Here is a 72089-nt window from a genome sequence, read left to right on the forward strand (position 1 = left end):
TGAAACTTTGCAATGTAGGATATATGGTGTGTCCGTAGATGCAATCCTTTACCAATGGCAAGCCTGAAGAGAAGGGGTACAGAAGATCCCAGTTTCCAGGGTGGGGACCATGACTACACAACTTTATTCAGAAAAATAAATGATAAAAGGATGAAATAATTGTCTGGAATGCCTGTGTAAATAAGGTTAGCCAAGGAACTAACTCCAGCATACCCCTGGTTATGTTGTTATCCTTTGGGTGTATAGTACTGCTGGGTTTACCCAGCTAATGCAGATTGAGATTATTTCTGGTACTTGGTTAACTTGCATGGCTGTTCTCTGCATACTAGACCCCCACTGGGTCCAGTTTATTATCCTGTGTTCCCAGTGCTCTTCTTTGATTAGGCCTTTGGGAATGCAGGGAGGAGTCTGGTGCAGGAGCTTAATTTTCTGGTACTGCTGCTGCTCTCCCAGGATGATAGTGCAGAATAGACTATCAGAGATTCGTTTTAAAAAGTTTGATCTTTAAGAATTGCTAATACTGCTTTTGAATTTTTGGCAGTTCACCTCTGGAATTCGTTTCTCAAATTTATTAAGTTAGAGAGAAATAATTTACTTTTTAGAGAAAAGGTTAAGACTAATATTTCCTAACATTATTAGGAATTAGAATGATGTGAATGATAATTTTTATTTGATTTTATGCTGTTCGTTCTTAATGTATGTTTTTGTACTGTGATTTGAACTATTGTACACTGCATTGAGGGCTTCTTTTACTAAGGCACACTAGCATTTTTTGACCATGCTAATATTTAGAGTGCACTAAATGTTAGAGACGTCCATAGGAATATATGGACATCTCTAATGTTTAGTGCCCTAAATATTAGCACGCACTAAAAACGCTAGCCCGCCTTAGTAGAAGACCCCCTGAACCCTGAACAGGGGAGATAGTGTTCTCTAAGAATTATTTTGATTTGATTTTGATATTCACAGTGGTGAGTTGTTTTGCCTGTATTTTTTGTTATTGCAGCCTTGCTATTAATATTAGATTCAGAGCTAGATTGTGAATGGTAAATTCCTGGTTTGTACTTTACATAGTAACATGGTAAATGACGGCAGATAAAGACCTGTACAGTCCATCCAGTCGCCCAGCAAGATAAACTCATTATACATGGTATGCAATACTTTATGTGTATACCCAAATTTAATTTGTCCGTGCCATTTTCAGTGCACAGTCCGTAGAAGTGTGCCCAGCACTGTCCTTGTACTAAAATTTCCGAAGTTAACGTTGAAGCCCCTTAAAATTTACACTCTATCCCATCCATACCTATTCAGTCATGATCAGGGCACAGACCGTAGAAGTCTGCCCAGCACTGGTTTTGCTTCCCAATTACCAGTGTTGCCACCAAATTTCTGCTAAGATTCAAACAGGATTCCTTTGTGTTTATCCCACACATGTTTGAATTCCATTACCGTTTTCATCTCCACCACCTCCCGCGGGAGGGCATGCATATCCACCACCCTCTCTGTGAAAAAATATTTCCTGACATTACTCCTGAGTCTGCCTCCTTTTAACCTCAGTTCATATCCTCTGGTTCTACCACCTTCCCGCCTCAAAAAGGTTTGTTTGCGGATTAATACCTTTCAAATATTTGAACGTCTGTATCATGTCACCCCTGTTTCTCCTTTCCTCCAAGGTTCAGGTCAGCAAGTCTCTCCTCATATGGTTCGTTTTAAATTTACTACATTGTAGCTTCATCGCATGCCCCTTAGTCCTAGTATTTTTGGAAAGCGTAAACAGACACTTCACATCTACCCATTCAACTCCACTCATTATTTTATAGACCTCCAAAGGGAGGGGGCTAAGAAAATGAATGCGGAGGATCGGGTTGCCTCATAATGGGCTTGCCTTGCCTAGGGGGGGGAGTACCAATTGATTGGCATCCAGAGATCGCAGTCTGGGATGTTGATTTGTCCATGCCATTTTCAGGGCACAGACCTTGTTCTCCAGTTACTGAAGCTGAATCTGTCCAGCCATGATCAGGGTTTCCCCTTTCCTTTATAGAAACGGCTTTTTTTAGGCATCCCTCTGTAGAATTGCCCTCCAGAAGGGTAATTTTATGCACCGTTTTTGTAAGTAAAATAGTGTTTATATGGTAGATACCTGAAATGCTCTTCTGCGAGAGGTGGTAGAGATAAAAACTGTAACGAAATTCAAAAATGCATGGGATAAACACAAAGGGTTCTTATATGAAAAGAGAATGGGAGCAAAACAAAATGTAGTGATGCTTAATATGGCAACTCCAGTAACTGGACAGAATTCAATGGTCTGTGCCCTGATTATGGCTAGACAGATCTGGATGGGCTGGAGTGGGGCTTCGATGGCAACTACAGTCTGTGCTCTGAAAATGGTGAGGACAGATCTAGATCAAGTATCTACATGTTATATCACATCATATCATATACTAGGAGTTGATCATTTTGGGCAGACTGAATGACCCTCACAGGTCTTTATCTGCTATTATCTATCTGCCATTATCTGCTATGTTTACTATGTAAATAGGCCTATAAAATTAGGCCATGCCAAAAAGTCTGTGTGGTGCAAGCCAGCACATACTTGTATAGTAGGCATGTTCATGGGACGAGTTAGGGCAGAGCATGGGCGGAGTCATGATCTATATGCGTATTTTATAAAATATGCACCAAAAGTGCACACTTACAAATGCTCTCAACAAGCATAATCTCTCCAACTTCAATCTAGGCACTATTGCTGCTGAATTTGCAAAGTCAGATAGACTTTACCTCTGTGCTGATGCTTCTTATTTTCAGCTGACAAAATATCTGTCCACCTACTCAGGTTGCAGAAGTTTGCAGATCGATCTCTAACAGTGTATGTATTTGTAATAACTGTTTGATATTGTTATGAAATTTCACAGTATAATTGCTTTCATTTTAGATTTAAACAGAAAAATGTTAGGTGCTAAATGGTGTAGAATTCATTTTCTATCTTGAAAACAGTAAAGGTTAAATATTGCACCAAAATAAGCATTAGATACATTTCATTTTTTCCCAACATTCCAGTTTTTATTCCTGAAAAATATTTTGTTTTGGTTTTTTTATCACTTCAAAATTTCTGGAAATTTTACCCCTCTATTTGGGGCTATTTTTTTTTTAATTATTTGCTTCTATTTTCTTGTGAGGGGTTACTTTAAGCATGCCAATAATGAGACATTTTTAGGCCAGGGTTCTGTTTTTAGCAGGAATTCTATATGTATGAGCAGCAGTGTCTTATCTTTCTCTGCAATACATTTAGTTCAGGAATACAGAACCCATTTCCTGTAGAGAGCCCTCTGAACCTGATAGAGACTGTGTTTAGATTTGCTTCACACATGTCCTGGTCTCTGCCTTTGGCAATACAACTAGAAAACTTTGCCAAAGTAATTAATATGGTGATGCAACAACAGAGCATGGCTTGAGCCTGGGGGAACGGCAAAATCAAAATCATGTCTCAATTCTAATAAGAGGTCATTAACCCTTAATACGGGGTTAACACATGGAAATAGGCTACTCCATGATTGCATTAAGGAGCTTTATGATAGTTTGCTTATTTCCATGCATAAAACCACACATTGCTGAATTTTTCAAAGTTTTTCATTGAGGGGTTGTGGCATGGGCAGAGATTGGGCATGGAAAAGTTTAGTCAGCTAGCACGTTATATTTACCGTGTGCTAACTAGCTAACACACTGTTAACACAGGAGCACTAAGCACCTCCTCAATTGGAGGCGATGTGTGCTCCTGTGCTAACTCAGAGCAGGTAGAGCACATTACTCCAAATATTAATAAGCAAACAACAGCAGCAGCAAAGTGGACAAGAAAGGTGTTTCGGCAGCATGTCCCGCGTTAGGAGTCTGTGATTGTCACACAGAAAATGTATGTCTAGAATCAGACAAGATCTATAGCAAATGAATCGAACACCTTCCTGTTAATCAGTTTTGAATATCAGCTGCAAATCCAGCTTGTAATCAACAAATGTTTGTAGTAATTCTCCTTCAGGACCTGTCACCGAAACACAGTCCGTGTCAAGTCAGATTTTCTTGTACACTTCACTATTGTCTTTTGCTAGTTTGCTTTGTGCGGAGTGTTGACTCTCATTTGCTATTCCAAATCTTAACGCACAGCCTATAAAAAATTGCGGGAACACCCCTACTTGAAACCTTTGCTGACTTAGAGGTTGGGTGCTGGGTTAGTAATAGCAGGGCTATGGGTTCAATTCCCAGTGTCCTGAATTAGCCACTGCTGGAAGCAGAATACTAAGCTAGATGGACCATTGGTCTGACCCAGTATGGCTATTCTTATGTTCTTACAATGCTGTGTTAATTTTGGGCTCGCCACTTGTTAAAATTCAGCATTACAGCATGTTAAGTCCAAACACTTTAATGCATTTTGGGCCCCTTTTACAAAGCTGAGGTAAAAGGGGCACTGCAGCAGCATCAGCATCTGGATTTGTCACACAACAAGGCCCCCTTTTACCGCAGCGGGTAAAAGACTTTTTCTTTTTTTTTTCTTTTAAGAAAATGGCCATGCAAACTTTTCCCGGGGGAGCCCTTACCACCACCTATTTAGGAGGTGGTAAGGGCTCCTGCACAAACCTGGCAGTAACTTGGCAGCATTTGAGGCTGCCCGATTACTGCTGGGTAAGCCCCCCCGGTCCCCAAAAAATTACAAGTAATATTTAAGTGCTGAAAATGGCGTGTGTTTGGGGCCTGCACTGCCGCTGAGCTCCTCCGACCCTCTAAGTCTTTCCATCCATTCCTTCTTTAGCTGAGGCTTACCTGCATTCAATTTTTTTATATTCATGCATTCCATGGTTCGCCATTTTATGCACATTCCCCCGGATTCTATATGATGCGATACCAAGATGCACACGCAACTTGATTGGTTAACGAGCTGTTATTGATGTTAATTGGCACCAATTAGGATTTGCGCCCGCATCTGGCTGCAGATGGTTGTATTCTATTAATTGTAAGTACCAAGTGAATGTCTTGGTTTCTTTAACTGTATAAATTGCTTTGAACTTTATGGTATTAGCAGTATACAAAATACCATGTTACGTTATTAAGATGTTTTATTGTGTCAACATTGTAAGTAGCATACATAATAATCTATACTGGTTATTTGAATATTGTTTCTGTTGATATTGTCTATTGCCAGATTGATCTTGTAATTTTTTTAAGAAGGTGGTAAATAAATCCAAATAAATAAAATTTTGCAGGTAGCATTTTATCTTGTTTAGATGAGGATTGTGAATCTTTCTGGTTTATACTTGTAAAATTCAGTTACACATCAATAAAAAGAACAAAGGCAAGGTGTCAAATTTTCTTCATTTTTATTATTATTAATAATAATATATTAAATTATGTATTTATATAGTGCCTTTCATTCACACATGAATCTTAACATGGTTTACATTTACTTTAAAATCATATAGGCAGCCATCTCAAGAGGATGAGCCTACAGCATATATCTTAACACTTGGACTACCTGAGAGTTTTCAATGTGGTAGACAGACAATAAGCAGTGGTGTAATTATTATCTGACTAGCTGGGTGTGTCCTGAGGACTGGGTTGAGAACCCTGAACTGAATAGTACGTGAGAAAAAAGTTCTCCCAAGATCACACATTCAGAGGGGATTTATGAGACCACAATCCCACATCTTTCACTATTTATAAAGTACATGTGGAGGGGAATTTTTGAAAGGAGCGTCCAAGTTGCAATTTGGACGTCCTTGCAAAATGGCGAAATCCAAGGGCGGGGAAACCCGTATTTTTGAAACAAGATGGACATCCAGCTTTCGTTTCGAAAATACCGTCAGAGACATCCAAATCCTTAAATTTGGACGTCCCTAGATTTGGTCGTCCCTAGACATGGACATTTCTGACTTTCGGCGATTTTCAAAACCAAAGACGTCCATGTCAAAAACGTCCTAATGCAAGCCATTTGGTGTGGGAGGAGCCAGCATTTGTAGTGCTCTGGTCCCCCTGACATGCCAGGGCACCCTAGGGGCACTGCAGTGGACTTCATGAATTGCTCCCAGGAACATAGCTCCCTTACCTTGTGTGCTGAGCCCCCCAAAACCCACAACTGTACACCACTACCATAGCCCTTACGGGTGAAGGGGGGCACCTGTATATGGGTACAGTGGGTTTGTGGTGGGTTTTGGAGAGCTTGCTGTTTCCTCCACAAATGTAACAGGTAGGGGGGTATGGGCCTGGGTCCACCTGTCTGAAGTGCACTGCACCTACTACGAAACTACTCCAGGGACCTGCATGCACTTTCATGGACCCGAGTATGACAACTGAGGCTGGCACGAAATGTTTTTAAAGATGTTTTTTGAGGGTGGGAGAGGGTTAGTGACCACTGGGGGAGTAACAGAAGGTCATCCCCGATTCTCACTGGTGGTCATCTGGTCATTTCGGGCACCTTTCTGTGCCTTATTCGTAAGAAAAACAGGTCCGGGTGAAAACGTCCAAGTGTTCGTCAGGGACGTCCTTGTTTTGTTTTGATTATGGGTCAAGGACGTCCAAGTGTTAGGCACACCCAAGTCCTGCCTTCGCTAAGCCTCCGACACACCCCCTTGAACTTTGGCCGTCCTTGCAATGGAGTGCAGTTGGAGATGTCCTAAATCGGGTTTCGATTATACTGATTTTGGACGTCCCTGGGAGAAGGATGTCCATCTTCTGATTTATTTCGAAAGATGGATGTCCTTCTCTTTCAAAAATGAGCCCATTAGTAAACCACAGCACTTTGAGTAGGACTAACACTGTTTCAGAACTCCTCACCCTTAATACTATCCTAGCATTTCCCAACTAGTGTCCAATCAGACCTGATAAGCTCTGACATAGAGAATGACATGGGGACGGGGACAGAGCCCGCAGACAGGGTGAGGAGGGGGAGGTTATGGAGAGGTCCCAGGGGACAGGGACAAACTTGGTCCCCATGTCATTGTCTACTTTGAAGGCTATTAATGAATTGGACAGTTATTTATGTTTGAAAGATGCAGTCGATAATGTTTTCATTCTTTGGAAAAACAAGCAAAAGTATTGGCCACAACTGGCAAAATTTGCTTGGGGGATCCTTTACATTCCTGCTACCAGGAAGGACTGTGGAAGACTGGAATCCTGAGGTTGTTGACAACTTATATTCATCCACAGATTAAAAATCATAACAGTGCTTCATAGGGCATATTTCTCCCCCATTAGGACATACAGAATGGGTTGTATTTTGTACCCCTGGACATTTTAACAGAGTGGATTAGGGTTCCTTAGGGTAGTAGAAGTCAGCTGTTCTTGGGGTTAAAAGGGGGGAGGGTGGTGGGGTGGGGGAGGGTTATTGTATTTGCTCCTTAATATTGTTTTCTATTTGTGATTTATAAACAACAGTTGCACAGCATATTGTTCCTTTTTATATTTTAAGAAAAAGCTTTAAATATAAAATTATAACTGAGGTTTCTTCAGATGAGGATAGAGCCTAGGGGGACAGAGACAGAATCTGGGGGGGGGGGGGGGGGCAGGGATGGAGACAAAGCCTGCAGGAATGGGGACAAAACGTAGGGGGACGGAGACAACTTGCAGGGATGGGGTGGGGTCAAAAACAGAACCCACGGGGACAGGGACAAACTTTGTCCCCGTGTCATTCTCTACTCTGACAGGAAAAAGTCACTGCCTGATGCTCAGGTTCTGCTTCCAGGACGTTGTAGCAATATGCAACATAAGTTGGGACTCTTAAGCATGCAGGAACTCCTTGCAGAGAACAAGGGTGGCTACACATGCCTCTGGTTTAGGAAATTATTAAATATTATGGCATTGACTCATAGCTAGTCTTTGGATTAGCACTTTTTTTGTAATCTGTGCGTTTGAGTTTTCTTCTTCAATAATGTGACCTGCTTTGATTCCCTAGCGGATATTGGCGAGATACAGTTGCTGGAATGGAATTGGTCTGACCCAGTATGGCTATTGTTATGTTCTTTGTGACTGGTTCATGTGTTGCCACTCCATCTCTCCCCATTTAAAATTTGGAAAAGGTTTTCAGTGATACCCTGGCTTTTCATTTGCCCATAAGGGTTTTCTCCACAGAGGCTGGTATGCAACGTGTGTCTTGCGTAATGCAAAGGTGCCTTGGGGTTGAAAATTTGGGAAACTAATATGGATAACTTTGCATTACCTGATTACTGTACATCAAACTGAAGCACAAACATAAAGTAAGGGGGCCACATCCAAAATGGGAACCCATTGCTTACCAAGTCCCAAACACAGAACGTATTGAGTATCCTGGAGCTCTGTGTGCCACAAAAGTGAAAGATGTGACAAAATATCTATGTGGCAATACCTTTTATACGTACAGTATATGCAGGGAAAACATTGAAACCGCCCCTTGGCACTTGTTTGTTCCCACTCCCAGTGTTATCCTGCTGTTACACAGACAGACCTGGCGAAGGCTCCAGGAAGACTAGAAGCTGAGGCCAGTGCAATGGTACCCTGTTCCCATGTCTCCTGCCCAGAATAGCTGATGTCTAGAGGTCTACAGTAACTCCACCATGATGGAGTTCCATTTTAAACAGGGACTAGGACATGTTTTTAAAGCATGTTACTGCATAAATCTTAGTGCCTGTCACTCAGCATGGGAGGCAAATTCTAGAACTCACATCTGTTTTCAGAATCAGCCTCCTTTTTAATGGGATACTGAGGAAGGGGAGACTTTGGCCCCTAATGTGATGGCACAGTTGGAATGCCAGGTCTTCAGTATCATGGAAAGCAAGGATTCCACTATTGATGTACAACATTAAAAAAAAACTAGTATAAGGAGACTGATTTTTGAAAACAGATGCTGCTTTCAGAATCACAGTCTCCACAGTATTCATTTACAGTAATATTCTACCCCCCCCCCCCCCAAAAAAAAAAGCAGCACAGTGGCGCCTCATCCATTTTATGCAAAGAAATTACACAGAAATGTGGGAAAACATGCTCCTCTATATCATTTTTCCCTTGTTCTTCCTATCTTATCCACCCAGCTCTGCCTAGCAGCCACAAACAACTGTACCTAATGTATTGGTTCTAGATGTCATACCGCTCTACCTAGAGGCATCAGATCCTCCCAGGGCTATCACTGGACACAAGAACACAGAACACAAGTTGCTTTCAGTGCCCCCTTCCCTTTTGGACTCAGAATGCTCACAGACTGACTCAAAAGTGTCTCCCCAGCCATCTTGGTCACTGGCCAGTCATCCTGCTTGCCTGTACCTTGTAACATTTCTTCCTCCACCTCAGAAAGCCAGAGTCATCTCTGCCCCTTTCTGCAGGTCTTTCCCTCATCACATCTCTGGGGATAGTTGCTCAAAGAAGGGGAAGTTTGAACAGAGAGTAAATAAGTATGAGGATCATCGAGTATGAAATAACAATTCAGCTGATGCTTGTTCCCCTCTCTTTAAATAATGTTTGTGATTGTGTGACATAAAGCGCAGTGCATGGGATACAGTCTCAAAGCAGTGCCACTTATTTCTCTGTTCTGTCTCACCATCGCTCACTGTCACGTCTTCCACAGGTAAAGCTTTGCTCCCACATAATGAGGAAATGTTTCCAGGTAACCTAGACAGGTCACAAGCATTCGTGGAATTCCCAGGGCCTCAGATCCTTTTGCCCCAAGCCATGACCATACTACACCAGATGTTGATTTTGGTTCTCTCACATGCAGACTCTTCCATTTCTCAGTCCCACCTCCATCTTTCTGTTTCTGTCCGCAGTGAGCCACTGGAGAAACAGGGGAGACCAGCTCCTCCCGATCTCCTGCAAGCAGGTGAAAATCAGAATGTGCTCACATGCTGTATGTCCTTAGCTGGTCAGCTGACCCACTACCTTCAGTAGGGTCTGGTTTTCCTCTCTAAGCCTCTGATTCTTGTCTTTTGCATCATTTAGGCCCTGGAATGTGTACAGCAATGAGAACTAGTTAATGAGAAGGTCATGTATGTATTTAAAGAAATTTATATTCCACAAATTCATTTTGATTCAGGTAAAAGGGGGTCTGTGCTAGTGTCAGCACGTTTTGATACACGCTGAGGCCCCCTTTTACCACAGCGGTAAATGGCTAGCCATTTCGGGGGAAAAGAAATGGCTGTGCGGTAAGTGAACCACTTACCACATGGCCATTTCGGTGGGGAGCCCTTACCGCCACCCATTTAGATGGTGGAAAGCATAGGCGGTCGGTGGCCCAACTGTTTGGGGAGGCTAAAGGGGGCGGGGTTAGGGGTGGAGCCAGGGGAGGAGCTTATAGCCACAATTAACACAGGAAAAAATAAGTAAAAATAAAATAGTCACAATTAATACCTTTTATTAAATTTAGACATTAGATATGTATCATATGTCAAAGAATAAAGTGGTTGCTCAAAGCATATACTAACCACAATCGCTCAACTGCAAAACACTATGCACAAATTTGTGCAAAAACACACTCAGAACCTTACTGTACCATAACACTAGGCAGACCCTAATACACCAATATACCACCCATATAGAAAATGCAGACCGTCAACAATATGAAACAAGGGATCATAATATCACAATTCTCATGCAGAGCCACAAAACACCCTTTCAGGGTGGATAGTGTTCACAATGAGCTCCTTTTATTAACAACTATATAGATCCTTCAAGAGGTAGTGTGTCATGATTTAGGCTCTAAAACCCTTCTGATGTTTTGGTGCCACCTCAGTAATGCCAATACACAATCTCTCCACTGCAAAACACTATACACAAACTTGTGCAAAAACACACTCATAACCTTAGCAAACCATAACAGCACTAATTCCAAGGACAGGACGAGCTACAACCTTATGCGTGGAAAAGCAGCACTGTAATTACACCAGGCTCTAAAACACCAGTACACAACCTAGTGAAACAAAAAAAAAAAACCCAAAAAGGCCTGTAAATTCTACACACTAGTAGAATACTGCACCTTGATTACACATGAAACACACATGACACAACAGATAAGAAGGCAAAACTGGAAAGTTACCTCAAGAAGTCAGACTTAGCATGCAGCAATACTAGAAAAATTGAAACTTGCATGCAAAATATCACAGATGCACATTTCCAAAAGCTGACATATTCCAGTTAATAAATTCTGAATAAAATACTTTTTTCTACCTTTGTTGTCTGATCATTTAGTTTTCTATTCGCTTTGGTCCCAGTGTCTTCTTTCCATTTGATATTTTTTCTCTCAACATGTCCACCTACTACTACTACTTTAGCATTTATATAGCGCTACATCCCTCCATCCTTATCCAACATTTCTCCTGTCTTCCCTGCCCTCCACTCCATCCATGTCAGCACCTTCCCTCTTTCTCTTCTACCCTTCCATCCAGTGTCATCCCTCTTTCTCTCTCCATCCTTCTACCCATTACCCTCTCCCAATCCTTCCGTCTATTGTATCCCTCTATCTCCCCTTCCTTCTACACAGTTCTCGCTCTCGACCCTTTTCCATTCAGCATGTTCTCTATCCCATTCTTCCAGTGTCTTTCCTCTTTCCCTCCCTACCCTTACGTCCAGTGTCTTTCCTCTTTCTGCCCCCTCCTTCCAGCATTTTCCCTCTTTTCCCTCCTTTCATTCAGCATTTCTCCGTCTGACAGCTAGGGTCTCCCCCAGTTTCTCCCCAGCAGCTCTCTCTCTCTCCTGCCCATGTCCCCTTTCTCTCCCAATCTTTCCACATCTCTCTCTCTCTCTCCTCTTCCCTCCAGCATCTTCTCTCTGGCTCTCCCCTGCTCTCTTCCATGCCCTCTTTCTCTCCCCATCTCTCTCTGGCTCTCCCCTGCTCTCTTCCATGTCCCCTCTTTCTCTCCCCATCTCTCTCTGGCTCTCCCTGCTCTCTTCCATGTCCCCTCTTTTCTCCCCATCTCTCTCTGACTCTCCCCTGCTCTTTTGCATGTCCCTGGCTCTCCCCTGCACTTTTTTCCACTTTCTCTCTCTCTCCTCCAGCGTCCTCATGCATCTCTCCTCTCCCTCATGCATCCCACCTTTCTCTTCCCTCCCCTTCTTGCTTCCATCACTCTCATTCCTTTCTCCACCCCCTTTTCCCATTCCCTGCCATTGCTTTCCTTCCTCCCTCTTAGATGTGGCACCTCATCCTCCTCTCTCCACCCCCTTTCCCTTTGGTCTGGCAGCTGGCTGGCATGATGCATCGCTCCCCCCCCCCCCCCCGGACTAGTTCGGTATCACTCTCCCCCTCCGCTCCTGTCATGTCTTTGAACTTCAAGGATTCCTTCGGTAGCAGCAGCAGCATCGGCAATGATGTAAGCGCTGCTTTCAGCCTGCCCCAGAAGCCTTCTCTGGACAGCGTCCCTCCTACGCGGGAAACTGTACAGAGAGTGCTTCCGGGCAGGCTGAAAGCAGCGCTTACATCATTGCCGATGCTGCTGCTGCTGCTACCGGAAGGAATCCTCAAAGTTCAAACATGACGTGACAGGACAGGAGCGGAGGGGGAGAGCGATACCGTAGTAGTCGGGGGGGGGGGGGTAAAGATCGCACGGTCCACGCACCAGTTGGGGGGGAAGGGAGGGAGATGTTCAAGGCAGCAGGAGCTGCACACCGGGGCGGTCCGCCCCGCCCTTGCTGCACTTCTGGCTGGGGAGGCTTAGCCTCCCCCAAGCATCTTATACCGGGCGCCTATGGTGGAAAGGGCTCCCGCACTAACCTGGCGGCAACCAGGCAGCGCTGATTACTGCTGGTTAAGTTCTGGCACTACTTTTTGTAGTGCTGGAAATGGCATGTGCTGAGGGTGGGAAGTACCGACAGGCTCCTGCGGTAAGCCTGTAAGTAGCTCTGAATTGCTCACACCCCTCATGTCCTTAAGTGGATACAAAAAAGCATTCATAGTACTATCAAAGAAATAAAACCTCATTTACGTAAACATAAAATTAAAATACAGATCTGAACAGCAATATCTGATGGACTGAGGCAACCTCTGTTGGCTTTCTATACGTATATGATAGCAAAATATTTTCAGTTCATTTTCTGTTTGACTTTTTAATCCCAAATATGGGACACGATTTTTGTTGTTTCATACATTCATTCTAATACCTTTCATCACCTGTGTTACCAGTGTTAATTCATACCTTATACTCATACAATCAACTTTGTGTGCACACAAAATTTTTAAGGTGCCTAAAGTCTGCTATTGGGATCTTGTGAAGGGGGGTTATTCTCAGTTATGGCTGTATGGGACAAAGCCGACAAGTTACTCCGTTCCAGGAAGGATTCTTTATGGGAGAGAAGGATAGTAGATGGCATGGAATGGGCAGTCTGGATAGGTCAGTATGGAGGGGCATAATTGAACGCGAACGCCCATTTGTAAAAAACGTCCATCTCCGAGAACGGGTCCATGAAGGGGCGGGCCGAATCGTATTTTCGAAAAAGATGGACGTTTATCTTTAGTTTCGAAAATACGGTTTTGTGCCGGGCAAATGCCATAGGATTTGGGCGTTTTTGAGCTAGGCATTTTCGTTTTTATCAGCAATAATCGAAACCAAAGCGCCCCAAGCTCAAAACGACAAATCCAAGGCATTTGGTCGTTGGGATGGGGCCAGCATTGGTAGTGTAATGGCCCCCTGAGATTGCCTCTATGCCAGCCTCAAATATCATTCCACGCTCGGACTTAATGGAAAGGGTATAGGACAATCTAACAACTGATTCATGTGGTGCAGTGCTTAGAGCACTATCCTGGTAATCAGAAGGTGGCTGGTTCAAATCTCCTTTTTACTAATTTTTAATTTGGACGTCCCCAACTGCACTTGCATGGTTTTTTTTTTTTTTTTGTCCGATTTTGCTCTCTGCATGGGTCCGGGCAGCACCAACTAACACTAATTTGCTCGTGGGACCTGCAGGCTGCTGTCATTGAGCTAGGGATGATATTTCAGGCTGGCATAGAGGCTGGAAAAAAAAGTGTTTTAAGTTCGGGCTTTTTTGGTGGGAGGGGGTTAGTGACCACTGGGGGAGTCAGGGGAGGTCATCCCCATTCCCGTCCGTTGGTCATCTGGTCATTTAGGGCACTTTTTTGGGACCTGTTCGTGAAAAAACAGGGTCCGGAAAAAGTTGTCCTAAATTCTGCTAACAACGCCTTTATTTTTTCGATTATCAGCCGAGCGCGCCCATCTCTCCTCAGTCGTAACCACGCCCCAGTCCCGCCTTCACCATGCCTCCAACACGCCCCCGTCAACTTTATGCGTTCCTGCGACGGATTGTGCAGTTGGAACGCCCAATCGCTTTCGATTATACTGATTTGGGCACCCACAAGAGAAAGACGTCCATCTCCCGATTTAGGTCGGAATTTGGGCGTTTTTCCTCTTTTTGAAAATAGCTGGATGGTCTTTATCTGGCCTTCATTTTTCTATGTTGCTATCTTAGCACAATCCTGGGATCCTGCCAGCTGAAACTTCGTCCAGCGCTGGTCTCCAGCACTGCGATTGCCTGCCCTGCTCTCTCTTCCCCTCATGTTAGCATGCTCCTTTTAGTGAAACTGAGCATGGGGCCCAGAGCGAATTTGGGGGGGCTCAGGCCCCTGGTAGCCCTACCTAGCTACGCCACTGTTGAGACTGGCCAAAAAGTCTCCCTCCTGGAACTGGGTAAGTTGGCAGTGCTGTCTTTGCTGTATCAGCAGGGCTCTTTCAGGATTTTGGAAGTTACTAGTAATGATATTATGGGACTTTGCTTTCTCCGATGCCTTATTTTAATGAGAGCCCATTGTGGTCATAGCTCATGTATCTCAGATTCAAGTCCGTGAACACACTGAGGGAGGCCCATGGTGCTTACCTGTTTCATGCAGCCAATATCTAGCTGCAGTTTGTGTATGACATCTTCTTGCTCCTGTAGCTGTTGGGTCAGTCTCTGCTGCTTCTCTTTTTCTCTCCATTCACTGCCTGCAAAATAGCCAATATATGACCCCATAAATGAACAGAATGACATGAACTGCAGTATTCAAGAGTTTATTTACCTCTTATATACATCACATCTTAGAACAGCAGCCGTCCCTCCTATTCCTGCAAATTCATATTAAAGGCTATGGGGGCAAATCTATAAAGTAGTACCTAAATGTAGGCATATGCCAATTCTATAATGGCATTAAGATGCGCCTAACCTCTTATAGAATAATAGTGCAAAACCATTGGGGCGCCTAACTGCACCTTGCAATGCACGCTTCTGATATTTTATAAGGTGCACACATTGCCAAGCAGAATGCCCTTCCTCCACCCCAGCAGGGTATAGCCTCTTTGCTGTTATGCACTATGTAACTACCACGCCAATTTTATAGATTAGTATTTAGCACATACGCACATAATGCCAATTTCTGACATTGTTCACATGCTCTGTGTACCTATTCTAGAAATTAATGCGTGCAATTGGTGCCTATATTTCAGCACTCTTTATAGAATTGCCCTTTCTGAGAAGTTCTGAGAAAAGAGGACATTTCTCTGGTAAGAGAACGCTACTTTGCTTGTGCTTTGAGAACTTAAAGATTGGGGTTTAAAGGAGAAATTGTAGGTTAGTGTTAGGCAAATAAAAAGCAAATTTTAACAGCTAATCTCCCATAGTCTTTTCCACTTAGTTTTAAAGCTTTGGACCACAGCATTAACAGATAAAATCTAAGAGCCACTGCAGGATCTAATTTAGTATTCCCCCCACCCTCCACAACACCCACCCACCTCTAGGACAACTCCTCATTTATAGTCAGTTATTGTAATTAGGGTAACAAGCAAGGAGTGCTCTTGCAGAATTTAAATACATTTCATTACCATCTATACTAAATAAATCATACAATATACTATATAAGGTAAAAGTCACTTTTATATTAGGCTAATATCCTTAATACTGTAGCAAGTTTTAAATTATTGAAAAACTCAAAAAACACTAAGATGGAGTCAGCAGTCCAGCAGCGAGAGGGGTGCTATCCAGTCTTTTGCATTGAGTGTCAATTGTATGATTATCTCCCAGTTGGTGAGATGTCATATGTTTGCGCCCGATGCAAAGAGCTCCTAGCTCTTAGAGAACGTGTCCGTTCTCTTGAGGCTAGAGTAGCAGACTTGGTGGAGCTGAGGGAGACAGAGAGGTACATAGAGGAGACCTACAGGGATGTTGTAGAGAAGTCCCACCTCCAGTCTGGTAGCCCTTGTGCTACCTTGGAGCAGGGAGGTCTCCTAGAAGGAGAGTATCACCCTGGTGAAGTAGGAAGTACTCCTGTAGCCAGAACCTGCCCACCAGGGGATGTACTATCCTCTCGCACAGAGCATATGTCTCCAAGTGCTGCCCGGGAGGGAAAGGTTAGGACAGCTGTTGTAGTTGGTGATTCGATCATTAGGCATATAGATAGCTGGGTGGCTGGTGGACGTGAGGCTCGCCTGGTGACTTGCCTGCCTGGTGCGAAGGTGGCGGACCTCATGCGTCACCTAGATAGGATTCTGGATAGTGCCGGGGAGGAGTCCGCTGTCTTGGTACATGTGGGTACTAATGACATAGGAAAATGTGGGAGAGAGGTTCTGGAAGCCAAATTTAGGCTCTTAGGTAGAAAGCTCAAATCCAGATTCTCTAGGGCCCAAGAGACAGGCAGAGCTCCGGAGTCTCAATGCGTGGATGAGACGATGGTGCAGGAAGGAGGGTTTTAGATTTGTTAGGAACTGGGCAACATATTCCGAAAGGATGGGCTCCACCCATAGGCGTAGTTTGACTGTTTCATTTGGGGGGGGCAAAGGAAGGGGCGGGGCATATTAGCATATTCATTTGCATATATGTATATGCAAATTATGCTAATATGGAGGAAGGAAGGGAGCAAGAGCTGGCTTTTTTGGGAATAACCAGTGTTCGTTTGCCAATGGATAGCCACTGAATCAGAGAGGCAGCGGGTTTGGCGACAGGCAGTGGTGTGCTGGCAAATGTTTAACAACAGGCCCCCCCCCCAGTCCCCCTCTGCGCCCCCCCCCCCCCCAAATTGCAGAGCTGGCTATAGCCGGGGAGAGAGCCTGGGGGGGGGGGGTATAAATAAGTAATATAAACTTTTAATGTTGAGCACCTGATTCTCAAAGTGAACATATTGCAAACACTATAATGAAAAATAAATGATTTTTTTCTTACCTTTGTTGTCTGGTGACTGTTTTTCTGATCATGCTGGTGCAGTATCTGATTCTGCTGCTATCTGTCCTCTTAACTCCGTTTCCAGGGCTTCCTTTCCATTTATTTCTTTCTTCCTTTCTTCTTCATTTCTGGTCCTCAGCTTCTGCCTATTTTCTTCATCCATCTCTTCCTTTTCCCTCATCTCATCTCCTTCCTCACTCTTTCCTCCCCTCCATCCACCCAGTCCAACAGTGACCCTCCTCTCCCCTGTCCCATACCCAGTGGCCCTCCTTTCCCCTGCCCTCCCATCCACTCAGTCCAGTAGTGACCCTCCTCTCCCCTGCCCCCATGCCCAGTGGCCCTCCTTTCCCCCTGCCCTCCATCCACTCAGTCCAGCAGTGACCCTCCTCTCCCCTGCCCCCATATCCAGTGGCCCTCCTTTCCCCTGCCCTCCATCCACTTAGTCCAGTAGTGACCCTCCTCTCCCCTGCCCCCATGCCCAGTGGCCCTCCTTTCCCCTGCCCTCCATCCACTCAGTCCAGCAGTGACCCTCCTCTCCCCTGCCCCCATATCCAGTGGCCCTCCTTTCCCCTGCCCTCCATCCACTCAGTCCAGTAGTGACCCTCCTCTCCCCTGCCCCCATGCCCAGTGGCCCTCCTTTCCCCTGCCCTCCATCCACTCAGTCCCGCAGTGACCCTCCTCTCCCCTGCCCCCATATCCAGTGGCCCTCCTTTCCCCTGCCCTCCATCCACTCAGTCCAGCAGTGACCCTCCTCTCCCCTGCCCCCATATCCAGTGGCCCTCCTTTCCCTGCCCTCCATCCACTCAGTCCAGCAGTGACCCTCCTCTCCCCTGCCCTCCCTTCATTCCGCCCTCTCCCCGTTCCTTCTCCCCCCCCCCCCCCCCCAGCGAGCCAGTTCTCCTCCCTCTCTCCGGATCCGTCCCTCACCAACGATCTTCGAATTTTTCACCTGCCCGGCCCGCTAGCGCTGACTCTCCACTGCCGGTTCACGCTTCAAATGGCCGCCGAGACTTCTCGCGAGGCAGCCTCTGAAAGTCTCAGCGGCCATTTTTAAAGCGCGAACCAGCAGGGGAGAGAGCGCTAGCGCCTAGCGGGCAGGCAAAGGATTCGAAGATCAGGTCGGTGAGGGACGGATACGGAGGGAGGGAGGAGAGCCGGCTCACGGGGGGGCCAGGGGGGGAGGAGAAGGAATGGGGAGAGGGTGGGGTGAAGGGAGAGCTGCCTGTTGCCGGCCCTGCGTTTGGGGGGGCATTGCCCCCCTCGCCCCCCCCAGTCTACACCCATGGCTCCACCTTAACCAGGGTGGGACCAGGTTGCTGGCGTCGGCATTTAAAAAGGAGATAGAGCAGCTTTTAAACTAGAAATGGGGGGAAGGCCAACAGTCGCTCAAAAGCGCATGGTTCGGGAAAAGGTATCTTGCCAAGATACCTCACAAACAGGGAAGATAGGGTTTCTGGATAGTGAGGTTGCACAACAGACCATGGTAGACCAGGTGCCCTTAAATACAACTAAAGATCAGACAAAAGATGGCAAATCAATAGTGTCAGGTACTAAGCATCATGTAAATAGGAACAACAAACATACTCTGAAATGTCTATATGCAAATGCTAGGAGTCTAAAAAATAAGATGGGAGAGTTGGAATATATTGCACTAAATGAAAAATTGGATATAATAGGCATTATTGAGACCTGGTGGAAGGAGGATAACCAGTGGGACACTGTCATACCGGGGTACAAAATATATCGTAGTGATAGGGTGGACAGGACTGGTGGAGGGGTAGCATTGTTTATTAACGAGAGCCTTGACTCAGATAGATTACAATTCAGCAGGACACAAATCACACTTTGAATCATTGTGGGTTGAAATTCCATGTATAAAAGGAAAAAAACGGTGGTAGGAGTGTACTACCGTCCGCCTCGCCAGGATGAGCTGGTAGACGCAGAAATGATAAAGAAATCAGAGATGCGAACAAAATGGCAATGTGATAATAATGGGTGACTTCAATTATCCAAATATAGACTGGGTAAATGTAACATCGGGACACGCTACAGAGGTACAATTCCTTGATGAAATCAAGGACAGCTTTATGGAGCAGCTGGTGCAGGAGCCGACGAGAGAAGGAAAAATTCTAGACGGTGCTTAGTGGAGCGCATGATCTAGTGAGGGACGTTATGGTACTGGGGCCGCTTGATAACAGTGATCATAATATGATCAGTTTTGATATCGACCTTGAAGTAACTGTACACAGAAAGTCAAATACAGTAGTGTTTAACTTTAAAAAAGGAGACTATGATAGAATGAGAAGAACGGTAAAAAAAAACTTAGAGGGGCAACTGAGAGGGTAAAAACTGTACAACAGGCGTGGATGCTGTTCAAAAGTACCATCCTAGAGGCCCAGGCCAAACATATTCCGCAAATTAGAAAAGAAAGACGGAAGTCCAAAAGACAGCCGGCCTGGTTGAAAAGTGAGGTGAAGGAAGCTATTAGGGCTAAAAGAAACGCCTTCAGAAAATGGAAGAAGGAACCGTCTGAAAATAACAAGCAGCAGCATAAGGAGTGTCAAAGCAAATGCAAGGCGCAGATAAAGAAGGACAAGAGGGATTACGAAAAAAAGATAGCATTAGAGGCAAAAAAACATAGTAAAAAAATTTTTCGGTATATTAAAAGCAGGAAGTCGTCAAAAGAATTGGTTGGGCCGCTGGATGACCGAGGGGTAAAAGGGGCGATCAAGGAAGACAAAGACGTAGCGGAGAGACTGAATGAATTCTTTGCTTCGGTCTTCACCGAGGAAGATTTGGGTGGGATACCGGTGTCGGAAATGGTATTTCAAGCGGACGAGTCGGAGAAACTTACTGACTTCACGGTAAACCTGGAGGACGTAATGGGGCAGTTCAGCAAACTGAAGAGTAGCAAATCTCCTGGACCGGATGGTATTCATCCTAGAGTACTGATAGAACTGAAAAATGAGCTTCCGGAGCTACTGCTAGTGATATGGAACTTATCCTTAAAATCGAGCGTGGTACCGGAAGATTGGAGGGTGGCCAATGTAACGCCGATTTTTTTAAAAGGCTCCAGGGGAGATCCGGGAAATTATAGACCGGTGAGTCTGATGTCAGTGCCGGGGAAAATGGTAGAGGCTATTATTAAAAACAAAATTACAGAGCACATCCGAGGACATGGATTACTGAGACCAAGTCAGCATGGCTTTTGTGTGGGGAAATCTTGCCTGACCAATTTACTTCAATTCTTTGAAGGAGTAAACAAACATGTGGACAAAGGGGAACCGGTTGATATTGTGTATCTGGATTTTGAAAAGGCGTTTGACAAGGTACCTCATGAAAGGCTACAGAGGAAATTGGAGAGTCATGGGATAGGAGGAAATATCCTATTGTGGATTAAAAACTGGTTGAAGGATAGGAAACAGAGAGTGGGGTTAAATGGGCAGTATTCACAATGGAGAAGGGTAGTTAGTGGGGTTCCTCAGGGGTCTGTGCTAGGACCGCTGCTTTTTAATATATTTATAAATGATTTAGAGATGGGAGTAACTAGCGAGGTAATTAAATTTGCTGATGATACAAGTTATTCAAAGTTGTTAAATCGCGACAGGATTGTGAAAATTACAAGAGGACCTTACGAGACTGGGAGACTGGGCGGCTAAATGGCAGATGACGTTTAATGTGAGCAAGTGCAAGGTGATGCATGTGGGAAAAAAGAACCCGAATTATAGCTACGTCATGCAAGGTTCCACGTTAGGAGTTATGGACCAAGAAAGGGATCTGGGTGTCGTCGTCGTCGATAATACACTGGAACCTTCTGCTCAGTGTGCTGCTGCGGCTAGGAAAGCGAATAGAATGTTGGGTATTATTAGGAAAGGTATGGAAAACAGGTGTGAGGATATTATAATGCCGTTGTATCGCTCCATGGTGCAACCGCACCTTGAGTATTGTGTTCAATTCTGGTCGCCGCATCTCAAGAAAGATATAGTAGAATTGGAAAAGGTGCAGCGAAGGGCGACTAAAATGATAGCGGGGATGGGACAACTTCCCTTTGAAGAAAGATTAAGGAGGCTAGGGCTATTCAGCTTGGAGAAGAGATGGCTGAGGGGAGACATGATAGAGGTATATAAAATAATGAGTGGAGTGGAGCAGGTGGATGTGAAGCGTCTGTTCACGCTTTCCAAAAATACTAGGACTAGGGGGCATGCGAGGAAACTACAGTGTAGTAAATTTAAAACAAATCGAAGAAAAGTTTTCTTCACCCAACGTATAATTAAACTCTGGAATTCGTTGCCGGAGAAAGTGGTGAAGGCAGTTAGCTTAGCAGAGTTTAAAAAGGGGTTGGACGGTTTCCTAAAGGCCAAGTCCATAAACCGCTACTAAATGGACTTGGGAAAAATCCACAATTCCAGGAATAACATGTATGGAATGTACGTTTGGGAAGCTTGCCAGGTGCCCTTGGCCTGGATTGGCTGCTGTCGTGGACAGGATGCTGGGCTCGATGGACCCTTGGTCTTTTCCCAGTATGGCATTACTTATGTACTTATGTACTTTTTACCTCTAAGAGTCATACAGCCATGTTGCTCTAGTTTGCTTTGTCATGGATTTGGTGCTCTCTATTGAATTCCATGGCTTTGTCTGATGCATTCCATCTGGTTGACCATGATATATTGTTGCAATTCCTGAGTAGAATAGGTATATCTGGGCGTGGGATCTCTGGTTTCTTAAAGTATAGTCCTAAGATAAAGACAGTACACAGGCAGAAACACTGTACAAGGAGAAAAAAAAGATCTCAGTACTGCTGAGCAACGTGCATCCAATTTCAGCTGAATCAATTGCAGATTTTTTTTAAGCCTTCTTGAGAGTCGATATTCAAAGTGATTTAACCAGCCAGAAACGGTTCCTGGATAGTTAAATCGCCTGTGCGGGGGCTAACAAGGCATATTCAGTGGCACTTAACCAGATTGTACCACTAAAAATATCCGATAAGTGCCCAATACAAAACCAGGTATTTTGGAGGTGTTGCGGGGGTGGAGTCAGCACTTAGCCAGTGAAATGCCAATAATCAGCACTTAATTGGTCAAGGTAACCACTTAAATAGGACCACATAAAAGTCAGTCCTATCTTTATGCAGTAACATATAGCCAGTTAAGTGCTGAATATTGCTCTTAACCAATTATGGCTGAAAAGGTAAAGGAAAGACCCAGAAAGAGGAGAACAGGCAGAAAAATACCTGGAAAAGCTAAGAGAAGCTGAAAAACTGTCAGTAATGCGAAGAGGCAAATGGAAAAGATAGCTGATACAGTAAAATTGGGGGACAAGACATTTTTCAGATATATAAATGACAGGAGGAAGTGCCATAATAGCATTGTGAGGCTCAAAGCTGAAGGGGAGGAATATCATAAGGATAAAACTGAACTGCTTAACAGTTATTTCTGTTCTGTGTTCATGGATTTGCTTACTTTATTTATTTTTTGTCTATTAGATTATAAGCTCTTTGAGCAGGGACTGTCTTTCTTCTATGTTTGTGCAGCGCTGTGTACGCCTCGTAGCGCTATAGAAATGCTAAATAGTAGTAGTAGAAAGGCCGGGGGTAGGACCGTAGAAAACAAATGCAAATGGGGATGGATGTATGGTAGACCAAGACCGATTCTCCGAAGACTGTGTTCGTGAGGAGCTAGCTAAACTAAAAATAGACAAAGCGATAGGGCCTGATGGGATACATCCAAGGGTGCTCAAGAAACTAGGAGAGGTTCTAGTAGCGCCACTGTCTGACATCTTCAATGCTTCCTTAGAGTCTGGAGTGGTCCCAGAGGACTGGAGAAGGGCAGATGTGGTCCCTCTGCACAAGAGCAGAAGTAAGGAGGAGGTTGTAAATTACAGACCAGTCAGTCTGACCTCGGTGGTGAACAAACTAATAGAAACACTTCTAAAGTGGAGGATTGTGAGGTTTCTCGAATCAAATGGATTGCAGGACCCAAGGCAGCATAGCTTCACTAGAGGCAGGTCATATCAGACAAATCTGATTGATTTCTTTGACTGGGTAACCAAACAGTTGAGCTAGATGTGGTGCACTTGGATTTTAGCAAAGTCTTTGACACGGTTCCGCACAGGCGACTGATAAATAAACTGAGTGCCCTCAGTATGGGACCTAAAGTGACTAACTGGGTTAAAAATTGATTAAATGGAAGGAGACAGAGGGTAGCTCTGAGGAAAAGAATGTTATCAGTGGTGTACCGCAGGGGTCAGTCCTTGAGCCAGCCTTTTTGTGGGTGATATTGTGGATGGACTGTCTGTTAAGGATGATACCAAACTCTTTAATAGGGTGGACACCTCGGAGGGTGGGGATGGCATGAGGAAGGATCTAGTGAAGCTTGAAGAATGGTCCTATAATTGTCAACTAAGATTGAATGCTAAGAAATGCAGTCATGCACTTGGGTTACAAGAATCCAGGGGAGCAGTACAATATAGGGGGTGAACTGCTTCTGTATACAAAAAGTAGGACTTGGGCACGATTGTGTCTGATGACCTTAAGGTAGAAAAAGTGATGATCAAAGCCAGAAGGATGCTTGGCTGCATAAGGAGAGGGATGACCAACAGGAAAAAAGAGGTGATAGTTTTCTTGTACAAGTCTCTGGTGAGGCCCCATTTAGAGTACTGTACTTACAGAAGTATATAAACAGGATACAGTCAGTTCAGAGGGTGGCTACAGAACTGGTAAGCAGTCTCAGTCATAAAACATATAGGGACAGGCTTAGGAACTGCAACATGTATACTCTAGGAGAGAGGGGATATAATAGAGACATTTAAATACCTCAGTGGCATTAATGTACAGGAGGTGAGCCTTTTTTAAATGAAGGAAAACTCTGGAATGAGGGAGCATATGATAAAGTTAAGAGGAAATCGGCTTAAGAGAAATAAAAAAAAAAATACTCTTTCACAGAAAGGGTGGTGGATGCATGGATTTGCCTTCCAGTAGATGTCATGGAGACGAGGAGTGTGTCAGAATTTAAGAAAGTGTGGGACAGGCATATAGGATCCCTTAGGAAAGGAAGAGTTAGTGGTTACTGAGGATGGGCAGACTGCATGGGCCACTTGGCCGTTATCTGCTGTTATGTTTCTCTATTTCATATACCCAGAAATTCAATGCAGGAGCCTAGACATGACCCAGCATTGAATTGCCAGTGATGGTCAGCAAAACACTGATCACTGCTGGCTGAATATCAGACTCCGTGCTTGTTTTTCTGTGTGTACTATAAAGTGTACTTAGCTTCAAAATGCTGTTCAAAATCCCAGATAAGGTCCCAGGAAGTCTTTCTGAACTGAACTCTGCATTTCACAAAAGCAAAGCATTTTTTTTCTAACAGAATGCTTAAAGCACAGGTCATATTGATAGTAAGAATAAATCAGGAGCCTGGTATTTGGCATTCCCATAGTGGAGTACCACTGGATCTCCAACCCCCTTTCTCCGATCCTTTTTAAATGTCCTAATGATCACACTCAGTAAAGTATTTTTATTGGCTAATATTAACTTATCCTCACAAGCAAATAACATTTCTCTTGTTGATGGTTCCTAATGATTTGGGAAGAGTAACTACTAATTGCTTCATTAAGATACAATGGGCCTGCGAATACAAACTCATACTAAATACCGATAAAACTAAACTTATGTAGATTGGTTCTCCTCCACCTGTTACACAATTACTGATAATAAGAACTTTACATAGATTCTCTTTTTAAAATGTTAGATGTCTTTTTAAATTCAAACTTAATTATGTCTGAACAGATCAATACTCTGATTAGGAATGCTTTTTACAAAATGAGGACGCTTTGTCCAGTTTGTATTATCCCATTTGAGCAGGTTCAGAGGTTAGTGGAAGCCCTTATAATGACACAATTGGATTCATGTAACGTCTTATATATTGGTTGTTCGATTAAGCAGAAGAAAACACGTCAAACACTGCAGGGTATAACTGATGACTGACCAACACCTTCTGGTTAGGAGACGTGGAGGGGCATTTTCGATATGACATCTAAGTCCGACTTTGGACGTTTTGCAAAAAAACGTCCAAAATCTGAATGGGAAATAAGGTCATTTTCAAAAAAGAAAAACGTCTATTTTTTTTTTAATACTGTTTGAACAAGGTTTTGTGATTTGGACATTTTGTTTTATGGTCCATTTTCAAAAAAAAAAAAAATGTCCAAGTGCAAAACGCTCAAAATCAAGCCATTAGGATGTAGGAGGAGTCAGCATTTTTAGTAGACTGGTCCCCTTGACATCCAAGAAAAGCAATAGGGCACCCTAGGGGGCACTGCAGTGGACTTCATAAAATGCTCCCAGGTACACATCTCACCATTGCTCCCTTACCTTGTCTGCTGAGCCCCCAACCAACCCCAACAAAAACCTACTACCCCCACTGTACACCACTACCATAGCCCTTACGGGTGAAGGGGGTACCAATATGTGGGTATAGTGGGTTTCTGGTGAGCTTTGGAGGGCTCACAGTTTCCTCCACAAGTATAACAGGTGGGGGGAGGTAGAAGCCTGGGTCCACCTGTCTGCAGTGCACTGCACCACTACTAGACTACTCCAGGGACCTGCATGCTATTCTACTGGACCTGAGTATAACATCTGAGGCTGGCAAATAATATTTTTCTTCACATTTTTGGGGGGTTAGTGACCACTGGGAAGTAGGAGGAGGTCATCCCTGATTCCCTCCAGTGATCATCTGGTCATTTGGGGTACCTTTTTGTGCCTTATTCGTTATAAAAACAGGTCTAGCTCAGAACATCTTAATTTTAGTACTGGACAGTTTTGTTTTGTTCCATTATGGCTGAAAAACGTCCAAGTGTTAGGAACGCCCAGATCCAGCCCTTAACATGCCCCTGACACACCCCCTTGTGATTTGAACGCAATTCTGATGGACTTCATAGAAAAGCATCTAGAAATTGGTTTTGACATTGCCAATTTAGAAGTTTTTGTGAGAAAAACGTACAAATGCAGATTTATGCCACTTTTTAGACGTTTTTCTGTTTTGAAAATGAGGCCAATTGTGTGCTACATAGCTTGATTTGTTTTAGTTTGGGGGGAAAGGGTTGGGGTTAATGTCATAACTATGGGCAATCTTTGTTCTTTGTTTCATGTTCTGTAATAAGTCAATAAAAAAGTTTCAACATATAGCTGCATGACTGATCTGTAAAACAAAGAAATATGATAGAGCATCCTCACTTTTCATTCAATTGCACTGGCTACCTGTGGAGACCTTGTTAGTATTTAAGTTGTGTTCCTTTGTTTTTAGAATTCTTTATGGTGTGGTCCTATGAGGCAATTATCCTCTCTGGATAAATGTAATTGTATATCCATGTATATGATACATTACTTTCCATCTTTGAAGAGAATTAGGTCAAAAACCTCTCACTTCTTCTATTCTTTTATCAAGTAGCCAAAAGTTGGAATGTTCTTCCAGCGGATCTGAGATGAGAAACTAGCTAGTTTAGAAAGAAGCTGAAGGCTTATGTTTTACAGATGTTCTTTTAAAGTTTGTTTTTCATTTCTTTTGTAGTTCAGGGGTTTTTTTTATCACATTCTAGTACTCTGGTTTGTAATTGCAGTTTGTAAGAGCTAGTGTTGTGTATTGTATAACCCAGTTTTATAACCATGGCCCCATGATTGTGGCCAAATAAAATTTTGTGACCATCCTCCTCCCCCCACCCCCAGAGGTGCAAAATAATGATGTACCTATGGAGGGCCCACCCAGGTTGGAACCTCAAATATGACACAGTTTGGGAAGAGAACCCATTACCTCTGTCCTCACATCCATGACTCCAGTGACTAATGGTAGTAGCTACTACTGAAAAAGGTGTGAGCAAATCTAAATAAATAATGCCCACAAACCTGCATATGGGCCCAATAACTCTCCTGACCCTCCCAACACACACACATACTGCCGTACATGTATGGCCACCATGACAACTCATCCTACATACAGTGGGGGAAATAAGTATTTGATCCCTTGCTGATTTTGTAAGTTTGCCCACTGACAAAGACATGAGCAGCCCATAATTGAAGGGTAGGTTATTGGTAACAGTGAGAGTTAGCACATCACAAATTAAATCCGGAAAATCACATTGTGGAAAGTATATGAATTTATTTGCATTCTGCAGAGGGAAATAAGTATTTGATCCCCCACCAACCAGTAAGAGATCTGGCCCCTACAGACCAGGTAGATGCTCCAAATCAACTCGTTACCTGCATGACAGACAGCTGTCGGCAATGGTCACCTGTATGAAAGACACCTGTCCACAGACTCAGTGAATCAGTCAGACTCTAACCTCTACAAAATGGCCAAGAGCAAGGAGCTGTCTAAGGATGTCAGGGACAAGATCATACACCTGCACAAGGCTGGAATGGGCTACAAAACCATCAGTAAGACGCTGGGCGAGAAGGAGACAACTGTTGGTGCCATAGTAAGAAAATGGAAGAAGTACAAAATGACTGTCAATCGACAAAGATCTGGGGCTCCACGCAAAATCTCACCTCGTGGGGTATCCTTGATCATGAGGAAGGTTAGAAATCAGCCTACAACTACAAGGGGGGAACTTGTCAATGATCTCAAGGCAGCTGGGACCACTGTCACCACGAAAACCATTGGTAACACATTACGACATAACGGATTGCAATCCTGCAGTGCACGCAAGGTCCCCCTGCTCCGGAAGGCACATGTGACGGCCCGTCTGAAGTTTGCCAGTGAACACCTGGATGATGCCGAGAGTGATTGGGAGAAGGTGCTGTGGTCAGATGAGACAAAAATTGAGCTCTTTGGCATGAACTCAACTCGCCGTGTTTGGAGGAAGAGAAATGCTGCCTATGACCCAAAGAACACCGTCCCCACTGTCAAGCATGGAGGTGGAAATGTTATGTTTTGGGGATGTTTCTCTGCTAAGGGCACAGGACTACTTCACCGCATCAATGGGAGAATGGATGGGGCCATGTACCGTACAATTCTGAGTGACAACCTCCTTCCCTCCGCCAGGGCCTTAAAAATGGGTCGTGGCTGGGTCTTCCAGCACGACAATGACCCAAAACATACAGCCAAGGCAACAAAGGAGTGGCTCAGGAAGAAGCACATTAGGGTCATGGAGTGGCCTAGCCAGTCACCAGACCTTAATCCCATTGAAAACTTATGGAGGGAGCTGAAGCTGCGAGTTGCCAAGCGACAGCCCAGAACTCTTAATGATTTAGAGATGATCTGCAAAGAGGAGTGGACCAAAATTCCTCCTGACATGTGTGCAAACCTCATCATCAACTACAGAAGACGTCTGACCGCTGTGCTTGCCAACAAGGGTTTTGCCACCAAGTATTAGGTCTTGTTTGCCAGAGGGATTAAATACTTATTTCCCTCTGCAGAATGCAAATAAATTCATATACTTTCCACAATGTGATTTTCCGGATTTAATTTGTGATGTGCTATCTCTCACTGTTACCAATAACCTACCCTTCAATTATGGGCTGCTCATGTCTTTGTCAGTGGGCAAACTTACAAAATCAGCAAGGGATCAAATACTTATTTCCCCCACTGTATAGAACTAGTGAATCCTCCACCTCTATGTTGACTCAGCGATTCCCCTCTCCCCCACACACATACATGACTCTACAACATTATTTTCCCATGACTTCAGCCTCAATAGAAAGAATACAGAAGTTAGAGGCATTATGATATAAATGGGACTGCTTTATCCACATGGGCTCCTAATTACCTTCTGCAGCTGGTCCAGTTTTCTCTCCTGGGGTGCTTTATCACTGCTTCTCACCTCCTTCTCTTGATTCAGTGGAGATTGCAACTGGTTTCCACTCTGCTTCCTGGACACCAAAGTGTGGTCTGAGCCCCCTATTTCACTACAGAAATGAACATAATTATCTATAGAGAGGATTTTATTTCACAAGTTTCATTGTATTCTGTTTCAAATACAATTTCCTTTATTGTAGTCTATAGCACAAAAAAGTAATGATCATGTGTCTTAGCATTTGAGAAAACAAAGATTGAAATTTTACCTGTATTTTACGCTAGGTCATCGACTACCCTAGGCAAACCTTTAGCCTCATGCCCCTTCCAATTAACTTTTATACCATATGCCCCCCCACCCCCTCCATACATACAAACATCATGATTACCCAAACACCACCCCTTCCAAAAAATCTAAGTAAATAGGCTATTTGAAAACTGCACATCCTCCCTACTCATAAAGAATCTCCTGTCTGACTGTCAGGATCTACTGTTTTTCTTTGACTGTAGCTGCTCTTTCGCACCCTCCAGAAGCAGCTGTCCTAGATGACTGTCTAGTCATGCCTAATACGTAAGCTAAGAACATAGTCTTGCCATCTGCCAGTCAACCTATTATCTAGCTGCCACACTGCTAAGCAATGAGCTACTGGGATGTGATATCAGTGGTTAGTGTATCTGGATTTAAAATAGGTTTGGACAAGTTCCTGGAGGAAACATCCATAGTCGGCTATTGAGATAGACATGGGGAAGCCACTGCTTATCCATGGGATCAGTAGCATAAATCTTTCTACTATTGGGTTTCTGCCAGGTACTTGTGACCTGAATTGGCCACTGCTGGAAGCAGTATACTGGGCTATTATTAGAATTTATTGCCATTAGATCTAAAACAGGAAGCTTTTTTTATTGTTCATTCCGTAAAAGTTTGAAATTTTTTTATTCCAAGAATATTTTGTTTTAATTGTTGTATAGACAATTTAGTTCTTTTATTCCGATTGTGTTTCTGTAAGTATGATTATTTAATTGTATATTGGAGTAATTTTATTATACTCTGCTTTGGACCCACTGAGGAATTTAACAGTATATCAAGCATGAGATTAAATTAGATTAGATTAGATGAACCACTGATCTGACTCAGTATGGCTAGTCTTATGTTTTTATCTCCCATCTTTTCCATTCACTATGCCCATCTGGTCCTGGTACTGACCATAAGTGCAAACAATTCTTAACTTTGACTTCAGTCTCCCAATGATACTAACCCTAGCCTACCAAACACATACCATCAGGCCCAGTGAGATGGACATTTAAGCATCTCTAAAAGACAGGTCTTGAATGCCTAGTATTGTATACTGCTGTGCATTTGACTTAGCTTTGTATTACTTACAGCCTATTCACTGCTTATAGTTTTAACATTTTTAATGAAACTTTTGTTTTGGAGTCCTAGGGGGTCTTTTACTAAGCCGCGGTAGTGTTTTTAGCTCACAGTAGAAATCAGCTGGTAGTAAATGCTAAGACGTCCATTATATTCTTATGGTCATCTCAGTGTTTACCACCAGCTGATTTCTACCGTGAGATAAAAACGGTACCGTGGCTTAGTAAAAGGGCCCCCTAGTGTGTCACAGTACAATGGCTGACATTAATGCACTCAGTAGCGCCACAGAAAAGCTCTGCAAACTCGGCAGTGAAGAGTCAGCAACAGCTCACTGGGAGCTGGGTTAGCCCGAAGGGGTCAATTCCCATGCCTTTGATCTGTTTTTCTTAAATGCTGCACCACAAATCTAAACAATTTCCAATAACTTTCCAGTTCCCATTTTGTCAGACCTGACAATGCCCCATCACAGGGCTGAAGCAAAATACAAAGTTTATTACCTGTTCTGCAGACCATTCTTCAGGTCCTAGAAGGGAAGCACAGAGAAATAAGGGATAAAAATATGGAAAGTATAAAAAGGCAGAAAATGAAAAGTAATGGGGGGGGGGGGGGGGGAAGAGAGAGAGCTGTAATTAATTAAAATCATTATCCCAGAAAAAAAAAGTTGGCAAGAAACACTCATTCTAGCAGCCAACTGTGGAAAATGTCAAATGTTTGCAGTACAGTTTCTGTGTACCCTAAAAATAGGAATTATTTCTATACCAAAGACCACACCAGGGTTTGAAACAGATGTTCAAACCCTGAGGAAAATCATAAGAGATCTACAACCTATACTCCAGGAGGATGAATTACTGAAAGAGATATTCCCATCCCCACCAGTACTGGCCTTCCGACAGCCACCCAATTTAAAACACAAGCTAATCAGAAGTAAACTTCCATCACAGACTGAAAAGGAACAGAAGGGCACACTTCCCTGTAATTTATCCAGTTGCAAACTATGCCAAAATATTTCACAGGACCCCAAAGTCATCCACAAAGGAAAGATATTCAACATAAAGGGATCTTTCACTTGCTCATCTTCCAATGTGGTATATATCATTCAGTGTAAAAAATGTAACGAAGGATGCTATATTGGAGAAACAGGCCAGATGCTTAAGACAAGATTCAATTTACATAGACATCATATGAACAATACTGGTGCCAGCAGGGTTCCCACGCCTGTTGGTCAACATTTTACAGGACCAGGACACTGTACCAGTGACTTCACAGTGAGAATCCTGAAAGGTAACTTTAAAACCATACAAGAACGTAAGACCTTTGAAGTCAGAATGATTGAATATTTTAACACCCAACAGAAAGGACTTAACAAGGATCTGGGGTTCCTAGCCCATTATAAACCATAAAGCTGTATGTCTCTGTTGATCACCCCACCCCTCACCTATCCACACCCATCCTGTTAGAATATCAATGATATGCTTTGATGTCCCCATGCATACTTCCTACCCACCCCCCTCCTCCCACCCTGTCAGACTGTCATAGTAATGCTTGAATGTTTTCACTTATATACACTGTCAGCTAGCACATTTGCTTATTTCCGATCTGAGGAAGAAGGGCAACCTTCGAAAGCTAATCAAGAAATGTATTAAGTTATGTCCAATAAAAAAGGTATCATCTTATTTTCTTTTCCATGTTTTATTTTGTTTGATTTCTATTGATAACCTTAAGAGTGGACTAACACGGCTACCACACTCCTCTACTATAAATGAACCAGAAACAAGATCTTACATCTAGAATGCTCTGTTAATTAATTGGGTCCTACTGCACTCCCTCTGGGGACTCTACAAGCTGCAAGTTAAGTTTTTCATAGTTGTGTATTAATGCGTTAGAAGTATTTTTAGCCAATGTTGTTTCATATTGCACTGTTGGGTTTTGGAATAGTACACATTTTTGCATAAAAATTTTAATTGTGAGATGATTATACATATAAGACATCTATTGTCCATTGTGACATTATAAAAATATGGCCTTTATTTATGTATGAGAACAGAAGTATTCAATTGAATACATATTTATGAAGCGTGGGTTTTGGGATTTGGTATCTTTTGCTTTCCACCCTTCTATTTTGTTTCCCTCTGATTTGTGAAGTTTTGCACTCCCTCTAGTGGCAGAAGAGGGTTACTTCATACAAGCAGCAAATTGGAAATTAGAAACATGATTCTGAGGAGTTCTGGCTAATAACTGCTACATTTCTTTGTAGACCAGGGGTTCTCAACCCATCCTCGGGACACATTTAGTCAGTCAGGCTTTCAGGATATCTATAATGAATATGTATGAGATAGATTTACACAGAATGAGAGTAGTGTATACAGATCTATCTCATGTATATTCATTGTGGGTATCTTGAAAACCTAACTTGTTAAGTGTCCTGAGAACTGGGTTGAGAACCCCTGCTGTAGACTCACAGATAACTAATATTTTATAAATCAGCTATGTTACATTCCTTAGTAATTAATTACCATGCACGTTTTAAGCAGCTTATTATTATCTCATGCAGAATGATGTCTGACAATTTAGTCATGATGAGGGCAAGTTTCAAACTGCCCACATTAGTGTAAAGTCACTGTAATGTGTCTTTTTTATTTGTGTCATTTGCACTGACATTCAAAGGAAAAGTATAAGAAACTTACACTTTCACAATTTATGTGAACGTAGAGTACTGACAGGTACTTGTGGCCTGGATTCAGTGGTGTTCCTAGGGGGGGGGGCGGTGGGTGTGGTCTGCCCCAGGTGCACGCCGCTGGGGGGGTGCCGCATGCCTGTCCGCTATGTTCGTTCTGTGCTCCCTCTGCCCCGGAACAGGTTACTTCCTGTTCCGGGGCAGAGGGAGCATGGAAACGAAAGAAGCGGACAGGCGCACGGCACCCCCCCCCCCCCCCAGCGGTGTGCACCCGGGGGGGGTGTCCTTTCGCTGGGGGGGGGGGGTCGCGCTGCACCCGGGGGGGCAGGGCACATCAGCGATCTGCCCCGGGTGTCAGCCCCCCTAGGGACGCCACTGCCTGGATTGGCCACTGTTGGAAAACAGGATACCGGGCTAGATGGACCATTGGTCTGACCCAGTATGGCTATTCTTATGTTCTTATGCCATTGCTTACATCTTCTTCTGTGCCAGTAGAATTCTACTTGAAAAATGTACACACACATTTGAAAATGCATTCTGTACACATGCTTTTCCTCTTCAGCCTATGCACTGTCCCAAGAACAGTGCAACTCAGTATCAGAGCTTCCAAGATACCCATTTCCAGGACAGAGATTTTACACCTGCCCTGGATTTCTGACAACCTTATCCTGATGCATTATGAGACTTGCAGCTCTCTTTTCAATAGATTCAATAGATTTTAAACTAGAATGGAGGGGGGAGGGAGCAGAAAGTCATGCAGGAGCACATGGTTTGGTGTGGAGTATCCTTCAAGGATACTATTGAAACAGAACATTTATGGAATCACAATACAAAGGTTTCAACAATGCTGAAGTAAGCCAGGTGTGCTTAATGAGAGAGCAGGATAAAGGATGCACATTATCCCCTTCTAAGTAGCTTGTAGATCAAAGGAAAAAAACACAGTTTGAAGTGCCTGTATATAAATGCTAGAAGCCTAAAAAAAATTATGGGAGAGTTAGAGTATATAGCACTAAATGATGAGGTAGATATAATAGGTATCTCAGAGACTTGGTGGAAAGAGGACAATCAATGGGACACAATGTTAATAGGGTAAAAATTGTATCACAATGATAGAGAGGATCAAATTGGAGGGGGGTTGCGCTATATGTTAAAGAGGGAACTGAGTCAAATAAAATCAACATTCACATGAAACAGATAGTGGCGTGGAATCATTATGGATAGAAATTCCATGTGTGAAGGGAAGGAGTATTCTTGTAGGGCTGTACTACCGTCTGCCGGAACAGAATGAACAGACAGATGAAGAAATGTTTACTGAGATTAGGTAAGCTAGTAAATTGAGCAATGCTATAATAATGGGTGATTTCAATTACCCCAATATTGACTGGATAAATGTTACATCAGGGAGTGCCAGGGAGATAAAATTTCTAGATGTAATAAACATCTGCTTCTTGGAGCAACTGGTCCAGGAGCCAATGAGAGGGTGAGTCATTTTGAATCTGGTCCTTGGTGGCGTGCAGAGCATAGTGCGAGAGCTGGCAATGTTGGGCCTTCTGGGAAACAGTGATCATACCATGATCAAGTTTGAGTTACTAACTGGGATGAGCCCGCAATGGAAATCTACTGTAGCTGCATTTAATTTTTGAAAGGGTGACTATAATAAAATGAGGAAAATGGTTAAAAAGAAACTAAAAGGATCAGCTGCTAAGGTTAGGAAACGTGGAGGGGCATAATCGAAAGGGGTGCCCAAGTTTTCCTGAGCACATCTTCACAGGACGTCCCGGCAAAGGGGCGGGGAAACCTGTATTATCGAAAGAAGATGGACGTCCATCTTTCGTTTCGATAATACGTTCGGGGATGCCCAAATCACAAAATTTAGGTCAACCTTAGAGATGGTTGTCCTTAGAGATGGTCATCCCCGGTTTTCGGCGATAAGGTAAACCGAGGACGCCCATCTCAGAAATTACCAAACCCAAGCCCTTTGGTCATGGGAGGAGCCAAAATTCGTAGTGCACTGGTTCCCCTGACATGCCAAGACACCAACCAGGCACCTTAGGGGGCACTGCAGTGGACTTCAGAAATTGCTCTCAGGTGTATAAGCTCCCTTACCTTGGGTGCTGAGCTCCCCCAAACCCCACTCCCCACAACTGTACACCACTACCCTCGGAGGAGGAGGGAAAGGTGAGTAGTGGAGTGCCTCAGGGATCGGTGCTTGGGCCGATTCTGTTCAATATATTTGTGAGTGACATTGCCGAAGAGTTAGAAGGTAAAGTTTGCCTATTTGCGGATGATACTAAGATCTGTAACAGAGTGGACACCCGGGAGGGAGTAAAAAACATGAAGAAGGATCTGAGGAAGCTAGAAGAATGGTCTAAGGTTTGGCAATTAAAATTCAATGCGAAGAAATGCAAAGTGATGCACTTAGGGAATAGAAATCCACGGGAGACGTATGTGTTAGGCAGGGAGAGTCTGATAGGTACGGATGAGGAGAGGGATCTTGGGGTGATAGTATCTGAAGATTTAAAGGTAACGAAACAGTGTGACATGGCGGTGACCGTAGCTAGAAGGTTGTTAGGCTGGAGAGGGGGAACTAAACCAATAGAGAGAGGTGTGACCAGCAGAAGAAAGGGGGTGTTGATGCCCCGTATAAGTCATTGGTGAGGCCCCAATTGTGTTCAGTTTTGGAGGCCGTATCTTGCTAAGGATGTAAAAAGAATTGAAGTGGTGCAAAGAAAAGCTATGAGAATGGTATGGGATTTGCATTACAAGACGTATGAGGAGAGACTTGCTGAACTAAACATGTATACTCTGGAGGAAAGGAGAAACAGGGGTGATATGATACAGATGTTCAAATATTTGAAAGGTATTAATCCGCAAACAAACCTTTTCCGGAGATGTGAAGGCAGTAGAACGAGAGGACATGAAATGAGATTGAAGGGGGGCAGACTCAAGAAAAATGTCAGGAAGTATTAATTGTTAGGGTAGCTAATTCGTGAATTATCTGTTGTTCAACCACTAACCAGTGATGTGCTTTCAACAGATAAGTACATAAGTATTGCCATACTGGGAAAGGTCCATCAAGCCCAGCATCCTGTTTCCAACAGTGGCCAATCCAGGTCACAAATACCCGGCAAGATCGCAAATATGTACAAAACATTTTATATTGCTTATCCCAGAAATAGTGGATTTTCCCCGTCCATTTAATAACGGTCTATGGACTTTTCCTTTAGGAAGCCGCCTAAACCTTTTTTAAACTAAGTTAACCGCCTTTACCACATTCTCTGGCAACGAATTCCAGAGTTTAATTGCACGTTGAGTGAAGAAATGATATGGTCAGAACAGCGAGCATGACAGAGAAGGCAAATAGCTGTGTTTTGGAGGGATTGAAGTTTCTTTAAGGAAGAGTGTGGAGGACCAGCATAAACAATATTGTAATAATCTAAACAGATCATGAAAAGAGAAAGAACCAAGGCATGAAGAGTGTCATGGCTAAAAAAGTGTTGGATGATTCGAACTTGATGAAACACGAAAAAGCTAGCCCTGGTAAGATGTGAAATTTGAGGTAGGAAAGTTAATGAAGAGTCAAACATAATTCCTAGATACCTACAGTTTGTAACTGGAGTGATTAGGGTACCAAAAAGATTGATGGCGGAAGAGGGTGGTGAAAGGGTTCCTGAAAACTAGCATGCAACTCTCTTTTCTTTATTCAGCACTAGTTTGTGGTCTGATAGCCAAGTGGAGACTAGGTTGAGACATCTTTGGAGGGGGTTGGTAGACAGAGAGAAAGAGGAGGAGGGATATATGAGAAGGATATCATCTGCATAAAAATAAGCAGAGATGCCACTAGATTGTATAAGAGCTGCAAGTGGACTCAGAAAAAGGTAGAACAATAAAAGGGGAAAGGATTGATCCTTGGGGAACACCACAACTTAAATTTCATTTTTCTGAGATGGAAGTGGGAGTCACAACATGAAAAGAACTATTAGAGAGAAGGGAAGCAAACCATGAGTATACTGTGCCAGAAATCCCTAGAGTAGATAGGCAAGAAAGCAGGAGAGAGTGGTCAATAAGGTCAAATACTGCTGAGAGATCCAATGAGACTGCCAGGACAATTTTAGGCTGATCAAGATGGGAATGTATTTCACTGAGGAGAGTTACCATGACTAGCTCAGTGCTGAAATGTGGACGAAATCCGGACTGACGGGGGTGTAATGCTAAAACCTTTTCTGAGAAAGATGACAGTTGAAGGAACACAGATGGGACGGTAGTGGGTTAGGAATTAAGGGGTCTAGGGAAGAATGGGATGAACTGTGGCTGGTTTCCATAGATCTGGGAATTGACCAGTAATAAGACTGAGATTAGTGATCGATAATAATGAAGGAAGCAGGTCCAGTTCTGGGACTTTTAACCAAGAGGAAGGTAAGGTGTCACAATGGCAGTAGGTAGTATTCATGCTAGTCATAAGTTTTTTCAGAGAGACAAGGGATTGGATTTGAAAACAAGACCAATTTGTAACACCAGACTGATACAGGACTATGGATTTGGTGAGGGTAATAGGGCAGCCTATGGTTGGACATGGCCATACGGCCTGTGAAGAGAAGGATTTCGTTAGGTTGTCAATTTTGTCAACAAAAAACTGTGAGAGAGTCTCGGTTGTGGGGGCTTAGTTGGACAGCGTTCTATTTGGGTTAGTCAGTTGTTAGTAGAATGCCAAAGGGTAGTCTGGTCATTAATCAATTTGGAAGAGAAGTCAGCTGAGACTAAGAAGAGTGAAGGTAAGAAGGTATGGGGATCAATTTGAGATAGTTTCCTGCACCACTGCTCGATGCCAGGTGATTGTGTAAAAGGTACAGTACATGGGGAAAATTAAGCTGAAAGAGAATGAGAAAGTGGTCAGGCCAGGAGAGAGAGGTCAATGAAAAGGAGAACGGGGAGATCATTGAGTCTTGCAAGGTGAGAACTAGATCTAAGACATGGCCTACAGTATGGGAGGGAAAAGAGATCCACTGGCAGAGACTTAGGTCAGCGATGAACTTGAGAAAGGTCTTAACTCTGTGAGATTTGGGGTCATCAACATTTTATTTATTTATTTTGTTACATTTGTATCCCACATTTTCCCACCTGTTTGTAGGACATTAAAATCACCTAGGATTAACAGATTAGGAAATTGACTCAATGCATCTGTGATAGCTTGAAGACATGAATCCCAGCATTCCAAGGGAAGAGCAGGGGGACAATAAAAATGAAAGTATATGCATAGGGATAGGCGTATCCAATTTAACAAGCAGGAGTTCAGGATAAGAAAATGGAGGTGACAATTCAGTGACTCTAAGACTGGAGTCAAAAATGATTGCTAAGCCAACCCCCTTGTCTCAAGACACAGGATTGAGTGACAAAATAGCCCTCAGGGAGAGAGGCGGACAAACACCATTCTTTGCTAGGAAGCACACTCGTACTCATATAGGCTTCCCTGTGGGATACCACAGGGATCAATACTCGCACCTACACTTTTCAATATCTTTATGTCTCCCTTACTGACGCTTATTCAGTCACTCAACTTGACTCCCTGTGTCTGTGCAAATGACATACAAATTCTCAGTGCTTTCAATCATAACTCAATTAAAGATATTACAACACTAAATAATAAACTAGCAGTGGATTGGTTTTCATCAAACAAACAAACTTAATCCTGAAAAAACACGAGTAATATTTTCTTGGAAAGGAGATCCCAAACTAACAGTTCCAGTTTGTACTGCAGAATCCATAGTTGTTCCTCAATCTATTGTTAAAGACTTAGGAGTCGTCCTGGATCAGAATTTGATTTTCAGACCGCAAATCTCTCATATTATCTGTTCTTGTTTTTATAAACTTCATATGCTCTCCACCGTTTGACATCTATTTACATAAGAAGCTTACAAGTATTAACCCATGCATTCGTTATTACTAAACTCAACTACAGACATTCGACAACTATAGTTTGTGCAATATCTAGCAGTCAAATTAATTACCAGCTCTCGGAAATATGACTGTGTTACCCCGGTCTTACAACAGGAACACTAGTTACCAGATGTTCACAGAATAACATACAAGTTCCTAGTTCTTACCTATAAAATTCACCATTCAGCACAACCATTATATCTTTCTCACTTTTTGATCTCAACAAACTCGATTGACGACTCCCTTCTTTCATGTAATACCTTTAGAAACCATTCAAGGAATCAAAAACCTTTTTATTTCAAGATGCCTACCAGAATCAGTAGTCCCAAAAGTACAAGTCCCTCTCAAAGGTCAAATACCAGCCATTGCTGATGCAATGTTTGAGCTTTATATTATACCTTCTTTTTTACCCTCTCTCTTTCTTCTTTATTTCCTTTCTATCTCTTTCCTATCAAATTTGTAGTTCCTTTCTATATTATTTTATTATAATTAGCACTGCCTAGATAGAATGCTCTTAGGTGGTATATCAAGAAATAAATAAACTTGAAACATGAGACTCCTCACCTGTTCTGACCCAGGTTTTGGTAAGACAGATGATGGAGCATCTTGCATGTGTGATTTGATCACGAATTAGAAATGACTTGGACCATAATGACCTACAGTTCAGAAGTCTGACAGAAAGGCTCTGGTATAAATGTTTAGAGTCGGACAGTAAGGGAACCGGGTAAACAAGTGGAGGAATATGATGCCTACGCTGCGGAGGAGCATAACGATGTCCCTAAATATCAGGAATAGGAGGGCTGAGAAGAAGAGCATCTGATTCCAAAGTGGAACCCGACTAAAAGAGAGTAGATGTCAGTAAAAGACCATGAGTAACTGCCAGGAGAAAGAGCCATCGTGGGTAGGAGACCCGTGGATTCAAAGGTGAAAAATGTAGCAGCGTGCACCTGCTCAATCAGAGGAAGGGTGGGCTCAGGATGGCACTGTGGACAGAAACACCAGCAGAAGCTCAAATCCTACAAGAAAAGGTACATTTAAGCATTCAACAGCACAAGGTCCACCCTCTGTATTAAAACCTCTACATAAGAACATAAGAATAGCCATACCGGGTCAGACCAATGGCCAATCTAGCCCAGTATCCTGTTTCCAACAGTGGCCAATCCAGGTCGCAAGTACCTGGCAGAAACCCAATAGTAGCAACATTCCATGCTACCAATCCCAGGGCAAGCAATGGCTTCCCCATATCTATCTCAATAGCAGACTATAGACTTTTCCTCCAGGAACTTGTCCAGACCTTTTATTAAACCCAGAAGATACGCTAACCACTGTTGCCACATCCTCTGGCAACAAGTTCCAGAGCTTAACTGTTTGCTCAGTGAAAAAATATTTCCTCCTATTTGTTTTAAAAGTATTTCTGTATAACTTCATTGAGTGTCCCCTAGTCATTGTACTTTTTGAAAGAGTAAAAAATTGATTTACTTCTATCATTCTACACCACTCAGGATTTTGTAGACCTCAATCATATCTTCCCTCAGCCGTCTCTTTTCCAAACTGAAGAGTCCTAACCTCTTTAGCCTTTCCTTATATAAGAAGAGTTCCATCCCCTTTATCATTTTGGTCCAATCTCTCATGAACAGATTGTTCACTAGCCTGCCCCATCCACCTTCCTATAGGGAGCCTGAATTTCAGATCAACCCACATTCTGCAAAAAAAAAAAAAATACTACCTGATCCATTGAGACTCACTCCCCAGTCCCCTATTACCTTCTCTCAATAATGTTTGCACTGTACGATATAGATGCCATAGTTTGTTCAAACTTCCTCAATGTGCCTGGCAAAATATTCCCTCTTAAAACTTTGCAGGGCTTTTAAATATACATTAACCACAGCCTGACAGTTTTTCCTCTCTCTTTCCAATCTTGTCCTTTTCCAAACCCACTCTAGCCCTATCACCTTTTATCTCAACTCATACAATTCTGGAATATACCATCCCTTACAATAACTTTCTCTAACCAACACAAAATGGGACAGGGCTATCTCATCCAAGACACTCCACATCATTTCACACCAGCCTGAGTACTAGTCCTCAACTGAGAACCCTGAACAATACACTCACCCTCCAAATCTTTTGCCTTCCACAACTCCTGATCAATATTTCTCCTAACCTCCTTCCATATCCTCCCTCTAAACTGACATCCTTCCCCTCCTCAAAATCCCAATAGCACCAGCCTCATACTTCAACACCACTTTCTGGCCCTCTGTAATAAAATCAGGTCCAACAAGTTACCTCCACAATGAGTGGGTCCTCTTACAAGCTGCCTCAGACCTGCAGTGGCCAAAATTGCCACTGACTATCCTGTTGGGATCCAGTCAGCACTTGTTAATCAGGTAGAGCTTCTCCAAGCTGGTTAACTAGCATTGACAATTAACCCCACACTTTATAACAGTGATTTTCAACCAGTCCTTGTGACACACCTAGTCAGCCAGGTTTTCAAGATACCCACAATGAATATGCATGCAAATTTATCTCATGCATATTCACGGTGAGTTTCTGAAAACCTGATTGTCTGTGTGTGTCTGAGGACTCCGTTGAGAACCTCTGCTTTATAATGCTATATTTTGTCAAAACAGCCTAATAAAATGTCTCCATTCCTCTCCAGTTATAGGTACATTTCACAAGCAAGAGTACCTTCTTCCTTTTGTCTGTCTGCTCACATATACATCTGCATGCTGAGTAGCTGGATAAACACACAGAAGGGGCATGCTGAGTGAAGTTTGACTGTAAGATATGCTTTTTATGACCCTAAACAATTGCAATCTTTTCTAGATAATAAATGCCATATCCAATTAGTAACTCCTAGCTAGATAGCATTTGAACAGTTGTCGCCTACAGGCTATAATAGGTCTTCTTGGTATCCTTTCCTTCTGTGGGGTGGTTTAACTACTTTATTTCATGTATTTCCTTCTAGTTTTCTGGGGTCTTTTTTGATTGGGGACTGAGGGAATAATGAGATTAGTAGTTTATTTTTGTTATGGATTCCTTTCCTTCTTTTTATATTCATTCTGTACTAATCTCTTCCTATTTTCTGTATCAAGTGTATTACTTGTATATTCTTGTAAAAATTCTCTATAAATAAAAAGGTTTTAAAAATACTGTATGTTGTTTATTCTGAATTTCAAATAAAGACTTCTTGTAAATTAAAAAAAAATACAGAGAAGAGGCAGCAGGAGCCCAGGAGTCATGCGGGTGGCAGGGAACCCAGACCCCATCACCTAAACAAAGTTAGGACTGGTGGTGGCTATCCCCAATAACCATCTTCCCCCAATGTCCCTGCCTTGTAAACATGTTTACTAAAGTAAGGGCATGTCCAGGGACTGGCAATGGTAGCAGCCCATCCCTTCCTGGCTTCCGTACAAGAGGCAGGACATGGGTGAGCAATGGGCACTTACAACCTGCTACTGCCACCAGTATTATAAGCTTATAGTTACAGAACAGGGAAGAGTAAAAAGAGGGGGGTTGTTGTAGGCTTCTAGAGGAAGAGGAAATGAGCTCAGAGTTTCCTAGTTACTAGGTTCCAGGAGAGAGATTTTAGGCCAGTCCTGGATTTCTGCCAACCTCATCCTGATACACTATGGGACCTGCACCACCGATTTCAATAGGTAGAATCAGGGACTACTAATACCATGCTGCTTTGGGATTTCTAAATTTATTAAATTCTGTGGTACAACCAAAGCTATTTACATAATAACTACAGATACTTACTGGTAAGTTTAAAACCAGGACTAGTTAAAAAGTCTCCCTCCTGTAACTGGTTAAGTTAACAGCTCTGTGAGCCACTGTGTCACACTAAGAGGGCAAAGTTTGTATGTGTGTATCAGGGAAGAATTTCTGGGAGCAAGGTTGGAACATACTGAACTTACATGTTTTTGGATGTCCAGAAATGTGCACATAAGTTTTAATGGAAAAAGCACCCACGCAAATAGGAAGTTTAGATTTATATACATATTTTCCTGTAAACATGTGAGGTCTGTAAGTAAAAAGTGCACACAAGTGTTTCACATATATACTTTTTTTTTAAGTTGTCCTCATGAGTGTGCACTTTCCAACAAAGTTAGCAAGAACAAAATACCCAACTTGGCTAGATGTAGGGTTCCTGCAATTGAGTCTGATATATACTTTGGAAGACAGGCAGAAGAGTAGAGATATGATAGAAATATTTAAATATCTCTATGACATAAATGCACAGGAGGCGAGTCTCTTTCAATTGAAAGGAAGATCTGGAATGAGGGAACACAGGATGAAGGTGAAAGGAGACAAACAGGAGTAACATGAGGAAATACGTCTTCACAGAAAGGGTAGCAAGTGTGTGGAACAACCTCCTGAATTCAAGAAAGCTTGGGACAAGAACATAGGATCTCTAAGGGAGAGGAAGGGATGGTGGTAGATGGCATGGGTGGATAGTCTTTATCTACCTTCATTTTTCTCTGTTTCTATGATGGTAGAGATGTGTTGTATTTTGTCCATGTAACAGGTGAATGTCCTATTGAAGTCATACAACTCAGTGACATAATTATAGCATACCCGCTTTGGGTGAATCTCTTCATAAAGGTGGTTAATGAATCAATCAATAAATATATACATACCGAGTAACAATGTTGCAATGTCTATATATTATTTTAAATTTATTATTAAAATTTATACCTGCTCATCATTTCATTCCTAAGCGATTTACAAAAAACATACACAATACCATACACAAACTATATATCATTAAACACATTAACATAGGAAAAAATCTATTAATAAATAATAATCATGTAAATAAAATACTCCATCACTCAGAATAAGCAAAGAAAATGAATAAGCCTTCACTAATGTACAAAAAAGCAAATATTCTCTTTCATGCCAAATGAGGAAGTATCTTCCAATGGACAGAACTCTGCACCTAAAGGAGTCGAGAACAACTCCAAACACAAATCTCTTGTACAATTGGAATTCTACCATACAAGCATATAGCTTTGCTGAAAATCAATACATTTAATATTCTATTATTTTCTCAAACCTACCTGCTCCTCAGTCCTCCTGCTGATGCCACCTGTGCCAACCTTGTGAGCTTGCTCCTGAGCATCAGCTCGCCATGTGCTGGTCACCTTTGTTGTGTGAGCCTGCTCCTGGCTATCTTTCTTCCAGATATTGCTACTTGGCTCTATAGGTGGAAGGCCTTCGATGTCATCAAAACTCTAAAAACACACAAGAAATTCCAGGAAAACAGGGGGAAAGAATGGTCCTGTGCAACCTGTATAGACTCCTTGTACTGTCCCAAATTCAGCCTTCTTGCAGCCCAAGTCCATTGCATTAGCTGATGACAGTCACACACATAAATGGAACTCAAGATGTCGTGGACTGAATCTAATAGGAGAAACCAATCTTTTTCTGTTTAGGACATGTCATGAGTATCAGTCTTTAACTCTCAGATAAGACCAGAGTCAGTTTGATAAATAGAGATTTTTACTGTTAATGTCTTACTCATGGTAACATAGTAGATGACAGCAGATAAAGACCTGAACGGTCCATCTAATCTGCTCAACAGTCACATTCCATATCAATTCATTATTAAATAAACCAACAATGAATGTAGAAAAAGTTTGTATACTTGATCCTGATCTTTCTTTGCCATTTTTGGGACACAGACTTGTTGGGAGCAGGATACTGGGCTAGATGGACCATTGGTCTGACCCAGTATGGCTATTCTTATGTTCTAAGTCTGTCCAGCACTGGCATCCCATCCCAACTACAGGAGTTGCCATTGAAACCTTCCCCAGCCCATCCTGATCTATCTTTGCCATACACAGGTCACAGAGCTTAGAAGTCTGCCCAGCACTGGCCTTAGTTCCTCATAGCTGGAATCGCCATCTAAGCACCACTCAGCACATCAACATCCATGAGATTACTTATGTTTTCTTTTATACCATCCTCTTTCTAATTAGAGGATGGTATAAAAACAAAATTCTAATGACTAGTTGGCAATTTGCCATCATGTCAACCACATACAGTCAGTTTTTACTTCCAGTAATCTCCAGGTACATTCCCTGTGGCACTATGGTGATACACTATATCAGTGCTTCTCATTTTTCTCCTGTTGCAATGTCACAATTACGAGACATATTTGCTTATACCAGAAGTCCACTGCATGTAAATCTATCCCTTGTATATTCATTGTGGTAATCCTGAAAATCTGACTGGCTAGATATACCCCCAGGAGAGGCTTGAGAAGCACTGCTCTATGCAATACAACATCCACGATAAATCCTGGGACCCAAGATTCCACAATTAAAGACACTTATCGTAAATTCTGATGAGTACCACCACATGCATTCAAGCACAAACACACACACAAACAAAGGTCCAAAACAACATGTCAGTTCTTCAGTATGTAGATTTTCTATGCACAAAAGATACTATCAACTGATCCACCACACAAGGCCAGCCCTATCATTAGGCAAACCAGTCACCTATAGCACCAAAATTTACAGGACTGGCAAAACGTTAAGCAGAACCAGACAGAAGGAGCAGTATGAGTGGAGAGTGATGGAGATCTCTCTTCCCCGATGAGAGAATTCAGTCAGCTAAATCCATACAGTTTGAAAATAAAATTGAAAATATCCAACTTTCTGCATTCTGAACAAAATTCTCTCTTTAAATTTCATAACACCAAACTCACCTAGAACATCTGCTATGCCTTAGTGACATCATCAGGCTTATTTTCAAAAGAGAAGGGCACCCATCTTTCGACACAAATTGGGAGATGGGCGTCCTTCTCTCAGGGTCGCCCAAATCAGCATAATCGAAAGCCGAACTGCTTTCCGTCACGGGGACGACCAAAGTTCCTGGGGGCATGTCAGAGGTGTAGCGAAAGCAGGACTGGAGCGTGCCTAACACATGGGCATCCTCGAGCAATAATGGAAAAAAGAAGGGCGTCCTTGACGAGCACTTGGCCGACTTTACTTGGTCCATTTTTTTCTTACGACCAAGCCTCAAAAATGTGCGCAAACTGACCAGATGACCACCGAAGAGAATCGGGGACGACCTCTCCTGACTCCCAAAGTGGTGACTAACCCCCTCCCACCCTGAAAAAAACTTTAAAAACTTTTTTTGCCAGCCTGAAATATCATACTCAGGTCCATCGCAGCAGTATGCAGGTCCCTAGGAGGGGAGGTATGTGTGTGTCAGCGGAGGCGTAGCAAAGGCTTGGATGTTCTGAACTGCCCCCTCCCCCCAAAGGGACAGCCAAATTTCAAGGGAGTGGAGGAGTGGCCTAGTGGTTAGAGCACTGGTCTTGTAATCCAGAGGTGGCCGGTTCAAATCCCACTGCTGGTACTTGTGATCCAAAATCCAAATAAATGAAGGGGGTGTCCTTCTCACAGAAACATCCACATATGGGACGGAGACATAGCAAAGGACGTCCTTCACCCATACTCTAAAAAAAAAAAAAAAAAAAGACATCCCTGATGAGCACTTGGATGTTTTCACCAGGACTTGTATTTTTCTAAGGTTGTAGATGGCAATTTATTTAAGGTTGTAGACAGCTATTATACATGCATCTTGTCTGCATGTATGAAGCCGTCTTTGGCATGCACAGAGCAGCCAAACATTATGCTTGGCTGCTCTACACTGGCTTCCCCTCCTTAGGAAGGAAATTGTGTGCAAATGAACTAACAGTGAGCAGCTCATTTGCATGCAATTTCCTTCATGCATGCCCGTTCCTTTCCGAATCGCTAAGGGATCGGTAAGGGAAGGTTTTTTTCTGTTCAGTTAGTGCATCAGTTAGTCAGTTAGACACCCGGTTGGTGTCCTGGCATGTCAGGGGGACCAGTGCACTTCGAATGCTGGCTCCTCCCACAACCAAATGAGTTGGATTTGGTCGTTTTTGAGATGGGCGTCCTCCGTTTCCATTATGGCCGAAAAACGGGGATGACCATCTCTAAGGTCGACCTAAATGTTGAGATTTGGGCGTCCCCGACCGTATTATCGAAATGAAAAATGGACACCCATCTTGTTTCGATAATACTGGTTTCCCCACCCCTTCACCGGGACGTCCTGCGAGAACGCCTTCAGGAAAACGATAATACGGTCAGGGATGCCCAAATCTTGACATTTAGGTCGTCCCTAGAGATGGTCATCCTTAGATTTGGTCGTTTCTGATTTTTGGTGATAATGTAAACTAAGGACGCCCATCTCAGAAACGACCAAATGCAAGTCCTTTGGTCATGGGAGGAGCCAGCATTCGTAGTGCACTGGTCCCCCTGACATGCCAGGACACCAACCGAGCACCCTAGGGGGCACTGCAGTGGACTTCATAAAAAGCTCCCAGGTACATAGCTCCCTTACCTTGTGTGCTGAGCCCCCAACCCCCCCCCCCCAAAAAAAAACACCACTATCCACAACTGTACTTCACTACCATAGCCCTTACGAGTGAAGGGGGCACCTAGATGTGGATACAGTGGGTTTGTGGTGGGTTTTGGAGGGCTCACATTTACCACCACAAATGTAACAGGTAGAGGGGGGATGGGCCTGGGTCCGCCTGCCTGAAGTGCATTGCACCCACTAAAACATCTGTGATGGACCTGAGTATGACATTTGAGGCTGGCACAAAATATTTTTAAAGTTGTGTTTTGAGGGTGGGAGGGGGTTAATGACCACTGGGGGAGTAAGGGGAGGTCATGCCCGATTCCCTTCGGTGGTCATCTGGTCAGTTCGGGCACCTTTTTGTGCCTTGGTCATAAGAAAAACTGGACCAGGTAAAGTCATCCAAATGCTCATCAGGGATGCCCTTTTTTTCCCATTATGGGTCGAGGACACCCACATGTTAGGCACGCCCGTCCCGCCTTCGCTACTCTTCCAACACACCCCAAGGAACTTTGGTCATCCCTGCGACAGAAAGCAGTTGGGGACGCCCAAAATCGGCTTTCGATTATGCCAATTTGGGCGACCCTGTGAGAAGGACACCCATCTTCCGATTTGTGTCAAAAGATGGGCGTCCTTCTCTTTCGAAAATAAGCCTGTTGGGCAGGGGCGTAGCCAGACACCCAAGTTTGGGTGGGCCTGGACCCAAGGTGGGTGGGCAGAACTCCGCCTTGTCCTACAAGTGATTTGGTTTCTCCTTCTCTCGCCTGCATGCCATATGGTCTTTCAAACATCCCCTCTCCCCCATATACCTTTTAAATAGCAGATTTTCACCGGCAGCAAACAGTTGTTGGGAGTTTTTGGCTGGTGGGGCTTGGGGCCCCTGCCAGCCACATTATAGGTGTGCTGCTACTTGGTGGGCCTGAACCTAAAGTGGGTGGGCCTGGGCCCACCCCAGCCCACCCTTTGCTACGCCACTGCTGTTGGGGAGTCTTATCCTTCCTAAAACCCTGGCTGGCAGACAGAAGCAGGAGCTGGATCATGTAGTCCTGACAGTTAGGCTGAGAATAGGGGAAGCACTGGAACAGTGACCGAGGCAGCAGGAAGCTGGGGGAGGCTGCTTCTGCTCTGAGCTACAGTGCTTCTAGCACCAGCCTTAGAAACTAGCAGAAGGTGGGGAAAGGTGATTAGGACTCTTACCATCCTACTTTCCCCTCTCCTCTCACAGCACTGATTTTTCTGGGGGCAATTTCTACAAATAAGCTAGCTTTGTACATACCATGACAGGAATGATCCTGACTCCAAAGCCAGAGTATGATCAAATTTACTGCTAACGCTCGCTATAAAACTTGCATCATGCCCTCTGGAGTTTATACAATGTAACATGTATAGGCAACCTATTCAGGTGTGTTTAGAAATTCTTTTTGATCTACTCTGTGGCACTCAAAATGATGGGAACATTTTCTATATCTATCTTGGACTGCATTTATTGGTACCAGAAGATCTCTGTCTCGCCACACGATTTATAGAGTAATTGCTTGGGACTGACCTCTAACTTATTATCTCGACTTCTAGTTGAAGGTAGTAAGGGGTTGGGTAGAGGGTAGGGAGATATGGATTGCTCAAAGTTTGATGACAGATATTATACTGCTATTACCATCTGCTTGCTTTTTACTTATCTCTGTATACTTACAGGTGCTGGTTGTATCTGTTATGTGTTATCATCAATAAAAATTGTTGTACCATAATGCTGTTCTAGTGTTTGTCTCTTTTACCACTAAATCTGATTTTATTGTATCCAGCTTTTTACTAGTTGGGATGAGGATGTTCAAATTGCTCATGTTTGATCTATTCTTACTGTACACCGCCTTGAGTGAATTCCTTCAAAAAGGTGGTAAATCAATCCTAATAAATACAATAAATAAATAAATTATCAAAACTGCTATGAGATCATGGGACTGTGGTATTTCAACCCTTTAATAACATCTAAATTCTTTTTGTGACAAAGATGTGGAAGGACATTCCAGTGCACATCACCTGCTACCACGCTATATAGGTCAAATCTATTTCCTCCCTCTTCTTGCCCCTCTTCCTCCCTAATATGTTAGAAAGACGTACTATGTGATACAACATCATAGCTGCATCCCCTGATACATCGTCTACACAAGAACATGGTCAGCAGCACACAGCAGGATCTTTACTGAAATGTATATTTTTAGGCTCTACTGCTGAAGTCTATGTTTGGGAAAAGTTTGCAGTACTATTGCTCTTGTGCCAAGATCCCTTCCCACCCTGTTCCCCATCTGTGTGCATGAGTCTCAGTCTCGGCGGCAATATATTCTCTTGTTTTTGGAAAGTGTCCACACCCAGCTAAGATCAAGTATCTTGCTGCTCTCAGAAAAGGCAAAAGAGACATGGAGGGTAAGACATAAATTCAGAGGCAAAGAGAGAAGAGAGACACTAACATGGAGAGACAGAGGAACAGGAGCAGAGAGTGTGATGCAGCATTTCCAAAAATGACATTTTGAAAGATTTGGACATAACATGGTTTTGTTTTTTGATCATTCCTGTGATTTTTGTCACTATAGGTTCAAATGGAAAGTATTTATGCATCAGTTTTATAAATGCTGATAGCATCAGAGAAAAATGTAAAAAATGTACTTAGTGAAAAAAGATAGGGACCGTGTGCCAGTGAGCACCAGCCTTAGACTACGATCTTTGGTGATCTCAGGTTAGTCTTGCTATTTTACTTATGGCATCTCTATCTATATTACCACTTAATCAGGTTTATAATTGGGTTGTCTGGAAATGAGAGGAGCTTGTACCAGTACTGCCAAGGGACCTAGTTCCTGGAGGAAGACAAGGTCAGTCCTAATTTTGTGACAACCCTCCTAGTGCATTATGGTAACTTGAGTGCTGATTTTGTGAGGAAAAGGCAGGACTACAAATTCCAAGCTTCACTTGGATACGAGTTCAAATTCCAGCACTGGCCAAATGTCTCCTTCCAGAAGCTGATGTGTCATGAAAGCTCTGGAGTACTGTAGCTCTCAGCCACTAGAAAAAGATGGATTCAACCCATGTGACACATTTGATCCTGAATCACTTGGAGGTATGTTGTACTGGACAAATGAATGAGCCCTGAAAATTTGTGATGGCAGCTTAAGTCTCTATGAAGCCCTTTTACCAAACAGAAGTAAAAAGTGGTCTTAGTGCACCCTTTTGTGGGTTATTTCCACACACTAAGGTCATTTTTATTGCTGGGGTGAAATAGCCAATTTTCTAACATTTTCAATTATGGTCACACACTAATATCCACATTAATTATTTATTTAGATTTTGCTCACACCTTTTTCAGTAGTAGCTCAAGGTGAGTTACATTCAGGTACTCTGGATATTTCTCTGTCCCAGGAGGGCTCACAATCTAAGTTTGTACCTGAGGCAATGGAGGGTTAAGTGACTTGCCCAAGATCACAAGGAGCAGCAGTAGGATTTGAGCTGGCCACCTCTGGATTGTAATACCAGTGCTCTAACCACTAGGCCACTCCTCCACATTAGTGCAGGAGCCCCTACCACCACCTGTTTTGCAGGCGGTAGCGACACGCTCTAAACCAGCGCTAATCAGTTAGTGTGCAGCAATGTTGCTGCACAAACTGATTAGCACAGAATACAGCACTGTGCCAAAAAATAAAAATTTTTAGTAATGGGTAGTGCACATATGGCAAAGTTACCACAGGAAGCCTCAGCACACCTCATGGTATGCCATTTTTTTGCTGTAGTAAGCTTACATTAGTGCTTACCACAGCTCTGTGAAAGGGCCCCTAATCCTTCCCTTTTTATTCTTGCCCTTACTTCATTCCCTCTGAAGAAATATAGAAACAATTTTTATAAGTTCCCAAATATAGAGACTGTATCCATTTAGGATCTAATCCAGAGGTTCTCAGCCCAGTCCTTGGGACACACCTAGCCAGTCAGCTCTTCAGGGTATCCACAATCAATATGCATGAGACAGATTTTCATACAGTGGGGGTAGTACGCATGCAAATCTCTCTCATGCATATTTATTAGGGAGATCCTGAAAACCTGGCTGGCTAGGTCCCGAGGACTAGGTTGAGAGCCTCTGATCTAATCCAATAGTACACAGCTCTAGACCTAGAGGGCCACAAACAAGTCTGGTATTCAGGGAGGTATGTTTGGTTTAACAAACAAGAATGGAGTTTTTTTAACCCTCAATCTGAACAAAGCCAGATATTGCAATGCTGCTTGTCATCAGGCATCCCTCCTTCCCCTAGTGCTAGCATTAGCAAAATAAAGTGTGCAACAAGTACCCAGTGTACCTGAATGCAACTCACCTTGAGCTACTACTGAAAAAGGTGTGAGCAAAATCCAAATAAACAAACAAATGATGGAATATCCCTCAAGCACTTTCACCAAGTATCTGATTGATATTGTAACCCTCCAATCATGTGGAACATCACAGCACTGGGTCAGAATAATGAACTGAAAACAAAAGCACAAGGAACCTTCAAGATTGGGAGGCATCAACTCAAATTTTATTGGACACCGAAACATGTACCGTATTGGATCTGACCAATAAAATTTGAGTTGATGCCTCCCAGTCCTGAAGGCTCCTTGTACTTTTGTTCTCTCTGGTTTCCCTCTCCTGCGTTGTCTGCAGGACAATGAACTGCCATTTAGAGGGACAGCAGTTTTGGTTGGAGGGGCCAAATAAACCCAATCTCTAGCCCCAACTCCAAGCTCTCTAGTTATTGTTGTTGTGTTGGGCAAAATATTGGTTGGGTCATGGCCCAGTGGCCACTCCATTTCGCTGTTTATAATTTATGTCATCCTAAAGCATCTCCTTCCAACCACTACCAGAGATGATCCACTCACATTCTGCAAACAGCTCAAATCTGGAACATGACTGGTGAGCATATCACAGAGCCCTGCCTAGCAAGTATAGATTTATAGTGCCATTCAAAAAACAGAGTGGAATCTTTTTCAGAGTCAATCACAGACACCTAGATTCTCCCCAACTGCACATAGCCGATGCCGGGTGGAGGCAGTATTTACAGTATTGCCTGTGGCCTGAAGACACATTGCTCCTTAAATGGATGTTCAAGGACATATTGCTAAAGTGTCTTTTGCAATTACAGCTCTGGGCTGCATATATTAGTATCAGGTTATAGTCTGTTTAACAGCTTTAAGAAAAAAAAAAGCAAAATAAAATAAACAAAAAACCACATATTGGCCTTCCAATGAAAATGGCACAGTTTAGTTTATTCCACAAGGAACTTTGTAGGAGGAGGAAAAGGAAGGAATGTAGTGGGGTTTTACTACACCTGATTGTTTGTTGTAGACCACTTTACAACCTAGAAATGTTGTATGGAAGTTCAATAAAATGAAATGAAAATGAAGCAAAGTAGACATGATGTGCCCTACCAGATTTCACAGGCCCTTCTCCATGTCAGGATTCACCAGGAGAGTTAAAAAGAGATCTCTGTCAGCCAGCACAGATCTGAGCTAAAAATGCGAGAACACCACCACAGAGAATCTCTGATTTGTTTTACTTTAACCCTCATGTTCACATTCATCTTTTATTTGATATACTGCCACAGGGAATACCATCTTACTGATTTACAAATTGTGAATAACAAGAGAAACACAGTAATGAAAAGAACTACAGTTCAAATAGAAATATGAAAACTATATCTATCCATAAAAGAGCAACTGAGAAATCAGGGATACAACAGGACCAGCAGGTTCAGTGCACCAAACAAAGGCCCCCAAAGGTCAAGGGCAGCAAAAGGGGGATAGATAGAGAAAAGATTCAGGAAGCAGACTCAAATACCTGCCTGAATAGGTGGGTTTTAAGGGCTGCCTTAAATTCCTAGTGAGATTGCAACACACATAAACTGAGGGGGAGAGTATTCCAAAGAGTAGGACCCAAGACATTAAACATCCATTGCTTACAGGGACAGAGAAATATCTGCTGAGCCTGTACCTGAATGTAACTCACTTTGATCTACAAGTGAAAAAGGTCTGAACTAAATCCAAAGTCCTTTCCCTTTCTTTTTACTTGTGAGGCACCATCTGTAGTTTACAGCAATGATCCAGGACAGAGAGGCTGTAACCTCAGTTCAGCTCATATTCAGTTTGTTTTCGCTTAACTTTCTTGATTTATTTATACACTAATCGTAAAGCCCGTTAAAATGGGCGACATTTTTGTTGTGAAAAATGTAAAGTTCCTCGGAGTGTGTATGTTTGAGTGTGCGTGAGAGAGAGTGAATGTGCGAGTGTGTGTGTGTGACAGAGAGAGAGTGAGACTGGGTGTGAGTGTGTCTGTGAGAGCGAGAGAGTGTGTGTGTGAGAATGAGAGCGTGTGTGTGAGCGTATGTGAGACACAGTGAGTGTGAGAGAGAGTGTGTTTCACACAGATACAGTGTGTGTGAGACAGAGAGAGTGTGAGAGAGTATGTGTGCGATACACAGACTCTCTGTGGGACCGAGAGAGTGTATGAGACAGAGAGAGTGTGTGAGAGTGACTGTGTGACACATAGAGAGTGCATGTGATACAGTGTGGGGCATAGAGTATGAGAGAGACAGTGTGTGAGAGTGAGAGAAAGACACTGACTGTGAGAGAGTGTGTGTGTGACAGAGATACCTCCCCCCTCCTTCTCTCTCTGGTCTCAGGACCCCCTCCCCCTCATCCCCCCTCTCTGCTGAAGAAATGAGAGTGGATGTGCACAGTACAGTTTTATATACTGCATTCTTTGTGTCTGCGTGTGGGTGTGAGAGAGAGAGAGAGAGAGAGAGAAAGTGTGTGTGTGTGTGTGCGTGTCTCTCAAAGAGAGAGAGCGTGTGGGGGGGAGGGGAGGGGGAAAGAGAGAATGAAAAAAAAAGGCAAACAACTTCAGCTGTGGTGGCAAGGGAGAGGTGTTGCGCTCTAAGTAGCCGCAAAAAAAATTGCCAGTGCCAGCCCCATACAGCGGTGACAGAAAAGCAGCAGGCTGCACACATCTGCCAACTGCAACCTGGGGGAGGAGAGTTGTCCATCATAGTCTGACGTTTAGCAGATCCAAAGTCAGAGCGAGGTTTTTAACGCTTCCCCTTTCATCTGTGAACGATGTCGTTACTCGCATAGAGCCCCCCCCCTTCTCTGGAAACACCATGTTTGGCGCATGCGTCAGTCACAGTGTGCGGAGCCGAACTCGTGGGCTCCAGGTAAGGAGCCCAGAGGCAGTGGCAGGCCGGACAGCAAACATTTCAGCACTCCCGCCCCCACCGCTACATTTCACTACACTCGCCTTAGCTCTGCCGCCCCTTATTTTCATCTTCGCCAGCCACTTCGCTCCTCCCTTTGGCCTTCGGGGGATTTGTAATTGCTGGTGGCATCTGTGTGCCAAGAGCGCAGTTCCTTGCGAACAGCTTTTCCCTCACCAGCACTTCCTTCTCCTGACGGCAGAGACCTGTGATGTGCCACGCATGCGCAGAACAGGTGCGCTGTTCTGCGCATGCGCGGCACGTCGGTCACTCTTCATTTATATAGTAGGATTGTTTGTTCCATTTTAAGCAATGTGTATAATGATTACAGGGGGCAAACCTGACAATTTAAAAATCTCTAGGAGAGAGCCTCTCCCATCAATACATTTGTTGCCATCTTGCAACACACCTTGTAGTTCTTTTGGTCTTTTGTCCATTTTTGATCATGTTTTAAATAACACTTTATATGTTCTCAGGCCCTCCTGTTCCCCCTGCATTGACCAGTTCTCATTAACAACTAAAGTTTAGCTGAAAGAATCTTAAACTGACACAGTGGAGAGCTGGCAGCAGCAGTTCAACACACACTGGCTCAACAGGATTGGCTAATCTAGCTCCTTCATTTGCATATCTTTAATGCTGCAGCATTGTGGTTATAAACCAGTGTTAGTGATTTTAAGATTCTCAAAACCTAACAGTATTCTTGTTAGGTACATGTTAAAATTAGAGCATTGAGTTGTGTAGGTTCCAGAACTCTTTAGAGTACATTTAACCAACAGAAATGTTCGGTTTTTTTAACCCTCTCAAGTTAACATTCATTAACAATAAATTGTTTTGCTTTGGCTGTGTCCTCCTCCCTACCCATAGTAGCCTTCCAATCTGTGCACACATTTAAGATGTGAGTTAGGGAATGGGAGATACCTAGCTTCCATGCATTTTCCTTCTCTATAACTTCCAGATCCTACCAGGTCAGTTTTCTAATCAGATTGCAATTTTTGCCACTATCATTGCCACTGCTCAGTTTAAATGAACTGTTAAGCCTATGCTGTGTTCTTCATACTCAAGACGATCAGATAGTGATTAACCCACTGGCTAAGGATTTGCTATACTGGAAAAACACAGCTTAAGTGTCACCAACCATTAGCAGATTGCTAAGGCAAGAAGTGAATATATGATTGCGCAATGAAAATGTATTTTTTCAGACTTTTCTTGTGTTCGTACTTTGATCATATACTTCAGATTGCCAAATGTCTTGGTACAATGAATTCCAGGAAACATGTTTCTGTTGTTATATATCTGCAGGGATTAGCATCGCCAACCTTTGAAAGCCTAATTCCTGGCACTAAGGCATCATAAACTCAGTCTCAAAACAATCCTCCCCTCTCCTCCAAATTATCCCTCTCCAAGTTTAGCCCTTTTCACATTCCCCCTTCCCCTTTCAGATTCCTCTTTCCCTGTACCACCATCACCACTGCCTATCAGGATCCCCCATCACCATTTCCCTTCTTTAGGTTCCTCTGTCACCATTGTTGATCCCCAGAATGCAAGATGAGCCCTTGGTAAAAAAGAAAAAAAACCCACAACTATTACCAAAAGGCTGACCTTCCTCCACCTTCCCTTTCCCCCTAGTCAGATTAGTAGCAAAGATGGCAGGCTGGCAGTGTAGGAACATAAAAAGCACACACTCCCCAATCTCTGTAGCTGCTTATGCTTGTCCTTTTCTTTGCTTCCTGAAGGCACGTTTGTGCATCGTAGGGGAAGAGCAGGCAAGTGGACTGGGATCACATATGTCACATGTCCCTGCTCTGATGATTTGCCTTGCTTATATCACCGTGCCCTAAAAAACTGAGAGCAACTTGAAGGGGAAAAGGTCTGAGAGTGGGGTGATAGGAATCCAAGGAGGAAGGGGGATTAGACATGATATCTGAGGAAATGGGAAAGGAAACATATGGAGAAACATTTGGTAAAAGGAGGGAAAAGGGAGGAATCTAAGTATGGAGAAGTTGATGAGGATGCTAGTGAAAGCAGAGGAGATGGAAATGAATTTAACGGGGATGGGGAATTGAGAAATACCTAAGAGTGAGGAGAAGAACTTGAGAGACGATAAAGAGAAATGGGACAGGGTAGATGAAGAGGAACAAGATCCTAAGAAATGTAGAATGAGCAAAGATGGAAAAGAGGGGGAAAAGGAGGAATCAAAAGGTAGAAGATCAAGGCTGATGTGGAAGAGGTGGAAAGGAAATTCTGAGAAGAAATTGAGATTCATTTAAGAGGTGTGAATGATGGAGTGATACCCAAAGAAGAAGAAGGGAAGATAGAGCAGATTTTGGTGTCTTGGGGGAGATGGTAAGTGGTAGGTAAACAAGAACCTGCTGAGAGGAGAAAGAGGAGGAGAGAGAGGAGGGGAGATGAGAGGGAATGGAAGAAGATGCACCGCAACATATGCACTCCTCTTTTTAAACCCTAGTTCTGTCCAAGTACATCATGAAAGAAAGTCAGTCTAATTTCTTTTTCAGTTTATGACAGATTGAAAAGCAGGACACCTGGTCATCCTAATCCCCATGTTGCTACTCCAACTGTCAACACTGCTTTAGGAACTTTGGATGAGGAGGGCTGGAAGACTAAATGGGCTAAGCCTGGGCTGGGCTACAGCCACATCTCTTCCTCTCTCCAAAGTTAGTGTGAGGCAGAAAAAAGTACCACCCCACTCTCAGCTCAATCTTGGAGACCTGGAAATTCTGGATGAGGGCAGTTCCTGAAAACTAGACCATCCAGGAGATTTGACAATCTTACTAAGAACGGAGTTCCTGTGAACTCCTGCTGACCTTGAGCTGGCAGTGCAAACTCCGTTCCGGCATTTGTGGTAAACTGTGTACTTCCTCAGCATTCCACCGGTCTGTGGATTCTTCCCATAATTACTCAAGTGTTTGTCAATAATATATTGTTATTTGCATGTGTCCTACAGAGATATTCTTAACAGTGGCAAACAAGTCACACTGAATTACTGTAGCACAGAGCAATAGTTTCCACAACAGTATGCCCTTACAAAAATGCATGTATGCTGCTCCAGACTCCCTCCCCTCACCCCATTTCCTCACCTCTAAAGGGAAATTCACAACCCCCGTTGATCGCCTTTTCTCTCTGAGTTTCCTCTTCTCAATCTGGGTCTTGTTCTTCCTCTGTCCACTACCTTTCTTCTCCTTGGCCTTAGGAGATAGTGTCCCTGTGCTTTCGCCCTCTGTTTGTCCAGAGAAGAGAGTTTTCCTTGGGGAGTCAGGGGCCTTTCTCCCCCCCAGCACTCTATCCTGCTCTTGGGCAGGCCCTGCTATTCTGCTGTCACCAGCAGGCCTCTGGGTGGTGGATTTCTGATGGGCCTCTCTTGACTTGGGAAGCTGAGCATCTTTAGCTTGGGTCTCAGAGACCACACTGCCACTGAGGCTGGAGGATGAAGAGGAAGATTTGAGCCTCATTCTCTCTCTTTTGGCCTTCCACTCCTCAAGGAAAGGCACCTGGTCACCACTGGATGTCTTGGAGTCCTTGCTTGACATAGTCTGCCTCTAGTCTCTCTATTTGTAGCCTCCAGACCTGTAAGACCTATAGATGGCAAAGAAAGAGAATCAAGAATCGTGTGTTATGTAAAATGTCAGAGATCTTGGAACTCACAGGTACTTGTAATGTGATGACCCTGAACTGTTTCCTTACTCTCAGGACCTCAGAAATGTACAGCACTATTATCCTAACTCCTTCTCCAAAATACACCAACAACTTTGTCCTGTGTCTCATTGTCAGAGATCGAGAATTTCTCCCATATCACTGCTATATCAGAGACCCAGAACCCCAAGGTACTGATACCCTACTCCTCTTTTCACATGCAACACCATCATAGAAAATAATTAAACATCAGCGACCCAAAAAGTACTGATATGCTGTTGTAGGATCACAGGAAAACATTAAAGATGCAAGACCCCTGAAACTTGGGATACTGATACCTTGTCCTCTCTCCATCAACATGTTACTATCGTCAGAAACTCATTAAGCATCAGAGACCAGGGCATTGATCCTCTAACCTCTTATGCCACATTCATATCAAGAGCAATGAGGATTAAAAACCTCTTATCAGGAATCACAAAGCACAGACTCTCTGATTCTTGCATGCTTCTTCATCAGAACGAATCATTAAATATCAGAAACAGAGATGAAAAGTAACAGGGAGGGATCAAATCAGACAGGATCGATAGAAGACAAAAAAAAAGCACAGATTGTGATCCTTTAAAAAAAACTTTTTACCTTAGTTTGCAGGTTCAGGTTCTGTCTTCTTGACTGGATAGGGCCCTTAAGCTGCTGGTTCGAGGGGTCCTCTGGAGAGTTTGAGAGTCCCTTGAAATCCAGTGAATTCAGTACAGGATAGCTAAAATAGTCAGAGGGTATCTAGAAGCTCTTTCTGTCCCTGCTTCCTTCTTCCTGCATGTAAACTCCCTCAGGGAGGAGTGGAGGGAGGGACAGCCAGCAACCTGAATAGAGCCCACCCCACAGGAGACCCAGCCAACATTGTCCTGTGTCAGATCCCGGACCTTAAAAACACAGCAAATTTCTTCTGGACCGCTTTCCTCCTGAAAATAAAAGCAAAGATGTCCTTAACAAAGCCCCTACTGCTGTGCCCATATATAGGTCCAGAAGACGATAATGCTTTATATTCCAGATTATATCCAAGACTGTACTGAAGTTATTGCTACCAAAGCTCTGAATCACTTCCTGCATTTCACAAACTCCAGCAGCAAAAATGTTATTTGGAGGATGAAAAATGTCCCAGTACTTTGAGCTGTTATTTTTAGTTCTTTTTGTATTTCATAAGAACCTAGGAAACCTTTTCATTTTTAATCAGTGAGCAACATGAAAAAGGAACATTTTACAATAATCCTTGCATCTCTGCCCTGAATCCTGCACCTGAGCTCAGAAACACAAACTCTAAGGCCCAACCTTTTATCCTAAACAAATTTCCAGCACCCTTAAACACCCTGGAACTGACTAAGACTGCAAAACCAGTGCAAGGGAATTAGGCACACTTGTTCAGGGGTGAGCAACCTGGTCCTCAAGGGCCACAACCCAGTTAGGTTTTCAAGATTTCCATAATCAATATGCATGAGATTGATTTGCATACACTGCTTCCATTTTATGCAAATAGATCTCTTGCATATTTATTATGGAAACCTTGAAAACCCGTCTGGGTTGTGGCCCTTGAGGACTGTGGTTGCACACCCCTGCGCTGGATAAACTGTTAGCCTGGAGCCTCATCAATTAACTTTCAGGCCATTAGGCCTGTGATGTTGAAAATTAAACTCAAATATGACTACCCCATCATAACCCCTTCCAAAACAGTAAAAAATACAAATTGAACATCATACTTTTAAATATTAAACTTTGTTTTACATATAGATATATAAATATATAATACTGTTGTTTTCAAACCTGGTCCTGGAGGCATCTCAGCTAATCAGGTTTTCAAGATATTCACAATGAATATCAATGAATATTTATGAGACAGATTTGCATACCAAGGAAGCAGTACATGTAAATCTCATGAATGTTCATTGTGGATATCCTGAAAACTTGACTGGCTAGAGTGCCTCCAGGACATGTTTGGGAATCACTATGATAATAACATCTCCTGTCAGGTATGAAGCATGAATTTCAGCAACTCGCTTCAACTAAGTTTATTTATGTGACCATCAATGTGATATAAGGACAATCATTGACCCACAAGTGAGAACACAGGTGAAATCCAGTTAATGAACTTGTAGAGCTAATCTTTCTTCTCCTATTCTTTTCTTTTGTGCTTGAGTTTCCTTGGTTTCCAGGCTTTAAGTAGCCAAATGACAGAGCTGCCTCCACCAAACCCTGTCTAATAATGTTGAGGTCTATCATACAGGTTTTAGGTTATGCTTGAGAGTGTGCTTGAATCTGAAGCATGATTTCCCTGTGATCTGTGCCCATTTTTCAGTTGCCCGGAGAGCACAAATTTGCAATTCTTATGTCATCAATCCATATAATATGGCCTACCCACTGAAATTGAGCTTCACCATTCCCTCCATGCTAGAAATATAGCACCTTCTGAGGACTTCTTGTTTTTGGAGATCCTATCTTGCCAACTCATATTGCCGATGGATCTCAGGGAGCACCAAAGAAATTGCTAAAGTTGCCTGACATGTCAGCAGTATAAGGTCCCAGATTCATATCTGTACAGCAGTTGAATAGTACTATATACGTTGATGTTAATGGGAAGTTTCACCCTTTCTCATTCCAAAGTTGATGACGTGGAGGGGCATTTTCGAAAAGGACGTCCTTGCAAAATGTCCAAATCCAGGGGTGGGAAACCCATATTTTCGAAACAAGATGGACGTCCATCTTTCGTTTTGAAAATACCGTCAGGGACATCCAAATCCTTAAATTTTGCCGTCCCTAGATTTGGACTTCCTTAGACGTGGACATTTCTGATTTTCGGCAATTTTCAAAACCAAAGACGTCCATGTCAAAAACAACCAAATGCAAGCCATTTCGTCATGGGAGGAACCAGCATTTGTAGTGCACTGGTGCCCCTGACATGCCAGGACACCAACCGGGCACTGCAGTGGACTTCATAAATTGCTCCCAGGAACATAGCTCCCTTACCTTGTGTGCTGAGCCCCCCAGAACCCCCCCCCCCCCCAGAATCCACAACTGTACACCACTATCATAGCCCTTACGGGTGAAGGGGGCACCTAGATGTGGGTACAGTGGGTTTGTGGTGGGTTTTGGAGGGCTCACTGTTTCCTCCACAAACTAACAGGTGGGGGGGGGGGATGGGGCTGGGTCCGCCTGTCTGAAGTGCATTGCACCCACTAAATCTGCTCCAGGGACCTGCATACTACTGTCATGGACCTGAGTATGACATCTGAGGCTGGCATAGAGGCTGGCACAAAATATTGTTAAAGATTTTTTTGAGGGAGAGAAGGGGTTGGTGACCACTGGGGGAGTAAGGGGAGGTCATCCTCGATTCCCTCTGGTGGTCATCTGGTCATTTCTGGTACCTTTTTGTGCCTTAGTCGTAAGAAAATCAGGTCCGGGTGAAAACGTCCAAGTGTTCGTCAGGGACGTCCTTGTTTTTTTCAATTATGGGTCAAGGACGTCCAAGTGTTAGGTACGTCACTATGCCTCCGACATGCCCCCTTGAACTGTGGCCATCCTTGCGATGGAATGCAGTTGGGGATGTCCTAAATCGGGTTTCGATTATACAGATTTTCACGTCCCTGGGAGAAGGATGTCCATCTTTCAATTTATGTCGAAAGATGGACATCCTTCTCTTTCGAAAATGAGCCCAATAGTCTGCAAAGGAAAAGTTTGTCTTGGAAATATATTGAATAGTCTGACAGTCATCATTGGCAGAGTTAGAAATAATGATTCTAAGATAATGACAAAGAATCTAGACTAGAGAGTTGCACGGGGACAGAAATCTTACCCATCCCCGCCCGTCCCTGCTGGAATCTTACCCGTCCCCACTGGAATCTTACCCATCCCCATCCATCCCCGCAAAAATATAACCCATCCCAACCCATCCCCACAAGAATTTAACCCATCCCCACCCATCACTGTAAGAATTTAATGGTACATAAAAGAAAATTCCAGTCAGCTCCCTCAGTCTCTCTCTGGATTTGAGCCACAGCCCTGTAGGCATGGAAGGAATGGAAGCTGAAACTTGGAACACTCTGGTGTGCACATGTAAGATTTGTCTCTGATTACTGGCACTGTGTGCTGAGAGGTCACCACATGCACGCGCCAGTAGGTCAGGTGACATCTGATGCTCATGCCTGTGTCAGAGCTGAGGTCTGCTCATCAGCCCGGGAGCAAAGAGGATTAATTGTAGCATAGTAAGTGACAGCAAATAAAGACCTGAATGGTCCATCCTGTCTGCCCAATAGTCACATTCATTATCAATTCATGATTAAATCAACGAGTGTGATATTATATACTTGATTATGATCTTTCTTTTGTGTTTCTGGAACATAGACCATAGAAGTCTATCTGGCCCTATCCTTATGTTCCAACTGCTGTAGTTGTTGTTGAGGCCCACTCCAGTCTATGCGTCTTCTCATTTGTGGGACACAGATCGTAAAAATCTGTCCAGAACTGTCCTTATGTTCCAGCCACTGAAGTTGCTGTCTAAGCCCTTTCCAGCCCATCCTAAACCAAACTTCCATATATTAGACACAGACCATACAAGTCTGCCCGGTATTGGCCCTAGTTAATCACAGCCAGAGTCGCCATCTAAGTATTACTTCACACATGCACACACATGCAGCCATTTAAGGTTAGGTTTTTTATAACTTCCATTTTCTAATTAGAGATCCTCTGTGTTCATTCCACGTCTTTTTGAATTCCATCATCATTTGTGTCTCTACCACCTCCTTAATGGAAGACTTCCCACATTTGTGCTGTTAAAGCAAGGAGGAAGAGGAGGAGGAGGAGGAGACAGCACTCAAAGAATTTGGTACTCGGTAGATGAGAGGCTGGTGCAGGTGTAGCTTACACTTCCACGGGAACCCCACAGGGACTGCTTCCGTCCCCGCAGGAACCCCACAGGGACTGCTTCCGTCCCCGCGGGAACCCCGCAGAACTGCTTCCGTCCCTGCGGGATTCCTGCAAACCCCGTTCCCGTGCAGCTCTGTAATCTAGACTCAATAGAAGGATTAAAAGAAGCTGGCTGGTGTACCACCTTCATCTTATTCAGGCTTAATGAGCCTGAAGCATCTAGCTGTCTGGACAAACCAGTCTATAATAATCTGGAAATACTGCAGTACATATTGCACAGTCATCTGCAAACAACAAGTCTTTGTATTTTGATTTCACCACTTTTGAGCGAGCCTGTAGACGTCTATGTTTAAACAATTTTGCACCTGACTATGACTGTATATAACTCCCCAATCATTGTCATGGATGCCTTCCAGGATCATCGTGGAAAAGACAGTAGAGAGAGTGTCAAAATTAATATGCAGCTTTGTTTTTTGTCATTTGAAACTGAAAAGGAGTAAGAGAATTCACCACATTCCTGCACCTTGGCCAGCATCCCTTCATGGAAAGATCTGATGATAGAGGATTTTACACAAGCTATTGTAATTGATGGCATCAAAGCCCTATGTCAGATCACTAAAGACCACATATGGTTCTTAGTTTTGTTTAAGGCATTTTCCTTGCATCTACCAGCAAATAATTCCATGTCTATTATTCTTCTGCCAGCTCTGAATCCATACTTAAAGTTAAGGAAGTTTCTTCATCATTCTATTAAGAATTACTCTTGTTAGTATTTTCCCAGCAACATGAGATTCTGTCACCCTTCCTCTTATATATATAAAGAAATTGGCATGCTTTCCACATTTCACTTTTATTTTTTTTATATACCGCGAATACACAGTAACACAGTACATGAAAGCAGATAAAGACCTGTACAATCTATCCAGTCTGCCCAACAAGGCAGCCAGAACTGCACCCACCACTCTGTGCAGGCCGTAGCCATTCATTCTTAAACACTGGTTGGCAATTTGCCATCATGCCAACCACATATAGGTAGTTAAATATGATGTGATAATATATAACCAAGGTATTACTAACAATTACTAATTAAGATGTCTTCCCTTCCCCCTTGAATTATATATCACTTTATTATAGTATGATACGAGTGAGGGTGCTGTGCAGTACCCTTTTGCCATTTGTGAGACACAGACCAATATTGGAGTTGCCAAATCTTCACCTGTCTTTTGACATTTACAGGGCACAGACCATAGCAGTCTGTCCGGCATCAGTCTCATTTCCCTCAAAGCTGGAGTTGCCAAACCTTCACCTGTCTTTTGCCATTTGTGAGACACAGACTGTAGAAGTCTGTCTGGCATCAGCCTTAGTTCCCCCAAAACTGGAGTTGCCAAATCTTCACCTGTCTTTTGTTATTTACAGGGCACAGTCCATAGGCGCCCCGTATAAGAGGCTTGGGAAGGCTAAGCCTCCCCAGCCCAACCGACCGTGCCCTTTTTCCCCTGCTGCCTCCACCCCGCGAGCTGCAGGCTTCCCCGCTCCCCAGCCAGGTCATCCATCATCTCTCCCATCTGCCCTCAGCTCCCCGATAGCCCTCATTTACTTCCTGCCACGGCCCCCCGCCCTACCTTTAAATATTGTATTTTTCCTGGCGTTGCGGGCGGCGCCGGCATTGAAAGCAGCAGCAGGATCATCTCAGCTCCAGCCTTCCCTCGCATGGCTCCACCCTTGTGGAAACAGGAAATATGTCAGAAGAGGACGGAGCCATGCGAGGGAAGGCTGGAGCCGAGATGAGCCTGCTGCTACTTTCAATGCCGCCGCTGCCCGCGACTCCAGGAAAAATACAATATTTAAAGGTAGGGCCGGGGCAGGAAGAAACGAGGGCTATTGGGGAGCTGAGGGCAGACGGGAGAGATGATGGACGACCTGGACATGGGTGGATGGAGGGGAGGGGAGGGTTGCTGGACATGGGTGGATGGAGGGGAGAGGAGGGTTGCTGGGCATGGGTGGGTGGATGGAGGGGAGAGGAGGGTTGCTGGACATGGTAGATGGAGGGAAGGGGAGAGGAGGGTTGCTGGACATGGGAGAGGGGAGGGCAGGGGAGAGGAGAGTTGCTGGACATGGGTGGATGGAGGGGAGGGCAGGGGGAGAGGAGGGTTGCTGGACATGGGTGGATGGAGGGGAGAGGAGGGTTGCTGGACATGGAGGAGAGGGACCAGTGAGGAAGGAGATGAGATAAGGGAAAAGGAAGAGAGAAAAACTGCACATGGAGGAAGAAAATAGGCAGAAGCTGGATCCACTGGACAGTCAAGTCTGTGGAGGACCCAGCTTTTACTTACGGAAAGGCGGAAAGTAAAGAAATAAATGGAAAGGAAGTCCTGGAAACAGAGTTAAGAGGACAGATAGCAGCAGAATCGGATACTGGGCCAGCATGATCAGAAAAACAAAGTCACCAGACAACAAAGGTAGAAAAGATCATTTTATTTTCATTATAGTGTTTGGAATATGTCCACTTTGAGAATTAGGTGCTCAACATTAAAAGTTTATATTTATTTACTTATTTATGGCATTTTATCCCACATTAAACATGAATTAGGGTGTTTTGTGGCTCTACACATATCATGATATTATGATCCCTTGTTTCATATTGTTGACGGTCTGCATTTTCCGTATGGGTGGTATATTGGTGTATTAGGTTCTGCCCAGTGTAATATTTATGGTACAGTAAGGTTCTGAGTGTGTTTTTGCACAAAGTTGTGCATAGTGTTTTGCAGTTGAGCGAATGTGGTTAGTATATGCTTTGAGCAACCACTTTATTCTTTGACATATGATACATAGCTAATATCTAAATTTAATAAGAGTTATTGTGACTTTTATTTCTTTTTTTTTTGTGTGTGTTATCAGACAATTATGGATTTAAGCTCCACCCCTGGCCCCACCCCTAACCCCACCCCCTTTTGCCTCCCCAAACATTTGGGCCACCGACCGCCTATGGCACAGTCATCTGTTGAAGTCTGTCCAGCATTAGCCTTATTTCCCACTACTCTTGCCCAACATGTCATAACACCTCAACAACCATGTTGTGTTTCCATTCTTTTTCTATTTAGGCATCCCCTGTGTTTATCCCATGTATTTTTGAATTCACTATTTTTGACTCCACCACCTCTCCTTGAAGGGCAACCAAGGCATCCACTACCCTCTGTGTGAAAAAGTATTTCCTGTCATTACCACTAAGTCTACCTCCCTGCAATTTCATGTCCTCTAGTTCTACCGCCCCTACATCGCTAGAAGAGGTTTATTTGTATATTAATACCTTTCAAGTACTTAAATGTCTATATCATATCACGTCTCTCTCTCCTTTCCTCTAATGTATACATCCTCAGGTCTTCCAGTCTCATACATCTTTTGGCACAAACCCTGTATGATTTTTGTCACCTTCTTTTGAACCACCTCATCTTTTTATGTCCTTGAAGAAAATATGGCATCCAAAACTGGACACAATTCCCCAAGTGGGATCTCACCAATGACTTGTGCAGTGTCATTAACACCTCCTCCCTCCTATTGGTTATGCCCCAAGTGCATAATTTTGCACTTCTTCACATTAAATTTTAATTGCTAAACATTAGACCACTCCTCTATTCTAAGCAGTATACAAAGTAAATCATCAAGGGGGATGAAGACTGGGGACTAACACAAAAGGAGGTCTAGAATACAAAATTTAAAATAATTATAATGGGAGAGTAGTTAGGGAGAACACTCAATAAAAGTAGGCTATAAGATACAACAGGAAGGAAGGGCAGTGAAATTAGGACAAGGCTGTAATGGGCACACAAAATGCTGGCAACTCATAGCCCAGCTGAAACCAAGAGAAAAGGATCAAGTATCAGGGAAAGATGATAACCTGATATCATCAGTGTAAATAAAATATGTAAAACCCAGGAACTGGATTAAGAGTGCCAAGGGTGCCAGGAAGAGAACTTGACCTGGTATGGAACCAGTCCCTAAGGCATAGAGTAATGCTTCCAAATACACTGAAAAAGCTGTGTGAGTTTCAGGTGCATTTAACCAACTCCTTGTTTGAAAATCGCAGATGGTAATGCCATCTATCTGGTCCTGGAATTTCCCTGGTGACACCTAGCTGATTGCTTTATTGACCTCAAGCAAAGATGGTGACAGGTTCAGGTCTACCTGTATCATTGTTTGGGTGATGTCATTTAGAAGCTCTTCAGACATGTTGGAGAAAAGATTTAAAAGAAACTTGAAATGTCCTGCTTAATGGTTCAAAATTTCAGTCTTCTCTTAGAACGATCAGCTAAATGAAAAGGTGCAGTGTCATTTGCTGAAGGACCATAAACAGCTCAGAGACCTGCTTCTTGCAGATCTCTGGCTTTCTCTTTCCACCATTTCTTCTTCTTGGCTGCAGTTGGGTCTGAACTTTGCACTTGACTTGGATGCGTCAAGCTACCTTTCTTGGGTACTTGTCAGCAATGTACACACTGTGAAGTATGTGCATCTTGTCTAGAACCTGAGCAATACCTGTGGGATTTTCATCAAACCAGTCATGGTGTCTCCTTATAATGAAGCTAGGAACATCAACCCTTACAGAGGAGTAGGGTGTATCACAAAGAGGCATATTTTCAAAGCACTTTGGGAGGCTAAGTTCCATAGGTTTCTATGGAACTTTGGGAGGCTAAGTGCTTTGAAAATGAGCCTGAAAGTGTGCTCCATGTCACTTCACAGCCCATATCTATGAAGTCAGAGCTTAGGAGCAGTGCAGTCAATTAATGTTGTACTCCACCTCAGTTCTTAGATCTTGAAATTTAGCAGTGTTTAATTTTTTTGACGGCTTCTGTCTATGGTGCTTTTTTGACTGTGCCTGAAGAAAAATCTGGCTTCTGATGAGCCCATGACCAGCAATCTCTACCTCTCATAGCATGGGCGATCCTTACATCTGACAATGTTGAAGTCTAGAAGATGTCATTGCTTGGAGAAGGTGTGCATCCTGGCAGTTTGGTGCTGATTCTGGCAAATTTATATTCAGTGCATTTGGACAGAAGCACTAGACCATTGAATTAACTTTGCCCATAGCATGATGTTCTAGCACTCTGTTCTATATAATGCTACATCACATCCAAAGCTAGCACTGAAATCATCCATGAGTATCAGTCTGTTATGAGGAAGGTCCAGTTGTTCATAGAAAGTATCCTTAGCATCACTGTGAGTTATGGAAGAGACATAGATACTAATAATTTGTAGCATACCTACACTTGGAGATGTTTATGAACATTAATCTATCATTGAATCCTTTTAGAAGTTTGTCCAAAATACATTCCAGGGATGTACTAATGGTGAAGTCCCATTCAAATGTTCTTGGTTTAGGTATCTCCATCCAATAAAATGTGTAGCCTGTGCCAGTCTCTACCAGACTCAATTCCTCTGAACATCAAGTTTCACTTAGTGCTGTTATTTAGAGATATGCACAGAGCAAAACTTTTCAATTCATTTTTGGCCTTGCACTCCTCAAGGAAAGGCAGGCACTTGGTCAGTACTAGATGTTCTAGAGTCACTGCTTTTCGTACTCTGCCTCTAGTCTCTCTGAGGTTCTTTTAATAAAGATTAGCTCGAGTTATCTGCAGCAGGGCCAATTTTATTCCTATGGGCCCTGCAACAGATAACTCGAGATAATCTTTAGTAAAAGACCCCCCCCCCCCCCCTCTGTTTGTATCCTCTAGACCTGTAAGAAGCAAAGAAAGAGAAACAAGAATCGTGTGTGTTATGTAAAATGTCAGAGATCCTGGAACTTACAGGTACTTGTAACATGATGACCCTGAATCCTTTCCTTACTCTCAGTACCTCAGAAATGAAGAGCACTAATATCCTAACTCCTTCTCCAAAATATGCCAACAACTTTGTCCTGTGTCTCACTGATTTTCCAACTTTTCCAGTTCCTTTCACATTTGTCTTAGTAAAGATGTTTTAATGCATGTTAGAATTTTTTAATATGTGCTGATTCACTTAATGCATGTTAATTTATACGTTAAATTGATTTTACATGCTTTAAAAAGTTTTTAAGGTGTGCTAACAAGCCACATGTACATTAATGAACTCTGTGGATGTTGTATTTCTAAAGCTTCGGTCATGAGTTAATAAAGATGTTTTAATGCACATTAGAAGTTTTTAATGTTTGCTGATTGACAATGCATGTTAATTTATAGAATAAAATATGTTAAATTGATTTTACATGCTTTAAAATTTGTAAGATGTGCTAACAGACCACATGTACATTAATTTATTTTTATTTTATTTGTTACATTTGTATCCCACATTTTCGCACCTATTTGTAGGCTCAATGTAACATAGTAGATGACGGCAGAAAAAGACCTGCATGGTCCATCCAGTCTGCCCAAGACAAACTCATATGTGTATACCTTACCTTGAATTTGTACCTGTCCTTTTCAAGGCACAGACCATATAAGTCTGCCCAGCAGTATTTCCCGCCTCCCATCACCGGCTCTGGTACAGACCGTATAAGTCTGCCCTCCCCTATCCTCGCCTCCCAACCACCACCCCCTCTTCCCCCACCTGCTCCGCCATCCAATTTCAGCTAAGCTTCTGTGGCTTACATAGTACCGGAGAGGCATTTGCCGTCACAGTGTGAACAAATACAAAGTGATGTTGTGGTCGGTAAAGTTCGTGTGGCCCAGCCACCTTAGGGAATCATATTGGAGGAGAGTTGTGTTATGTCCATTACGTTCTTTAGTTATGTTGTGTTGCAGTGATCAGGCATTTAAGGTTGGATCGGTAGGGTATGCCTTTTCAAACAGGTTAGTTTTTAGTGTTTTCCGGAAGTTGAGGTGGTCATGTCATTTTCAAGGCTTTCGGCAATGCATTCCACAGCTGTGTGCTTATGTAGGAAAAACTGGATGCATAAGTTGATTTGTATTTTAGTCCTTTGCAGCTTGGGTAGTGCAGGTTTAGATATGTTCGTGTTGATTTGGATGTGTTTCTAGTTGGTAGGTCGATCAAGTCTGTCATGTGTCCCGGGACTTCACAGTAGATAATTTTGTGAATCAGGGTGCAGATTTTGAAAGCAATGCGTTCTTTGATTGGGAGCCAGTGTAGTTTTTTGCAGAGGGGTTTTGCGCTTTCATATTGTGATTTTCCAAATATAAGTCTAGCTGCCATGTTTTGAGCGGTCTGGAGTTTCTTTAAGGTTTGTTCTTTGCATCCCGCATAAATACCATTGCAGTAGTCGACGTGGCTTAGTACCATTGACTGTATCAGGTTATGAAATGTATCCCTCGGGAAGAATTGTTTCACACGTTTGAGCTTCCACATTGAGTGGAACATTTTCTTTGTTGTGGATTTCACTTGGCTTTCTAGTGTTAAGTTGCGGTCTATTGTAACTCCGAGGATTTTCAGGCTTTCTGAGATAGGGAGGGTGTAGTCTGGGGTGTTGATACTTGTGGGGTTGTCCGTGCTGTGTTGGGATGTGAGGATGAGACAATGTGTTTTTTCTTTGTTGAGTTTTAGTTGAAATGCATTTGCCCATGAGTCCATGATATTCAGGCCGAGCTTGATTTCGTTGGTGATTTCTGTCAATTTAGTATTGTAAGGAATGTATATTGTGACATCGTCTGCATAGATGAAAGGGTTGAGGCCTTGGTTGGATAAGGACTTGGCTAGTGGGGTCATCATTAGGTTGAAGAGGATCGGAGATAGCGGTGATCCTTGTGGTACTCCACAGTCTGCTTTCCACGGTGATGATATGTTTGAGTTAGATTTTACTTGGTATGTTCTTGTGGTTAGGAAACCCTTGATCCAACTAAGTATGTTTCCACCAATCCCAAAGTTATCAAATAGTCTTATTAGTATATTATGGTTTACCACGTCAAATGCACTGGACATGTCGAATTGCAGGAGAAGGATGTTTTTGCCTATTGCTATTTCCTGTTTGAATTTGGCTAGGAGAGTGAGTAATACTGTTTCTGTGCTGTGGAGGGGGCGAAATCTTGACTGTGATTTGTGTAGTATTGAGAATTTGTTTATATAATCTGTAAGTTGTTTGGTTACCATGCTTTCCATCAGTTTGACTGCCAACAGGATAGATGCTACTGGACGGTAGTTAGTGATTTCGTTTGTATTTTTCTTGGTATCTTTTGGTATCGGGATGAGTAGGATATTGCCATTTTCCTTGGGAAAGAGACCTTGCTGAAACATGTGATTTAGGTGGGATGTGAGGTCTGCTATGAAGCGGCAGGGGCGGATTTCATTAGGTAGCTGGGACAGGCATCAAGTTTGCAGTGAGTGTTGGAGAACCTGCTAAGCGCTTGGCCAACTGTTTCGACGGTGAGGAGGGCGAAGTTTGACCAGGTACGGTCAGCCGGGCATTCTCCAATGGTTGGGTCCAGCTCATTGAGGAAGTTTTTGATGTCAGTGTTCTCCTGAGGTAGCGTGTTGCGTAGGTTTAATGAATGCACATCCCTACTGCTGTGTGGATGTTGTATTTCTTGAGCTTCGGTCTTGAGTTAATAAATATGTTTTAATGCACATTAGAACTTTTTAATGTGTGCTAATTGACAATGCATGTTAATTCATAAGTTAATGTATGTTAAATTGATTTTGTATGCTCTATATTTTTTAAGATGTGCTAACAGATCACATGTGCACTAATGTACACACATCCCTACTGTTATGTGGAAGTTGTATTTCTTGAGCTTCAGTCTTGAGCCATTATCAATCAGTGTGCATCAATTCCATACAGCAAATTTCATATTGTTTTGGATATTTGATCACATTGTTGGATAGCCTAGAAGGATATGTTGGGTCAAACAGTCAGTATTTAACTGCCTGTCCAGTTTTAGGTAGGAGAGGCTGGCAGCCAGCAGACAGAAATTTGGCCAATGTAAGTGCCAGTTCCATATCATCATGCTAATCAATCCATAGACTGGTGGGTTGTGTCCATCTACCAGCAGGTG

At 43.2% G+C, this 72089-nt stretch overlaps 1 protein-coding gene across 1 annotated transcript; it reads right to left on the bottom strand.

The window, feature by feature from the left end:
• Positions 1 to 9572: 9572 nt before the first annotated feature.
• Positions 9573 to 59118, bottom strand: LOC115468000 (PRKC apoptosis WT1 regulator protein-like). Its single transcript, XM_030199511.1, is given in 8 exon segments — positions 9573 to 9948; positions 14827 to 14919; positions 14922 to 14933; positions 28894 to 29032; positions 30786 to 30811; positions 43963 to 44136; positions 57654 to 58149; positions 58843 to 59118. Coding segments are annotated over 7 exon segments (981 nt in total). The 5' UTR covers positions 58104 to 58149; positions 58843 to 59118; the 3' UTR covers positions 9573 to 9861.
• Positions 59119 to 72089: the final 12971 nt, after the last annotated feature.

This window comes from Microcaecilia unicolor, chromosome 4 (assembly GCF_901765095.1).
Source record: "Microcaecilia unicolor chromosome 4, aMicUni1.1, whole genome shotgun sequence".
NCBI classification, from domain to species: Eukaryota; Metazoa; Chordata; class Amphibia; order Gymnophiona; family Siphonopidae; genus Microcaecilia; species Microcaecilia unicolor.